This window comes from Pseudophryne corroboree, chromosome 8, assembly GCF_028390025.1.
Source record: "Pseudophryne corroboree isolate aPseCor3 chromosome 8, aPseCor3.hap2, whole genome shotgun sequence".
In the NCBI taxonomy this organism is placed as follows: Eukaryota; Metazoa; Chordata; class Amphibia; order Anura; family Myobatrachidae; genus Pseudophryne; species Pseudophryne corroboree.
In genome coordinates, this window is record NC_086451.1 from 80,336,240 (window position 1) to 80,408,328 (window position 72,089).

The 72,089-nt window shown below is 44.7% G+C and overlaps 1 protein-coding gene across 1 annotated transcript; it reads right to left on the bottom strand.

Annotated features, from left to right (window-relative positions):
• Positions 1-326: 326 nt before the first annotated feature.
• On the bottom strand, positions 327-30,832 carry GTF3C5 (general transcription factor IIIC subunit 5). The gene is made up of 11 exons (XM_063936746.1): positions 30,616-30,832; positions 20,279-20,504; positions 7,433-7,631; positions 5,285-5,480; positions 4,310-4,414; positions 4,026-4,140; positions 3,809-3,889; positions 3,522-3,619; positions 3,289-3,371; positions 1,900-2,042; positions 327-1,604 (listed from the first exon to the last, which is right to left on the bottom strand). The coding sequence occupies exons 1-11, from the start codon at positions 30,742-30,744 to the stop codon at positions 1,450-1,452; spliced, it is 1,530 nt and encodes a 509-aa protein (XP_063792816.1). The 5' UTR covers positions 30,745-30,832; the 3' UTR covers positions 327-1,449.
• Between the last annotated feature and the right edge of the window lie 41,257 nt (positions 30,833-72,089).

Below are 72,089 nucleotides of genomic sequence, written 5' to 3' on the forward strand. Positions count from 1 at the left end.
GGGTGGCGGTCGTGCTGCGGGAGTGATCGGTCGCCTCGTGGGATTGCGATCATCACCCTCAGGAGCTCAGTGTCCTGTCAGCGGAGATAGAGAACCATTAACTTCTAGAGTTGGTTCCTACTCCCCCCTAAGTCCCACGAAGCAGGAAGGCTGTTGCCAGCGGCCTTCCTGTACCTAATGGTCTAATAAAAAAAAAAAAAACTAAGAAAACTCTTTCTAGCTCTCCTAGCTGTGACCAGCTCCCACGGGCACATTTTCTAAACTGAGTCTGGTAGGAGGGGCATAGAGGGAGGAGCCAGCCCACACTATTAATCTCTTAAAGTGCCCATGGCTCCTAGTGGACCCGTCTATACCCATGGTACTAATGTGGACCCCAGCATCCTCTAGGACGTAAGAGAAATATAAACCTAGTCAGCACATATAGGATTTAGATATATTATAAAGGACCAACTGTAACTTTCTCGTTTTCATTAGCGTAACCTGCTCTAGACAGATAAAGGCAAATACGTACCTGACAGTTACAGTTCATTTGGGCTACTATGTAATAGGTTACTATAGACATTAGTCTTGTCCTCTTCAGCTACATGGTTAATTGTCCGTATAACTAGTGTTCCTTCTAGGCTGTTTCAGCAGGGTGCTGCACCCTGCCCATTTTTGAAATGTGAAAAAGCACCCTGCCCTTTTTTAGTGCACCCTGCAGGACCATAACTCGCCCCCTTGTATACAGAATGCAACAGTCAGAGTGCATGTTATAATGTTGTAGTCTACTCCATGCCCACCTCTGAAATTGGAACACAATTTCTATCCTTAGCCAACTGGATGGCAGCGGAGGCACTGTAAATAACACAGCACTCTGATAAAGAGGGAAAGAACAGGGTAAGCAGTGAGCATGTACTACTTACACTATGTCCCTAGTAGAACAGACTTATTTTTTCCCCCTATATATTTCAACCCATTGTTTAACTTTTCTGTTTTATAACACATATGGATTTTAACTACTTCAGCACTGGAACAGACATTTATAATTATCTACTTATGTATATGCTACAGCCGATCTTTCAAGAAGACTGGACATATACAGTATGTTTCTCAGTACAGATGTTAGGTGTCTTATATGTATGCATGGGTATATGATTTACTAAGGGCAAAATGTATGTACAAAAACTATAAACATATGCGCTATGCTTGTGCGCAAAGCGTCACATCAAAAATGTGCCCTTCAAAATAAAAATGTGCCCTCTTCAATGCTCAGCACCCTGCCCTAAAAAAATCCTAGAGTGAACACTAATAACAGTTATCAGCATAGAACGTGACTCTATTGTAAGTATGCCAGTAAAGGTCACTCTCACAGTCTGACACACGTACGGAGGTCAGGGATCCCAGCTGAGTACATGGTGAGAATGCACCCCTAAGAGAGACACCAAGAGGATCAGTGCGCAGCATGTTATCTCAAACATAGTCCAGCAACTCTGTCTCCATCTCATTCTCGCTGCCTTCAGAAGGGTGAAATTCTTCCTCCTCCTCTTCATCTTCCTCCTCATCCCCAGACTCATATGTGAGCTGCTCCTTGCTGTCAGCAGAGGTGGAGGGGCCGGAGAACAGGGCTAAGGCAAGAAGGTATAATGGAAAAACAACCATTAGGACATGCTGCAGAAATATTCTCCCCAGGAAGCACTATGATAACTTTGGCAAGTAATGCTGGTCCAAATCAGAAATGTATATGGCGGAAAGAATAAAAACACTTCCAACATCCCGCCACCCCTGCTGACATCACGCAAACGGAAGAAGCTACTTACCTCTAGTATGTGTGCCCACACATTCCCTTCTCATGAATACAGAAGAAGATGCGTATCATGTGCCTGGCTATTCTAGATGGAGATATACAATGTCCCTTCTTACCTGGCCTCTTGGAACGGATGATCTGCTTGATCATGAGGGACATGGAGTCTCTGAGTTGGTCGCTGGTCTTTGGAAGACACCAGCCATCCCGTTCAGTGCATTCTGTTTCTGCACCATCATTCCGCTTAATGACTTCCTGCAAACTACAGCGGGGTATTCACAACATTTATTAATAACCTGTCTAAAATCTGGCACATATTCAGCATATTTAAAGTGCTAGAGTGTGAATAAGAAGAGATTAATATTTGCATTACACTTTATATAGCAAAAACATGTTGTGCAGTTTAGTACAGAGAATGTTTATGCACTGACGTCCGTCTCTGCTTCCATGTAAACTTACACTTATTTACATGTAACTGGTTAGAAGCAGAATGTGACAGTTTAAAGTCCCCTGGAGGATGAGTAGGACAGTGATCCGTCCGTGATAGGTGAGGTGTAAACAGTTAGGGGGTAAGGAGAAGAGGAGAGAGATGGAAACAAAAAAAGGAAGAGAGGGAAGAGCTTCAGGAAGGCGGGAGATGGAGTAAGCAGAGGGTCCAAATGGCAAAATAAAGTTCTTGTCATGTGTGAGAAACAGGTCAATGAGAGCCAAGCGTGGCAGCAACAGGTCAATGAGCAACAGCTTATTTGCGAGAAACAGGCCAATGAGGCCAAGCATGGCAGCAACCGGTCAATGAGCAACAGGTCATGTGCAACAAACAGGTCAATGAGAGCCAAGTGTGGCAGCAACCGGTCAATAAGCAACAGGTCATGTGTGAGAAACAGGTCAACGGGAGCGAGGCATGGCAGCAGAATTGTAGAGGTACCACGGTTCTCATACGATTTATTTAGGTTGGGGACTAGATATTTATTGGATGTAGTTTTCCAGTGGAAATCAAAGTTAAGCTCGAGACGTTCTGAGAGGTGGCCTCAGATTTACTATGGTTGACTTGATTACTGGAAATCGCCCCAAAATCAGAACGTTCTCAGTAGAATACATGAAGTGTGTTGAGGAGGTCATCAGCAAAGAGGGAGATTTTGTATTGTAATATCTGAAATGTCCGCGTTAAATGGAATGCTGTATGAAGCTGTTTTTTAAAATCCAACTTGTATTTTAGGTTTAACATAAAAAATAAAAAAAGAAGACAACAGCAACAAATGAAGAGATGGATTTGCAAATAAAATAGATATTGATGATCAGAAAGATATAGGAAGAGAGTAATATGGACACAGTATTGTTCATATAAGTACCTATAAGAGGTAACCCTAATTCTAGCATCACTCTGTAACTGGAGCAGGAAATATACAATTAAATGAAAATATAATATTCTAGCTATCTACAGCTAAACGCAGCCAAATTCAGCTGTTTCAGTGAAAAAGAAAATGCACAACTATGACAGTATTCTGTACCTGTCCACATTTAAATCACACAGCTGGTAAAACATCTGACGGTACGGAGGCAAATTCCCTTCACGGAAAATGTAGACTGAATCCTGTGAGGATAGAGGAGAGGAAGACAAATATAAAGAGAGACGGTCTGCAGAAAGTGGTCATGATGTGGCTTTACAAGACAGTTCAGGTACATATTCCTCAGGGGAAGGCTCTCAGAGTGAGTAATGCCACCCACAGGGAACCGCGCTCACCTTCAGTTTGTACTTGTTAGATGGTGGCTTTTTACTCTCTTTGGAGCTTGAAGCTCCCAGTCCATGAGTCAGGTCCTGCATGCTGACTGCCTGGGGGGCTGCAAGACAAATACATGCATTCATTAACGGCACCTCAAAAATGACTAAATGGAGAGGAAGGTGTAATAAGTACTAAAGGTTAATTTCTAAAGACTAAATACCAAAAAAACATCAAACTCACAGCGAAAGTGAGATATTTCTGATGAGCTAACAGCTGATCATGAAAAGCAAGGAATATAGCTACTCACTTGGCTTCTGCAGAGTGATGGGAAGACTGTAGTTGTAGGTGCTGCGCTTGGCTTTAACGGGCATCTCGTTTGGTGTATACCCTATTTAGGAAAGAAACATCTGATCATGTGATCTATATCAATGAAAGTGAGTTTGTGATCGGAGTTGGGGGAAGGGGGGGCAGCTATATCAAGTCAAGCAGATGCCACCTCCCTCAGCTCATCTGTCATTATTTACCATATTTCATCCCACAACGTATCCGGAAATCAAGTAGTTGGTAGATTTTAGCTTCCGGGTTTTTCCTTGGGTCATAGCCAAACCGCACCCATAGGCTCCTCCATGGTCCCGTCAACTAAACAGAGGGCAGACGCAGTAAAAGAACCAGACATACAACAGCAGATGCAGAAACAAATTGCAGCAAGTCTAGGTACTACTTATGAAGAGTTATCATTGTACGTTCAGCGCTGTGCGGGAAAATTATTCTCACATTGAAATAACCCTGATGTGCTACCAATACTCACCATGTAATAAGCTACATAAGGTAACAGCAACTTGAGCTTGTCCGGGTGGAGACTGACATTGGCTTTTATTGCACTTCGGGACCAAATGGGACGGATGTTGAAGAGCTGAAGAAAGAGGCCCAAATAAAAAAATCGAAAATAAGAAAATTTGTACATTCCACTAAAAATCATCGGCCAGGGAAGTAAGGCCAGGGAGGAGTATTGGCCAGGGCAGTGAGCCCAGAGAGGGGAACCGGCCAGGGCGGTGAGCCCAGAGAGGGGAACCGGCCAGGGCAGTGAGCCCAGAGAGGGGAACCGGCCAGGGCAGTGAGACCAGAGAGGGGAACCGGCCAGGGCAGTGAGACCAGAGAGGGGAACCGGCCAGGGCAGTGAGACCAGAGAGGGGAACCGGCCAGGGCAGTGAGACCAGAGAGGGGAACCGGCCAGGGCAGTGAGACCAGAGAGGGGAACCGGCCAGGACAGTGAGCCCAGAGAGGGGAACCGGCCAGGGCAGTGAGCCCAGAGAGGGGAACCGGCCAGGGCAGTGAGCCCAGAGAGGGGAACCGGCCAGGGCAGTGAGCCCAGAGAGGTGAACCGGCCAGGACAGTGAGCCCAGAGAGGGGAACCGGCCAGGACAGTGAGCCCAGAGAGGGGAACCGGCCAGGACAGTGAGCCCAGAGAGGGGAACCGGCCAGGACAGTGAGCCCAGAGAGGGGAACCGGCCAGGGCAGTGAGCCCAGAGAGGGGAACCGGCCAGGGCAGTGAGCCCAGAGGGGGGAACCGACCAGGGTAGTAAGACCACAAAGGTTTTCGGTATGACACCTGACAGACACCAGGTTATATAATCTGTAGAAAACTCTACCATCCAACACTAGAGTTGGCCACTGGCTGTGACAAGCTGCCTGTAACTTCTTACCATGAAATTACATATATCTGTATACTAATTATATTGTTACACTAAATGTAAAAGTGTGAGTGAAGCACTGGTTAACGCACCCGCCTCATTTCCTGCTCTATCTTCTTGTCCAGAGTATTAGTGCAGATTTTCCTCCAGTTCTTGGCAGCGGCTGGGTGCGGCTCAGTGGGCACTACTTCATCTTCAAAGACAACAAAGATTGCGTTGTGAGGCCTGCGCGCCCTGCTCAAGCCAATCAAGTTATCGCTGGACAGATGCGGTGGCTGGTAACCATCCCTGGGAAAACAAAACAGAGACCCTGCATAAATATTATTAACCATGGATAACAGAAGATGCACTGTGGTGCCTTTATTGAGTTGGCTAAATCCTTTTTTTTTTCTTTTTTTTTGTTTAACTGGACAAATGCAGTGAGAGGTTTAAAAGTAAAAGACCATTGTTAGCCAATTGCAGTTACTTTCTCAGTCATTACTTTCTGCTAACAATACTTCGGAAATATACCAATCAATTGGCACCGTGCAGGCAGCCATTTTCTGGGATGTACCAATGGTTATAGGTTGTCAAAACAAATTTATTAAGAACCAGAAGCATCGCAGAGGTTTAAGAATCCAGCTAAGAACCAGTGACATTAAAGAGTGGCACTACTTCCCACTAAAAGGATAGGCAGCCTTCTCATGATTAGTCCAGTCCACAAAATGGAGGGTAAATCATCTCTAGAATATTCCAGGTGAACAACAATGAGACAACATTAGCTGAAGAAGAAGCGGACAAGGCGAAGTGGCACATTACTGCAGATAGGAGACCTGTTCCTAGCTTAGGGCCAGCTAATGGTGAGAAAGTCTCAGCTGCACTTACAGATATGCCTTGTTAATAGCAAAATAAACATGTCCGGCACCAGATACGGTGTAACCTGGCAGATGACGCAGCATGTAATCTCCTTGACAGAATTCATGAGAAACACGAGCCAAGAACTAAGTTTCCACAAACTCATACCAGTATAATACGTTAACATTCTGTAATATAAAGCTTTACTGAGCATGAAACCAAATAAAACTACACATTCTATAGTTACTAGTAAGCTAGCGACATACTGGCACTTGAAGTGCTAGCATGACTTATCCACAGGGATGTGACACTGCACAGATACAAACCATTACACGCGCAATTTAACCGCACTGATAGAAGTGTGAATGCCGGCTTTCTGGTACACTATCGCCAATCTGCTCTAGAAACACTCTCGAGTAAAATGTAATAGCCTGCGAGTGTTTGGCGATTTAGCCTCTAGATTTAAAGCGGGCATTGCTCCTCCTCCTTCTAAGGACAATAAGCTACAACTGGTGACCTAGGGTCATGTCTAGGTAGCGGAGTAGCAGAAGCCTGCAGGATAAGGAGTCACCATGTCCTTACTAAGTGTCCCAGTTCCTGGAGGCACCTGGGCCCAGTCTCTACGCTCTTGTGTTATTGACTTTAGCACATGAGAAGCAGGAACACTTTAAATGGCTCCCATGACTTAAATATGAGCTCATCAATTTCTATAGGCAAATAAATCTTTGTTGAGTGCAAGGCTGGATACACACTTAAACGACTTACCAATTACACTTACCAATCTGCCATTCGATATATAGCGGACCAAACATCACAACTGGGTGGACATTTACATTTGCCTGCCCAGCTGTGATGTCATTGTCGGTGGTTTCTGTGGCTGTCGTACACACAGCCAAAGGTATTGATATATCTGCAAGTATCGACAATGCTGCAGGGCCAATGCCATATGTCTGAACGACGCCATTCAGACAAATAAGCTGTACATACTACCCGGTGTACTCGCAACACATCATTCTTCGATATAACAAAAACGATATATCGCATAGTATGTACCCAGCATAAGTTGGGCTGACAGAGCTTCTATCGTCCAGCCACTGTATTTGCAATGCGATCTGTTATTCCGTGTAAGAAGCATGTTAGCAGTGCAGACATGTCAGAGAACTAGACATGCATCCTGCTGTCTCGCCTAGGGGTCACAAGAATACCCTTGTAAATAATCTATAGCTGTGATGTACATGAGATCTAAGTGACTCATAAATTCCAGATCTCCTCGTGGAAGCTGGAATGGTCAACAGCAGAGGTAATCTGATCAGAGCAAAGTAACAAATCTGTTCATTCAATTCATCTGCAGAAGACGGAAAGGCTGCCTTGCTGGAGAGCTGAATAAAGCAGACCGTGGCACATACCTGTGATTGATGTTGGGGCGGTAATAATAATCCACTTGGGTGTCTAATCGAGAGAAAATAGGTGGCGGAATATGAAGGGTGATGTCCTGGTGGAAAAAGTCTTCTTTCTCTGGCTTTTTCAGTAAAATTTTGTCATACAGGGATGTCCGCGAGCCGTCAGTGCCACAGGTAAAAGCCAAGTACTGGAAATCAGCCATGCCTGGAGACGGAACCAAACGTTAAATGGGTGTGGATTATTAGCTCTACACTAAAAAGGTCTACAGTCAATAGGTCTACCACTAATAGTCGACATGGTCAAAAAGTTGACATAGAATAGGTAGACAGTAGAAAAGGTCAACAGGGAAATGGTTGACACAAAAAGGTAGACATCATTTTTTTTTTTTTTTGGGAGGTGTTTTGTCACTTTTCTGCAACAAACAAGCACCATTAGTGTACTGCTTCGCTCGTCATGCTTCAAGCAAAACATTGCTATTCCCAATCGTAGTCCACGTAGAAAATATGAAAAAGTTGAAAAAAAATATATATATATTTTTTAAATTGTGTCGACCATATGTGTGTCGACCTTTTGATCCTGATGACTATTAGTGGTTGACCTATTAACTGTAGACCTTTTTTAGTGTAGATCTATAGACCGGATACCATGTTAAACTGGGAACACAGATGGCACCGGAAATGTACTCCGGTCCAAAAATTCACTCAGTACTCATGTTTGGTCTCAAACCAGGTAAAAAATAAATAAAAAATAAAAATCCTATTTTGTCTAGGAAATAAACATTGTGAGTTGAAGATTTCACTATAAATTGATTGCTCAGCATCTGTGAAGATAAAATTAGACATCAGCAAAGACACAAAAAATGTTAATAATTGGATAGCTGCCAGTAAAAAGAAAAAAAGGAGCACGAAAATAGGAATTTGATACATACTGGTAATTTCTTTTCTCCTAGTCCGTAGGGGATACTGGGATGGTAAGCGTTACCATGGGGTATAGATAGGGTCCATTGGAGCCATGGCACTTTAAATTCTTCAGTGTGCTAGCTCTTCCCCTCTATGCCCCTCCTGCAAGACTCAGTCTAGGAAAACTGTACCCGAGGAGACAGACATACTTTGAGAGGAGGAAAACACATAAGAAAAAGTAGTGAGATACGAACCAGCACATAACGCAACAAGAGGATAGCAGCGCTAACCACAACTTGAAACTAGGGACAGCAACAGCAGACTTAAACAGTAAACACACAAGAACTCTTGCAGAAAAAGTCGAAGCACAGAGGCGGGTGCCCAGTATCCCCTACAGCAGAGATTTTCAACCTTTTACAACTCGCGGCACACTGAACAACATTTAAATATTGCCAAGGCACACTCACATATAATGGTGATGCATGGTGCAGTTGCGTGTCCTAGGATGTCATGTTGCAGCTTCTCCACAGGTAACGCCTGAGCCAGATCTGAGAAAGTCAGAAGAGCCCAACACTGCCCGGGCCTGAAATTAGAACTGGCTCTGCAACCACTAAACCCACCAGTATTGATCGTTCCAGTAACGGCAAAACACTGACGGGCCTGGCTCTGCTTCTATGGCGGCACACCTGAAGACTGCTCAGGGCACACTAGTGTGCCACGGCACAGTGGTTGAAAAACACTGCCCTACAGACTAGGAGAAAAGGAATTACTGGTAGGTATTAAATTCCTATTTTCTCTCATGTCCTAGGGGATACTAGGGTGTTAAGGGTTACCATGGGGATGTCCCAAAGCTCCCAGAACGGGTGGGAGTGCCGAGACCCCTGCAAAACCGAGTGACCAAACTGAAGGTCCTCAAGTAGCCAAAGTATTGAACTTGTAAAACTTTACGAAAGTGCTCAAACCAGACCAAGTAGCAGCTCGGCATAACTGCAAAGCCGAGACACCACGGGCAGCCGCCCAGGAAGAACCCACTGACTGTGTGGAGTGGTCCTGAACAGAACTCGGCAGCGGCAAGGCTGCTGACTAGTAAGGCTGTTGGATTGTCATCCGGATCCAAGGTCAATTGACTGTTTCGAAGCAGGACAGCCAATCTTCGTAGCGTCACAGAGAACAAAAAGGGAATCAGATTTCTGGTGACGAGCTCTTCTCTTGACATAAATCTTCAAAGCTCGAACAATGTCCAAGGATTTTGGAGAAACTTACGTGTCAGAGAATCTATCGGCTGGTTGATGTGAAATGTTGACACCACCTTAGGCAGAAACTGAGGGCAAGTCCTGAGCTCCGCTCACCAGGTAAGGGCTCTTACAGGATAAGGCCCCCAATTCTGAGACCCGCCATGCTGAGGACAACAAGGCCAATAACATGACAGTCTTTCAAGTCAAAAATTTTAAGTTCACCCGGTGCAAATGTTCAAACCAGTATGATTGGAGAAAAGTGAGAGCCACACTGAGATCCCACGGAGCCGTGGGAGGTAGAAAGGGTGGCTGAATACGAAGGACGCCTTTTAGGACCATCTGAACTTGTAGAACTACAGCCAACTGTCTCTGAAAGAAAATAGACAGGGCAGATATTTGAACCTTAATGGAGTCTAAACGAAGGCTCATATCCTCCCCAGCTTGCAGGAAGAGCAAGAACCTGCCCAGATGAAATTCTACAGTGGAGTACTGATGACCTTCACACTAGGAAACATACCTCTTCTAGATGCGGTGGTAATGAGTAGATGTGACCACCTTTCTAGCCTGGACCATAGTAGAGATAACCTTGGCGGTAAGCCCATTACGGGCTAATATCTCCCTTTCAACCACCATGCCGTCAAACATAGCTGCTGTAAGTCTGGATAGACGAATGGACCTTGCAGAAGAAGATCCCTTTGAAGCGGCAGAGGCTAGGGCTCTTCGAGGGACATGGCCAGGAGGTCCGCATACCTCCTCATATGCCCTCACCTGGAAATGCTAAGTATCAACTGCAACCCCTTCTATTCCCCCCAGGAATTTGCCTCAATTGTCCTTGTGGGAGTGTATATCCCAAGCAGCGCAGCAGAGGTTGTTCTTCCTCAGGCAACTAAGAAAGTTCAACATCCCACAAAAGCTTCTCCTCCTCTTCTACTCCGTGATTGGGTAGTCGGTACTGTGCTCATCGATACTGGTATGGTACGGCTCCGTCAGAGCGAGGGAAAGATGCAGGCTCCAAAAAGGTGGTCAGAACCACAGAGAAGATCATCGGAGCTGAGCTTCCCTCAATCCTCAACTGAAGTTTGGCTATTTTGTTCAAAGGTAAAATTACTCTCTGAAGGCTAGAATCCAATACAGCCCCCCAAGTGAGTCATCCGCTGTGACGGAACCAGAGACGATTTTGCCCAATTTATTAGCCATCCGTGCTTCTGCAGACACTCTATTGTCTGCTGCAGATGACACAGAAGCAATTCCTGTGACTGTGCCAGGATTAAAAGATCGTTGAGGTATGGAAAAATTCTTATCCCCTACTAGCGGAGATAAGTTGCCATTATTACCATAATTTTGGTGAATACTCTGGGAGCTGTGGCCAATCCGAATGGTAGAGCCTGAAACTGAAAATGCTGTTGGAGGATAGCGAACCTGAGATAGCGCTGATCAGAGAGGGCTATAGGAAGATGTAGGTAACCATCCTGGGACACCAAAAAATCCCCTGGCTCCATGGGCAAAATTATGGAACGTAAAGTCTCCATATGAAAAGAGGTACCCAAATGTACTTGTTCAGCATTTTCAGATTGAGTACGGGCCGGAACGACCCATTTGGCTTCTGGACTAGAAGCAGGTTGGAGTAGAAACCCTGTCCTCATTGTGCAGGAGGAACTGGAATGATTACTCCTGACTGAAGCAAATTCTGAACTGCTTCTTGCAAAGCCTTGGCCCTTGTCTCTACCAAAGATGGGCTGTTACAAAAAAAAACCTTTGAGGAGGGTTTTTCCTGAAGCAAACGCATAACCGTGAGATACCGCTTCTTGCACCCAGGCATCCTTGGTAGACTGCTGCCAGATCTGTGCAAAATGAAGACGTCATCCTCCCACCCTGGGGTACCCCAGGTGGAGGTCTGCACCATCAGGCTGATGGCTTATCTACTGTTGTAGAAACCGGTTCTCTGGTAGCCCAATGCCTTTTAGTCTTACCAGACCTGTTGTATTGGGACTGTTTGCCATCACTCTTTCCTTTTGCTTTTCCTTGAGACCGAAAAGCTGGGATTTTAGGCTTAAATTTGCAAGTGTAAGGAAACTTTCTTGGAGCCTGCTTCTGACTCCAAAATACTGGTTAATTCTTTACCAAAGAGAATATCTCCAGTAAAAGGTAAAGACTCCAAAACCTTCTTGGATTCTGAATCAGCTTTCCAAGTGCGTAGCCAAACTGCTTTGCAAGAGGCTAATGCTGAAGCTGATGCTTGAGAGGCTTCTTCCAAGAATATTGCAGCCTGTTTGGTATGAGCAATATGGGATTTCTGCTCTCTAGATGCCATTGAAGTTTCCCCTTCCAATGCATCCGCCCAGGCTGCCACTGCTTTAGCCATCCAGGCTGAAGCCATGTCTGGTCTCATGATAGCCTCAGACAAGGAAAAAATGGTTTTTAACAAACTATCTACTCTCCTATTCGTGACAACATTTAATGATGTTGAAGGCAGAGATAATGTAGATTTTCTCAGTAATCGAATAACATGCATTTCAACTTTAGGGGCTACCTCCCTCTTTAAACAGTCCCCAGCCAGATGAGGATAACTGGAATTCTATTTCCTAGGAATTCTAAATTTCTTACTGGGCGTAGCCCAAGCCTCTTCCATAATTTCCGTCAGCTGTTCGGATCTAGGAAACTCAGTCTGAACTGTTTTGGGACGTTTAAATACAGGTGCCTTGGATTTTAACACAGGCTCTGCTGATTCTTCTAAGGATAGAATGGTTTCATTGCATTAATCAACTCAGATATGTTCACTGAGCTGAGACCTTCCTCCTCATCTTTGTACGCAGAACCAGAGTGTAAGGAGTCTTCCTCCTCTGATGAATCCTCATCTGAAACATGTGTAGACTGTGAAGATGTTGTTCCGTGTCTATGTGATTTACTTACCACTCGCTTTTCAGCCTGCTTCTGTACAGAGGCTACCGTTTTCCCTGCTGGAAATAATAAACCGCAGGTGGAATGCTGCACATAAGGGTTAATAGTGTAACCTATCGCTGGTACAGAAGTTAGAATTATCCGTTCAGCTATACTGGATAATGTCTGTGCAAACACAGCCAATGGGGGATCAACTTGCACCTGCATCTGCCTTGAACTTTTCAAGAGACTTTGGTGAAAGCTAAAACAATTTGCACACAACCCATCCTGATCCAGATCCTGAGAGGTTAATCCAGCTCTGCATGACAAACATGATATGAGTGTTGATGCTGCTGTGAGTATATTTTCCTCACCCTTGCCGCTCTTAGACATGAATTGTCACAATTTGTGACTGTAATCACTTTAAAATGTGTTAAAGTGACATACAATCCGACCCCACCCTGCTTAGCACGAACATTGAGGATCGGAATAGACAGAGAAAACTGACAGAATAATAGCAAAGTCAGCAATCACACTAGCAGTCAGTCACAGGTTATACATTAGTATAATAAGCAATATGAGCACATAATCAAGTACAGATACGTTTCAAGTATGTAGGAGAAACATATTACTGCATTACTTTATAAAAGTTTTAATCATATTCAGACGCATAGCGAAAGAAACCACAGTAATATTATCAGACTCATATGCATTATGCACTTAACCAACTATTCATACTCAAAAGGTAGAGACTTAGTGCTGTATAACCCGTACTCAGTAGAGTGGAATACAGGGAGACTTACCATGCTTCCAGGACAGATCAGTAAGTTTGCGAACGCTGAGTGTATCCAGACGCTATTAGTATACACCGCCGCTCCGTGAACCTATAGTGAACACAGACGCCCAAGTGAACACATACGTACCAGTCACACAGCCGCCTATGCTGAGACTGGGTCCCCTTAGTATACAGTGTCTCGGACAGAAGTGGAAAAACAGTTCATGGCGGGAGACTCGGAGGAAACTGGTCATGAACCGGGGGGATGGGCGACCAAGAGAGCATCTGACTCCCCACTGCTGACATCAACCCTAGGGATTGCAGCCTCATACTACCCCTGGAGCCTATGATCCCTAAGGCTTAGCACTGGTGCACTCTCGGTGGCAGCCGCATCAGCGACTGTTTGGTAGTCTATTCTCAACACAGTGCGGCTGTGTCCGCGTTCCCCCTCTAAGCGGAACCGATGCTTTATATTCTCCCAGTGCTCTGGCCACAGCCTGGTAATGTCTGTTGCACCTGCTAGTTTTATCCGACACAGACGCCCGCCGAAACAGCACTGTACTCATGGGTAAGCGTTGTCGTGACCCGGCGGGGAGTTGTTGGAGCGACTCTTTCTAAGGTACGTATAAGTCGCTGTTTAGAAAGATCACTTAGAAAAAATAGTAAGACTACAAAAAGGAGATTTATGGTAGACTTACCATTGTTAAATCTCTTTCTGCGAGGTACACTGGATTCCACAGGGAATAACATTGGGGTGCAGAGTTGGATCTTGATCCAAGGCACCAACAGGCTAAAGCTTTGACTGTTCCCAGGATGCACTGCACCGCCTCCTCTATAGCCCCGCTTCCAGGCACTGGAGCTCAGTTTTGTTAACCAGTCCAATGCAGTAGCAGGTAAGAAAGACGGCAGATGTTAGTCACATAGAACCACATGCTCACGAGAATGGACTAGCAGCTAATGCCATACAAACCCAAAGAAGCCAAGTGCGTCAGGGTGAGCGCTCTGTGGAATCCAGTGTACCTCGCAGAAAGAGATTTAACAATGGTAAGTCTTACCATAAATCTCCTTTTCTGCAGCGAGATACACTGGTATTCCACAGGGAATAACATCGGGGATGTCCTAAAGCAGTTCCTCATGAGAGGGCACGCACTGTAGCGGGCACAAGAACCCGGCGTCCAAAGGAAGCATCCTGGGAGGCGGAAGTATCAAAGGCATACAACCTGATAAACGTGTTCACTGAGGACCACGTAGCCGCCTTGCACAATTGTTCTGCGGATGCACCACAGTGTGCCGCCCAAGAATGTCCAACGGACCGAGTAGAATGGGTTTTGATAGCAGCAGGAGCTGGGAGCCCAGCCTGCACATTGGCTTGTGCAATCACCATTCCAATCCATCTGGCCAAGGTTTGCTTATTCGCAGGCCAGCCATGTTTGTGAAAACCAAAAAGTACAAAAAGGGAATCTGACCTCTTGATAGAGGCAGTTCTTTCCACATAAATACGGAGAGCCCGTACCACATCCAAAGAATTCTCTTTGGAGGATAGACCAGAAGAGATGAAGGCTGGAACCACAATCTCCTGGTTAAGTGAAAAATCAGAAAGTGTGGGCAACAGGACAAAGCGCTTAAGTCAGACACCCTCCTAGCAGAGGCAACAGCCAACAGAAAAACGACCTTAAGCGTAAGGCATTTAAGGTCCACAGACTCAAGAGGTTCAAATGGTGACTCTTGCAGGGCATTTAAGACGACAGACAGATCCCATGGAGCCACAAGAGGGACACAGGGAGGCTGAATCAGTAGAACACCCTGAGTGAAAATGTGAACGTCGGGAAGTGACGCAATTTTTATCTGAAAGCACACCAAGGCAGAAATATGAACCTTGAGAGAGGCCAGACGAAGGCCCAAGTCTAGGACTTGTTGTAGAAAAGCCAAAAGTCTGGAAGTTTTGAACGTATATGCATCATAATTCTTAGCAACACACCATGTGAAGTAAGAATTCCAGACCCTGTAATAAATCCTAGTCAAAGTTGGTTTACGGGCTTTCAACATAGTTTGAATAACCGCCTGAGAAAATCCTTTTGCTCTCAGGAGTGATGCTTCAAAACCCATGCCGTCAAAGCCAGTCTGGCAAGGTCCGGGTATACACAAGGGCCCTGAACGAGGTGGTCTAGGCGTTGAGGAAGTAGAAGAGGACACTCTATCGATAGACCCTGCAGGTCTGAGAACCAATGCCGTCTGGGCCACGCTGGAGCGACTAGAAGTAGTATTCCTCCTTCTTGTTTGAACTTCCGTATTACCCTGGGCAGGAGTGACACTGGAGGGAACACGTATGCAGGCGAAAGTTCCATGGAATTGCCAGTGCATCCACGAACGCTGCTTGAGGATCCCATGTCCGTGGTCCGAAGACCGGAACCGTGTGATTGTGTAGAGATGCCATCAGGTCTACATCTGGTAGGCCCCACTTGTCCACTAGGAGTTGAAAGACTTCTGGATGAAGACTCCACTCTCCGGCGTGCATGTCTTGACGACTGAGCACATTTGAGGACTCCCGTAATGAACACTGCTGATATGGCTGGCAGATGGCGTCCCGCCTATGGGACAATTTTTGACACTTCCATCATTGCCATGCGGCTTCGAGTGCCGCCTTGATGTTTTGTGTACGCCACCGTGGTGGCGTTGCCTGATTGTACTTGAACAGGCCAGTTCTGTACCAGAGGCAGGGCCAGTGTCAACGCATTGAACACTGCCCGCAACTCCAGAATGTTTATCGGGAGGAGAGATTCCTCCCTGGTCCACCGTTCCTGGAGAGAGTGTTGCTCAAACACCGCGCCCCAACCTCGCAGACTGGCATCTGTTGTCAGGAGGACTTAGTTGGAGATCCAGAAGGAACGGCCCTTGCTCAACTGTTAGTCCTGTAGCCACCAGGTCAGTGACAGACGAACCTCCGGAGTCAAAGAGATCATTTGAGACCTGATCCGATGAGGCAGGCCGTCCCATTTGGAAAGGATTAACCTCTGCAGAGGGCGGGAATGAAATTGAGCGTACTCTACCATGTCGAAAGCAGACACTATGAGGCCTAGTACTTACATCGCCGAGTGTATCGAAACTCTCTAGCAAGAGAAGAAGCATCTGATCTTGTCCTGAAGTTTCCGGACCTTCTCCGGAGACAGAAACAGTCTTTGGCTGTGTGTGTCCAGCAGCGCCCCCAGGTGCACAATGCTCCGAGCAGGGACCAGCAAGGACTTCTTCCAATTGATGAGCCACCCGTGGGGCTTGAAGGAATTTGACCGACATCTCCAGTTGACTGAGGAGGACATCTTGGGAGTTCGCAAGAATCAGCAAGTCATCCAGATATGGCAGGATTCTGATTTCCTGATGGAGAAAAGCCGTAATCACGGCCATTACCTTGGTGAAAATCCGAAGTGCCATGGCCAGTCCAAATGGCAGAGCCTAGAATTGAACATGAAGGTTGCCAATAGAAAACCACAGATATTGCTGATACGAAATGGCAATAGGTATGTGCAGGTAAGCATCCTGTATGTTCAGGGATACCATATAGCCCTCGGGTTCCATGGCCAGCACAATAGAACGCAGAGCTTCCATACGGAATTTGGACACTCTTACAAACTTGTTCAATTATTTGAGGTTGAGGATAGGCCGGAAAGACCCATTTGGTTTCTGAACTAGAAACAGGGTCGAATAGTATCCCCTGCCTCTCTGGGACAGAGGTACCTGCACTACCACTCCTGTCTCCAGGAGTGATTGTACAACCAGGTGTAGAGCTTGCGCTTTCAACGCATCCGAGGGGATAACTCAGGCATGTCCAAACTGCGGCCCTCCAGCTGTTGAGAAACTACACATCCCAGCTTGCCATGACACAGCTTTAGCATTCTCTGACAGCAAAACTGTGTCAGGGCATGCTGGGATATGTAGTTTCACAACAGCTGGAGGGCCGCAGTTTGGACATGCCTGGGATAACTGTTGAACAGAATTGGCGAGGGGGACGTCTCTTGAAAGAGACTGCGTACCCGTGATAGACAACTTCCCGTACCCAGGCGTCTGAAGTTGTCTTTAACCAGGCCTGGGCGAACTGCAGAAGTCGGCCTCCCACCCTAAGGGTCCCCAGGTGGAGGCCTGCCCAATCATGCAGCAGGCTTGTCTTGTTAGGAAGTAGGCTGACAGGCGGCCCAGGATTGTTTAGATTTGGGCTTAGTGGTTTTGGAAGTACGAGCCTGTCTCGGGTACACCTGACCTTTTGCTTTACTTGGAGGTTGAAAGGAACGAAAAGTGTTACTCTTAGACTTCTGAGCAGAAGGATTAGTACTTGGGAGAAACGCAGTCTTGGCCATCGCCAAGTCAGTCACAATCTTATTCAGATCTTCCCCAAACAGGATGTCTCCCTTGAAAGGGAGTACCTCCAAGGTCTTTTTAGAGTCCAGGTCCAGTTTCCAGGACCTCAACCACAGAATCCGGCGAACCAGGATAGACGTAGAAGCCTTGGCCGCCAAGACCCCTGCATCAGAGGCCGCCACCTGAGTGTAGTGAGAGGCTGTGGTAATATATGACAGATATTGTCAGACAGTGTCCGAAAAATCCTGAGGTATCTCCTCCTCAATTGCCTGAACCCATGCTTCAATTCCTTTTGCCGCCCAAGAGGCAGCCATAGTGGGTCTATGTACAGCACCGGTAAGAGTGTAAATAGACTTCAGGCATCCCTCCATACGCTTATCTGTCGGTTCCTTCAGTGAGGTGACAGGAAGAGTAAAGGACACCACAAGACGGCGACATGAGAGTCCACCGGCGGTGGAGTTTCCCACTTGTTGCTCAACTCCACAGGGATAGGATAAAGAGCTAGCATCTTTTTAGACAGGGAAAATTTCTTTCCTGGGGATGACCAGGATTCCCGACGTATGTCAATTAAGAGGTCAGAATGTGGTAAAACTACTTTAGTAACCTTCTGACGTTTAAACTTATCAAGTTTCTTAGATGTAACAGGAGGCTCAATGTCATCATCAATTTGGAGAATCAGCTTGATAGCCCCCACAAGGTCAGGAACATCAACCTGGGAAGCAACTGTATCAGTGTCTGATGGATCAGTATATTGCCCATCTTCATCGGAAGTATTATCTGAAATATTAGTGGATTGTGAGAAAGAAATGGCCCGCTTAGATAGTGATAGCAAACGTGTGATACACAAGAGTGGAATCCACACAGCAGCTATAGGCACACTCAGTCACAGGTACAATGCAGGAATTATCACATATAACAATAAAACTGCACTGGACTAGTAATTACATATAGATATGTATGTATACAGATATAACAATGCACAGTAAACACTAGATCACAGAATACTTGTACTAAATATTCAGATAGCAGTACACTTGTTCTTAACTAACACTGTCTAAAATAACGTAGAATACTTAAGTGTAAATGCACAACGCTGATGATACAGGCGGCTTTACAGAAGAGACAGTGCCCAGCAGTCCCGAAGATCAGCCCAGATATGTAATGGCGCCAAAATCTCTTCAGGGAGTGAGGGAGGGAGAGAGAGAGATGCAGCGCCAGGGCGGGAACACCAGCAGTAGATGGCACCCGGAGCTGGGGAGGGGCTACAGGTCAGCGCCATATCCCCTCTGCTGGACTTCACCACCGTGTTCTGTGGAGCCTTTTGCAAATGGAATTTAATAAATCCGACCTGTGCTCCTTGCCCTGGTAGATATAGTGGGGTCCCTGTGCAACACAGTGTCCACGCCAGCGGCGCGGTCCGTCTCCTGGGACCGCGAGCGGATCGCGATTTACCTTACCTCCGGCCTTTAAGTGCAGCCACGCGTTCCTGGAGAATAACAGCGGTGGTGTGCCTGAAGAAAACCAGTGTGTCTCTGCTGCAAGTACCCAGGAACCATGCCGCGGGAGTATGCAGCGCCGCTGAGGGAGGTGATGGAGCCGCAGCACAGCATGTCATAAAGACATAGAAAGTGCTGCGGCCCTTGAAGTCTTCTAAAAAAGCTCTTTTCAGGGCTGCCTAGCGCAGCCCCACCTGTTAGTGACCTGCACTGCAGGCACCAACTTACAAACTGAGCTCCAGTGCCTTGAGGCGGGTCTATAGAGGAGGCTGTGCAGTGCATCCTGGGAACAGTCAAAGCTTTAGCCTGTTGGTGCCTCGGATCAAGATCCAACTCTACACCCCGATGTTATTCCCTGTGGAATACCAGTGAACCCCACTGCAGAAAATAAAATAACAAAAAGCTTATGGCTGCTAAAAACCAGCAGTCCTTAGACCATGGTCCGGCTCCTGCCGCACCAAACAAAAAACTGATTTGCCTGAGCCAGGAGGCAGGGATATATGGACGGGCCCGCTGCATGCTGGGAGGCCAGAAAGCTTTGACTGTTTGGTGCAGATCCGCTGTTGCTACACCATATCCCAATATATCCTGTGGATACCCTGTGGACCCTGCAGGAGAAAACACATTTTTATCCTGACCCTTTTTAACGGCGTGTTTCAGCCTACAATTGCAATTCCAGCCAGCATCTCCGTTCCCATGGTCATTCTGCGTGAACGCAGAGGAACTCAACTACTGAAGGACCGCCGCTGAGTATTTATACGCAGTTGCTTGAATCTGCGATGCTGCCCATGGGCATCTCAATGCATTTGCAGGCAGCAGCAGCTGCGAATGCATTAGTGTACAACGCTGAATCAGGCCCATTATTCCTTATAATAAGCATCTACTGCAGGCATTCCCAACCACGGTCCTCAAGGAACACCAACAGTGCAGGTTTTAGTGATATCCAGGCTGCAGCACAGATGGTTAAATCAAAATAACTGAGCTATTAATTAAGTGACCTGTGCTGAAGCCTGGATATCACTAAAACCTGCACTGTTAGTGTGCCTTGAGGACCGAGGTTGGGAATGCCTGATCTACTGAATTGTGGACATCAGAATTCACCAATTCTAAGCACTGACATCATAGCACACCATTTATACAGGTATTCTTTACAGGAGCTTATACAGTACATATTAACATCACTTGTATATTATATGGTAATAAACTTATGATTAAATCAGACCTTGGAATTTATACACTGTGCCCACAACTCCAATGATTTCCATGCTGACTGTTCCCTCTGGATCCTGGTTTCCCATTTCTGCTTCAATAGGGCTTTTCTTCCGAGTTTTCTTTTTTACCCGAAGGATCATGGTTGTGGTGGGGAAGCGGTTGGCACAGAGCGGGTGGCAGTAAGGGTCCTTAGGCCTGAAATACAGCTCCAGCCTCTTTGAAGGGTCAGCATACACCTGGCGAAAGGCAATGAACAATAATGAAGGATACGTGTCACATTTAAATGGCTAGACCACATCTAGGACTCACGTGTTTAATCCTAAATTAACCCGAATCACGTGTTTAAACCCGAAATTAGATTTACAATCTGACTTTCATACCCTCCAATCTACTTAAAATGTTCCCAGCAATTTTACCAATGACCTCCTCTCCCTTAAATCCAAGGGTCATTTATCTGTCTTCATTCTTCTTAACCTCTCTGTTGCCTTTCACACCATGGTCCACCCTCCTCCTATCCCCTTCCTACAGGGGTCCCCAAGACTATGTCCCTGGCACCTATAACTCTACATCTCCTCAATGTGTGATCTGATCAAGTCCTTCAGTCTCCATTACAATGTTCATACTAAGGACACCCAACTGTTTCTGACCTCCCTCCCTCCTGTCTATCCGCTTTCTTCTCTTGGAGGCCTCAATGCAATCTCAAACTAAACTCATTTTATTCTACCCTTCTTGATTAATCTACCCTCACAATGCTGACTGCACCACCGCCTCTTCAGTTCCTAGTCTGCTGCCTGGGCATCAGCCTCTAATTCTCTCTCACATTCACTGCTCACAACCATTCACTGTTGTCCGTTTCATCTCCCGAACATTGTTCGGATTAGAATCCTCTCCCACCAAAACACTAGTCCACTCCCTTAACATATCTTGCCTCAGTTATTGCACAGGCAATTGGTGCTATATTTATATATATATATATATATATATATATATATATATAAATAGCGCAGACATCATATATTATTTTTTTAGTAGTATATGGGCGCTGGGGTGTGAGCTGGCATGGAGTATGTGTTCTCTCTACAGGCTTCCCTGTGGGTCTGTCCCCTTTGGCCAGTGTGAGAGTGTGTGTGTCGGTACCGTGTGTCGACATGTCTGAGGCTGAGTGCTCTTCCCCAAAGGAAGTTACTGGAGGTGCAGGGAAGGATTTGGGAGTGGTTCTGTCGGCACAGCCGACTGCTGATTGGGTGAATATGTTGAGTACACTGAATGCAAATGTGGCGTTATTATCTAAGAGGCTGGATAAATCTGATTCTCAGACACAAACGTGGAGAAAATCCATGGAGGACGCCTTGTCTCAGGTACAGGCCCCCTCAGGGTCACAGAAACATTCCTTTTCCCTGATGGCAGATACGGATACCGACACGGACTCTGATTCCAGTGTCGACTTTAGTGAAACCACTTTACATCCAAAATTGGTAAAGAGTATTCAGTACATGATTGTGGCTATTAAAGATGTTTTACATATTTCTGAGGAACCTCCTGTTCCAGATACGAGGGTTTGTTTATTTAAAGGGAAAAAGCCTGAGGTGAAGTTTCCCACCTCTCATGAACTGAACGCTCTTTGTGAAAAGGCTTGGGAGTCGCCTGACAAAAGGTGGCAGATTCCCAAGAGAATTTTTATAGCATATCCTTTCCCCTCTGACGACAGGAAGAAATGGGAGTCGTCTCCCAATGTGGACAAGGTTCTGTCCCGACTGTCCAAAAAGGTGGCGCTTCCGTCTCCTGACACGGCTGCCCTCAAGGATCCTGCGGATCGCAAGCAGGAAACAACATTAAAAGCCATTTATGTCACTACGGGTGCACTCCTCAGGCCTGCCGTGGCGTCGGCGTGGGTGAGTAGTGCTATTGCTAAGTGGGCTGATAATTTAGCATATGACATGGATACCCTTGATAAGGATAACATTCTTTTGACTCTTGGTTATATCAGGGATGCTGCAGCTTACCTAAAGGATGCGGCGAGGGATATTGGCCTCTTGGGATCAAGGGCCAATGCCATGGCGGTCTCGGCCAGGAGGGAGCTGTGGATTCATCAATGGAATGCTGATGCAGACTCCAAGAAAGCTATGGAAGCTCTCCCTTTTAAAGGTAGTGTCTTGTTTGGTGACGGCCTTGCTGACCTGGTGTCTACCGCTACTGCGGGTAAGTCATCTTTTCTTCCTTATGTTCCCGCACAACAGAAAAAAGCGCCCCATTAGATGCAGTCCTTTCGGCCTAATAAATACAAAAAAGGAAGGGGCTCGTCCTTCCTCGCTTCAAAAGGTAGAGGAAGGGGAATAAGGTTGCCTGCTGTGTCTGGCGCCCAGGACCAAAAGTCCTCCCCCGCCTCTGCCAAGTCCACCGCATGACGCTGGGGCTCCCCTACGGGAGTCCGTGCCGGTGGGGGCTGTCTCCGAATCTTCAGTCAGGTCTGGTTTCAATCGGCCCTGGATCCTTGGGTCTTAGACATAGTGTCCCAAGGGTACAAACTGGAGTTTCAGGAGATGCCCCCCCGCCACTTTTTCAAATCGGCCTTGCCAGTTTCTCTTCCAGAAAGAGAAGTAGTAAATGCTGCGATACAAAAGCTGTGTCAACAGAGGGTCATTGTTCCGGTTCCCCCGTCCCAACGGGGGGAGAAGGGTTCTATTCGAGCCTCTTTGTCGTGCCGAAGCCAGACGGCTCGGTCAGACCGATTCTGAACCTAAAATCCCTCAATCCATACTTGAAAACTTTCAAGTTCAAGATGGAATCTCTTCGAGCTGTGATCTCCAGCCTAGAAGGGGGGGATTTTATGGCGTCAGTCGACATAAAGGATGACTACTTACACGTCCCGATATATCCTCCTCATCAGGCCTTCCTAAGATTTGCGGTGCAGGATTGTCATTACCAATTTCAGACTTTGCCGTTTGGGCTTTCCACGGCCCCGAAGGTCTTCACCAAGGTGATGGCGGAAATGATGGCACTCCTACGCAAGCAGGGTGTCACAATTATCCCGTACTTGGACGATCTACTGATAAAGGCAAGTTCAAAAGAGCAGTTGCTAAGAAATGTGGAACTCTCCCTGACGGTTCTGCAACGTCATGGTTGGATTCTAAATTTGCCAAAGTCTCAGTTGATTCCGACAACTCGGCTGCCCTTCTTGGGCATGATCCTAGACACGGAACTACAGAGAGTGTTTCTTCCGGCGGAAAAAGCTCTGGAAATCCAGACCATAGTCAAGGAGATTCTGAAACCGGCAAGAGTGTTGATTCATCATTGCACTCGAGTGCTAGGGAAGATGGTTGCGGCTTACGAAGCCATTCCGTTTGGCAGGTTTCATGCCCGGGTGTTTCAGTGGGATCTGCTGAACAAATGGTCTGGGTCTCACCTGCACATGCACCGGAAAATAAGTCTATCTTCCAGGACCAGAATTTCTCTCCTGTGGTGGCTGCAAAGTTCTCACCTTCTAGAGGGACGCAGATTCGGAATCCAGGATTGGGTCCTGCTGACCACAGATGTAAGTCTCCGAGGCTGGGGTGCAGTAACACAAGGAAGAAGTTTCCAGGGAAAATGGTAAAGCCAGGAATCTTGTCTCCACATAAATGTTCTGGAGTTAAGAGCCATTTACAACGGCCTTCTGCAAGCGAAGAACCTTCTTCAAGGTCTACCTGTCCTGATCCAGTCGGACAACATAACAGCGGTGGTGTACGTAAACCACCAGGGTGGCACAAAGAGCAGGGCGGCGATAGCGGAGGCCACAAGAGTTCTCCGCTGGGCGGAACAGCATGTGAGCGCTCTGTCAGCAGTTTTCCTTCCGGGCGTGGACAACTGGGAAGCAGACTTTCTCAGCAGACACAATCTCCATCCAGGAGAGTGGGCCCTTCATCCAGAGGTATTTGCAGAAGTGACAAGGCGTTGGGGAATTCCTCAAATAGACATGATGGCGTCTCGCCTCAACAAGAAGCTTCCGAGGTATTGTTCCAGGTCAAGGGACCCCCAAGCCAGTGCAGTGGACGCCTTGGTAACTACGTGGGTATTTCAGTCGGTGTATGTGTTCCCCCCGCTTCCTCTCATTCCAAGAGTGCTGAGGATCATAAGACGAACAAGGGTTCAGGCAATACTTGTCGTTCCAGATTGGCCACGGAGGGCCTGGTATCCGGATCTTCAGGAATTGCTCATAGAAGTTTCTTGGCCGCTTCCTCTAAGAGAGGACCTGTTACTGCAGGGGCCATGCGTGTTTCTGGACTTACCGCGGCTGCGTTTGACGGCGTGGAGGTTGAACGCCAAATCCTAGCTCGTAAAGGTATTCCCGGGGAAGTCATCCCCAGTCTCCTTAAGGCTAGAAAGGAGGTCACGGCAATACATTATCACCGTATTTGGAGAAAATGTGTGTCGTGGTGTGAAACCAAAACAGCTCCTGCGGAGGAATTTCACTTGGGTCGTTTCCTCCATTTTTTGCAGGCAGGCGTGGATGCAGGCCTGAAATTGGGTTCCATCAAAGTGCAGATTTCGGCTATATCTATTTTCTTTCAAAAAGAATTGGCCACCCTTCCTGAGGTTCAGACTTTCGTGAAGGGAGTGCTGCATATCCATCCTCCATTTGTGCCACCCGTGGCACCGTGGGATCTTGAAGTGGTGTTACAGTTTCTTATGTCTCACTGGTTTGAACCTTTGCGAAAGGTTGAGTTAAAGTTTCTCACTTGGAAAGTGGTCATGCTTTTGGCCTTGGTGTCTGCCAGACGAGTGTCAGAATTGGCGGCTTTGTCTCACAAGAGCCCATATTTGATTTTTCATGTGGATAGAGCGGAATTGAGTACTCGTCAACAATTTCTGCCGAAGATGGTTCCTTCGTTTCACATAAATCAACCTATTGCGGTACCTGTTGCTACGGATGCTGTGGCAGTCCCAAAATCTCTTGATGTCGTAAGAGCTTTGAAAATTTATGTCGCCAGAACGGCTCTTGTTAGGAAAACGGAAACTCTGTTTGTCCTGTATGCTTCCAACAAGATTGGAAATCCTGCTTCCAAGCAGACTATTGCTCGCTGGATTTGTAATACGATTCAGCACGCTCATTCTTCGGCTGGGTTGCCGTTGCCTAAGTCAGTAAAGGCCCATTCTACCAGGAAGGTGGGCTCATCTTGGGTGGCTGCCCGAGGGGTCTCGGCACTTCAACTTTGCCGAGCAGCTACGTGGTCGGGTTCAAACACTTTTACTAAGTTCTATAAGTTTGATACCCTGGCTGAGGAGGACCTCATGTTTGCTCAATCGGTGCTGCAGAGTCGTCCGCACTCTCCCGCCCGGTCTGGAGCTTTGGTATAGACCCCATGGTCCTTTTGGAGTCCCCAGCATCCTCTAGGACGTAAGAGAAAATAGGATTTGAATACCTACCGGTAAATCCTTTTCTCCTAGTCCGTAGAGGATGCTGGGCGCCCATCCCAGTGCGTGCTGTTACTTGCAGTTGTATTATTGGTTGTTGTTTTCGGTTACATGATGGTTGTGTATCGGTTATGTTCAGCTTGTTGCTGTTTTTTCGTTCATACTGTTATCTGGTATTCCTGCTAATCCAGTTGTACGGTGTGTTTGTGGTGTGAGCTGGTATGTATCTCACTCTTAGTTTAATAAAAATCCTTTTCCTCGAAATGTCCGTCTCCCCTGGGCAGTTCCTATAACTGAGGTCTGGAGGAGGGGCATAGAGGGAGGAGCCAGTTCACACCCAGTCAAAGTCTTTTAGTGTGCCCATGTCTCCTGCGGATCCCGTCTATACCCCATGGTCCTTTTGGAGTCCCCAGCATCCTCTACAGACTAGGAAAAAAGGATTTACAGGCAGGTAATCCTATTTTCTCCCCCCTCCTCTTCAATCTATCCATAGCTCTTAAATTAGCTGTCAGACTTAAATTTCTCTTATGGGCCCTACACATTGGCCGATCTGCCGCCGAGTTCCCCGACGGCGGATACGGCCGACGGGAGACCCGGCGACGGGGAGGGGGGGGGGGGGTTGGGGGGCAGTGAAGTTTCTTCCCTCCCCCCGCCACACGGCACCGTAGCAGTGCAGGCAAATATGGACGAGATCGTCCATATTGGCCTGCATGCACAGCCGACGGGGCACCAGCGATGAACAAGCGCGGAGCCGTGCATCGTTCATCGCTGGTGCCTCCACACTCAAAGATATGAACGGTATCTCGTTCATTAATGAATGGGATCGTTCATATCTTTGAGTGATGTCGGCCAGTGTGTAGGGCCTATTACGTTGCATTGTCTCCTCACTCCGCCAATCCCTACACTGGCTCCCTAGCCACTACAGAATTCAATTTAAACTCATCATCTCCAGCCCTCCCACCCTCTCCAGCCAGCAGGCAACCACTGCCTCTCTGTCTGCTGATAACAACCTCTCACACTCATCTTCAAGACATTACCTACACTGACCCAACCACTGTTGCTTCAAAGAATCCCTCAAAACTTACTTATACCTAGGCTTACGATACTATCCCTTTAAACTGGGGCAGTCATGAATTACACAGGTTCTCTAGTGGCTTAAAACCAGGTGAAATGCAGGCTTGAAGTCAGCCAACCACAGAACCTATGTAATTCATGAGTGTCCCAGTTTAAAGGGATATTATGGGAAAGCCTACTTATACCCCTTTCACACTGAAGCAAAGACTCCGACCCAGGATACTGAAGACGGGTCAGAGCCAGGGCTTTAGATATACCAATCCCTTTCACACCGCCACATGGTTCTGAGTAGTCACTGTTCACACAGGATGCTTGGATATTGTGTCATCTCCAACTGCTCCTGTGCCCACGAAACAGCAGCCTTTTATCATGACCCGGATCATGTGTGACCAGAGTCTGCCTTTCAGTCAGCAGCTGACCTGGGTCAACCCTTTCACACTGAGCCAGGACCCGGGTTACGCCGGTTTGCCCCAGGATCTCAGCTCAGAGGTGTTATTCACTCAAACATTCCAGACCACTGCCTATTGTCGGCTCAGCCCTATTGAATTAGATCCTGTATCCCCCACATGCTATGCCTTGAGAGTACGTTTCCTCACAGCCACTGTAGCTGTGAGAAAAGTCTGTGTTAAAATGCCCCATCTGGCATTAAACACACAGGGAAAAAATCAGAGTTTCCACATTTTACGCAAAAGTTATGGGTTACCGCATGTTGCACGTGTACCGCGCTGGAAAGACAAATAATTGAACAGCTCCAGGCGTGCAACCGAAGCTCAAACCCACGCTAATTGGATATGCCCCTTAGGGGGGTACTCACGGAGCGATCGCTGCTTAAAATCTAAGCAATCTGACTAGATTGCTTAGATTTTAAGCAGTGATCTCTCCGTGTGCACCCCCCACAGCGATAGCGATGCGCGGGCTATCGCTGGTGCTAGATTAGCAGGCTCAATCTAGCAGGTCGCTCATTTCACCCGCTGGGTGAAATGAGCAGCCCCCCCCCCCCCCGTCTCCACCCGCACGCTCAGCACACATCTCTCCCTAAATCGGGCCATGAATACGGCCCTTTAGAATGTAAACTCTCACAAGCAGGGTCCTCTATTATCTTTTCTTCCCTCCCCCCTCTTTTATCTCACGCAGCTAATATGTATACTTGTATATATACCGGTGTGCTGGTTGCCCTGTACTTGTGTAACTACAGTAGATCTACTGTTTGTACTGTTCTATAGGACACTGCACATCTTTGTGGAGCTATCTCCTATATAATAGCCCAGATCTGTGACTTTGTGCCTGTGTCTAACGCTGGACTTGGCTAGGAGCTCTCATTCGGTTAGCAGCAGGTCTATCACACCCAGTCCATAGCTGATTGGGCGTGAAACGCCCTCCCACACAGGTTACATCCAATGGGAGGCTCTGCCTTTTGGCTGCTGTGTGTTCACAGAGCAGGATTAACAATGGGGCTGATGGAGCTGCAGTTCCAGGCCCACTGCATCTGCAGCAACTTACACATAAAAATTGGTACAAATTCGGAAAGGGGGCGTGGCCACGGGTAAAGTGACGTGGCCAAGCCCCTTTTCCTATACTTTCAATGGGAGTTTGGAGAGCCAAAAATCGGTACAGACCATAAAAAAAGGGACTGTACATGCCAAAAAGGTACAGCTGGAGAGTATGTCACTGCATCTGCAGCAAGTACCTGTGCTGTAGATAGGGGGGAAAAAAATCCTTTTACTGCAGCATCCTATGGGGGTCAATCCGACCCATTCGCACGCTGCCCTTTTTCACAGCCGTGCAAATGGGACAGAACTGCGCTTGCGCCAACGCATCACAACGAGAATAATGAAGAAAGCGTTCGCAGCGGCAAACGCAAGAAGATCGTCAGGAAGAGGCCGTCCGGAAGCGTCAACTGACCGTTTTCAGGGAGTGTCCGAACGCAGGCATGCCCTGCCGTTTCCAGGGAAGGATCCTGACGTCACCTCCGTCCTGGATGATCGCAGCGGGTGAGTAAGTCCTGAGCTGTGTAGAGACTGCAAAAACTTTTGTTTGTGCAGCTCTCTGCACAAGCGTTTGCAGCCCTGCACAGCGACTCCCCCCTCCCCTGTAGGCGGCGACTACCTGATCGCAGCAGTGCTAAAAGTAGCCTGCTAGCTATCAGGTCGGAATGACCCCCTATGTTCCGCTGCCAGACCACCTGCCTCCTCCGGCATCAACAATCTCCACTCCCTAGCCGCAGCGCAGGTGTAACAAAAGCTGCTGCGGCCACGGCATAGATGTGTATGACAGCGGCGCAGCGGAAGGCTTTCATAGCCCTCCCTGCGCCGCATACTCGCTGAGCCCCGGAGCCTCCTCTGCTCGTGATGTCACAGAAGTGCCTCCCCACCACAGCCGCGTCCAGATCCCCAGAGGCCCTGACTCCGCAACACAGCACCTGGGCTGCCGGCCTGGAAGCCCCAAGATGGCTAATGTAACGGACAGAGTGGGTGATATCGCGGAGGGTAATGTCTGGACGCTGAATCAATGTAAAAGGTGACCGTGCTGTGCAGTGCAGTGGGTGTGCAGTGTCACTGACACTGCACAGCACTCTCACCTTTTACATTGATTCAGCGAGTCAGTCAGTTCTGCCAGCCAGTCACTATTGTTAGCGCCGGTGTCCCAACGCGCCGCATTACAGGGAAGTAGAAGCACTAAAACTACAGCTCCCAGCAGCCCTTAGCGCCGAAGCATTTTGGCGCTAAGGGCTGCTGGGAGGTGTAGTTTGAGTGCATCTTCTTCCCTGTAATGCGGCGCGTTGGGACACCGGCGCTAACAATAGTGACTGGCTGCTTGGCTGCTGTGCGAGTCTCCAGGAGAGCCACTGCAAAAGGGAGGACAGCAGCTTAGCTGCTTCCAGGAGGAGAAGCATTACCCGCCCCTCCTCCACTCGCAGTACCTCCGGGCCCCATCTGCGGCGCCCCCACACACTCCTCCACCACCCGCGGTGGCTCTGGAACCCCTCCCCCACCCGCAACACACCCGTCCCTTCCCCACCCACGGCACCACCGCACCCGCCCCTCCCCCACCCGCAACACCTCCTCCCCCACTCACGGTGGCTCCAGACCCCCTCCCCCACCACCCGCCTCTCCTCCACTCGCGCCTCCACCGCCCCTTCCCCATCCGCGGCACCCCCTCCCCCATCTGCACCTCCCCCGCACCCGCCACTCCCCCAACCACAGCATCTACTAAGTGATTCATCAGGCCCTGCATGCGCTGTTCACGCCATTGCAAGGGGCTACGACCCTTTAACCATCACACGCCCTTTGTCCGTGCATTTAACCACTCACACAATTATGATTGGAGGTAATACTCCATATAATACAAATATTGCATGCCACAAGGGCGTGCAAGGGTTAAGGGGGCTTAGCCCCATACGACGGTGTGAAGAGCGCCCGTAGGGCGCGATGAATCACCTAGTTATTATAACCCCAACCAAATCAAAAGCTTGTGATCCTAGCGTGCAGGAAGTAGATTTATTTAATGCAGGAGGTGAAATAACAGGTAATAGTCTATGGCAAAATACTTTCCTGCTTAAATTGTGATAATGAATTTAAGGATTGGATTATTATTTTATTTCAATTAATCCAAAATCCTAATTTTTTTTAAAAAAAACTTGGATCCTAAAATCGGAGTTTGGTGCATCCCTTTCACCCTTATGGTGACTTATATGATGAAGCACATAACAGAGTGGGAGCTCTCCTGCAAAGAGCAAGGCTGCCCCTACCCCATCGCTCACCCTGATCTAAAAAAGCTCTACAAATGCACTACAATTAGATTTAAGCAGCCAAAGTGTATGCAGAGAGACAACCTATGCAGAGACTGCTACTGGTGCACAGGTGTAACGTAGGTGTCTCTCACCCGGGACACCGCTTCCTCTCCGCCAAGAGTCAGCAGCATCTTGTCCACATTCTGCACCAGCCCCGGGTACTCCACGCACACCATCAGCTTCTGGCTGCGGGGCAGGGTGACGGTACCAGAGCCCTCCATGGCCTCCCCAGCCTCACACACCGGATCCGTCAGCAATTCACAGCCGGGTATCCCCACGCCTAAGGTTCCGGAGCAGAAACGTTCCTACACGGCGCATCAAGCATATTATCCCCCAACGCCCCAGACAAAAAGATTCAGCTAAAGTAAATAAACAAGCATACGTCCAACATGAGATACAGTACATTACTGTGGGTTCACACGTCTAAACTACTGTAGCTGGTTGCATTGTATTATGAAGATAAGCTTATATTATTATAAGCTAAATTATTTATTATATTATGTAGAAGTGCATACTTTGCTTTTGTGAGTTCTGAGGTATAGTATTATATATACAGTTACACATATATATATTATATATTCTGCAGCGGGGTACACTGGTATTCCACAGGGAATAACATCAGGGTGTAGAGTTGGATCTTGATCCGATGCACCAGCAGGCTAAAGCTTTGACTGTTCCCAGGATGCACTGCACCGCCTCCTCTATAGCCCCGCCTCCAGGCACTGGAGCTCAGTTTGTAAGTTGGTGCCTGCAGAGCAGGCAGCTAACAGGTGGGGCTGCAGTAGGCAGCCCTAATAAGAGCTTTTAAAGAAGAAAAGAAGACTTCAAGGGCCGCAGAAGACTTCAAGGAAGCGCACCCCAGCATTCACAGCGGCGGAGGACAGCCTATGGTGAAGGAGAGGGACAGCTGCAGCAGCGCCTCCACCAAGTACACTGCGTTGCTGCAGCTCCTTCCTCCCCCTACCTTGCTCCCTCCTTCTCCCCTGCTTGGAATCTGCAGAAACTGCTGCACTGGGGAGCCTGACTGCCAGCGGAGACAGTAAGTATAATCTATTCATTCATTCTTTCTTTCTTTCTTTCTTTCTTTCTTTCTTTCTTTCTTTCTTTCTTTCTTTCTTTCTATCTATCTATCTATCTATCTATCTATATATTCTGTCTGTCTGCCTTAATGTGTAAAAAGGGGGATGCTGTCTGCCGTTATGTGTAAAAAGGGGACGCTGTCTGCCGTTATGTGTAAAAAGGGGACGCTGTCTGCCGTAATGTGTAAAAAAGGGGACACTGTCTGTCGTAATGTGTGAAAAAGGGGACGCTGTCTGCCGTAATGTGTAAAAAAGGGGACGCTGTCTGCCGTAAAGAGTAAAAAGGGGAATCTGTCTGCCGTAATGTGTAAAAAGGGGGACGCCGTTAGGTGTAAAAGGGGCTCTACCTGGTGTAGGGTTGCTACTGTGCGGCGTAATTTGAATAAAGGAGACTACCGTGCACCGTTATATGAATTGGTATTATTTTGTGGCCACACCCCTTCCCCACAAAGCCACGCCCCTATATTTTTTGTGCGCGCCTACGGCGTGCACTGCCCCTGTTTTACATGCAGGGGGTAGCCAAAGTCGAAAATATTATAGGCACACTCATCACGTACAAATACCACCCAGATGGCCTCCGTGCGGGTGCTTGTTCTGCCGTGCGTACACATACTCGCAAGTGTCGAAGTCAAAAATATTACATAAAGAGAACATACAAACTACACACATATAAGTCGCTATACTTGCAAATACGCGCAGCGAGCACAGCAATATATGGTAACACACGCATTTACATGGACATGCCACAGAGATGGATTTGACACTTATTTCATGCAGTACATAATTGTGGTGGTATCAAGCGCCAGACATCATGATGATTTAGAATTGTATATGATGGAGTGGTGTCATGTATGTGTATTATTTGAACGAAACAAGATAGACCGGTCATGTTTACTATTGAAGCAACCAGATTGATGTGTAGATTCATTTGATGCTTGTTGTAAAGTTGTGGGACATTGCAGCAGATAATTATGATTAAATGTATAAAAGCTAAAATCACTCTTATTAGGACAGTGGACAGGAAACTCAGGCCAGCCCTTTGGATGTCTTCAAGGCTGAACCTGATTACCATATACAAAGGGACTGGTGACTCATCGTTAACCCCTCCCCCAGAAACTAGATAACACATTGATCACACAGGAGCTTAGTGGCTTTTTGGTCTCAGAGGATGATGGACTTGCTGCCAGTTCAGTTCCTGTATTTATTTACAGAGAGAGAGAGACATAAGATGCATTGGAGGGAATGGTAATTGTATCGCTGGCCTGTAACTGAAACTGTATGTAACTGTATGTATTAACTGCTTACTGTGTGAGTGTAACCATGTAACTTTAGGTATACTGTACTTTGTAAAATATATTGAATCCATATCCTTTTAATAACAAATATATACATCAATGCTTTTGGAACTCAGATAATGTGTGGGTGTATTGTTTTCTCTTATGGGATGCAGTGTTTTGCGATGTATAGCGCACATTCATGGGATATGGTAATAAGAGGTGCAGGCGTTTACAATATATATTAGAGCGGGCATTTTAAATATTTGTGAGAAAGCAATTTGGCATTCTTAGATGGGGGCTCTTACGGGATATCACATTCTTAATGATGCACTGTACATTATAAACGCGGCTGTAATTGACCAGCTCCGATGGACGCATTGCGTAGCTGATGAAAATAACATCCACGTTAATGTATTGTTGTGTTATCAGTAAGCCGCTGATATGAAATTCAAGGGACAATGCGTTTCTCATAATATTTAAGATGCTAAAATGTATTTTTATTGTTGCAAAACAAAGTTCAAATAAGTCTTATTGTGTTTGATTCAGATTGGATTGTTTATCTGTTTGAGTAGGTTTAAAAGTACATTTAAAAGTTGCTGCATAGCCTTGATATAGTTTTTTTTTTTTAAACTCAGGCCTAAAATAACTTCTGGTGCTTGTATGATGTGTGATTTCTTTGTGACAAAGGAAGCCGCATGGTCTGTACTCCACTTTGGACTAACCACATGGCCTGTCCACCATTTTGTGTAATCCTTATGGATGTGGAAGGGGGAGGAGCAGCGGCCATTTTGGGAAGGTCATTTTCTAAATGGCTGATTTTCACTGCTCAGAATAATCAGCTTTCCTTGGTCACATCAAACACCATTTATGAGTTACCAATGCATTTATTTAACCCATGCCATAGTCAATTACAAATAGTTTCAGCTGGGCCTAGTGAGAGTTAATAGATGAATACTTGATGTAAGAATTACACACAGATATAAACAAAGTTTTTTCTTTTACCTCTAGGATTTAGTTAACTCTGCTTGCTAGTTTAGGATAGCCATTGAAATGTTAATTAACCTGTCCCACTACCCTCTTGAACAGGCATATGAACCTCTGTTGATATGCAAATTAGAGACTTTGAAGGAAATGCATTCATTCAGTAGGTGTGTACTGTGTGGGGGTTCTATGAGAGTCAAGTGGTGTGTATATATATATATATATATATATATATATATATATGTATATATATATATAAATATATATTATATATAATATTATTATAATTATGTGTATATTTATATAGGTGTATGTTCTGCAAGATAGCTATCCAATCTGAATCATATCATTTAAATTATTGATTATTGCTAGAGTCATTATAGATCTGTGTGAAACCGGATACATTTGTTGCTATATAGTTAAAACTAAAATAAATGTTTAAGGAAGTAAGTGTAAAGCACAAACGCAGTCTGGCCTTGTTGTAAAGGTGTATACAGAAAGAAACTGTGTGTTGTGTTAAGTGAGCTATTATAGTTAATATTGCTCACATTTATAGAAGTTGTGGGATTTGTTTAATTGTGGACGTACGGTTTTGTACACGTGTCTCGGACAAAGTACAGGACTGCGCACGCAGCGTAAAAGACACGCACGGTCGCGTGTTTACGCAAAGTGCGTAAGAGTACGGGCGCTAAGTACAAATTACACAATAGTATCGTTTAGTTAAAAGGTGGGACAGTAGCCACGCTACAATAGCACAAAACTGCCCGGTTTCTAAAGCAGATTAGTATAAAACTTTTCGTTTAAACTGTATTGCCTCTGGGGGTAAAGCTGCTAATCTGAATGAATCAAAATTTTCTGTACAGAAAAGACAAAGTGTACTTGAGAGAGCGAACGTAGGAGTGAGTGGAACTGAACCCCGGAAGTCGGGTCCCGTGGTACATCAAGTAAGAGGAGGCTTGGTGGCGTGAAGTGGCTGACTCACGTTAATATAGATTGAAATACGCAAATCGTGAGGTGATTTGCAGAGGAGTGTGATAGTGCATAGTATTGCGATTAAAGTTAAAAGATTTTGTATTACGCTCCGAACTGAGGGTCGCAGTTTGTACATCGACCCGTGGTTGTACGGCAGATAGGTAACAAGTACCTATACGCTGTGCGATTGGACCGCGCATTTGTGGGTGCGATATATATAGCGCAACTGGATACCCCTTTACGAGCTTTTGCGTAAAATCACGGTATCATTAGCGCTGTATAGAGCATAAGCAAGTGTGATTTGTGTATAGGTGTATAGGGAGTTTTCACTGGTCTCTCTCAGGAAATTCTCCAGCGGCAGATATTCACTTGAATAGGTAAGTCACTCCTAAACACTTCCTGTGAATAGAAACCAGTTAGGGCCTCGCTGGGTACACGGTGGTCACTATTGGAGTGAGTCGTGGTACTCAGTGGAGAAGGAGCGAGTGAAAGCGTTAGGTGTCTTTCACCGTCTATCTGCGGTGTGCATTGGGGATTGCGTTTATTGGCAAAAAGTCAGCGATAGGATCCAATTGCACAAGCAGTGGGCGTTTGGTAACTAGGGTTCAGGTTGAGGTGCCGCGGTCCAGGGGGTCAGCGAGGTTTATTATGTGTGAAAAATATGGGTCACACACGGAGGCTTTTTGCAATGAATGGGTATGTATGACTGACAAAGATAGGGTACCATTCCCTAAAGTGGGCAGCTTTGAACCAGAGGTATTGCAGAACTTAAGGATAAGAATATGTCTGATAAAATCCCGAAAACAAAGGGTAGGACATACAAATTGTTTAAACCTGTGACAGCAAGAGGGGTTGGTGAGTTTGATCCTAAGGTATTGCAGGTGGTATGTCTAACCAAAGTCATATAAGACAAGAATGGAAATATAAGAACTGTTTGAACTTGTAGCAACAATAAACAAGTAGGAAGAAAAAAAAAGAGAATGCAAGTACACCGCCTTATGTAGATGTGGAAGCAGTTACGGCCAGCATACAAACTATAGAAAATAATAAAAATATGAAAAATATGACTGTAACCTATATATGTACTAATGAATGTTGAAGTTTTATTTAGGAGGAGAAGGTGACCTGATTGTTTTCAGCCATTTCTCATGTACCCAGAGGAGTATCCAACCAGTAAAAGAAGAGCAGTAGCCTGTGGGGGAAGTGTCTGAGACCCGTGGAACAGGTAAGTATGGTATCATTTGTGTACATATATAGTAAAACCCAAAAATAAAACAAAAAAAAAATCAAGAAAGTAACGTCAGAAATGGAGAAAAAAACCTGTCCGTACATTAGTATTTGCCAGTCGGAAAGCGGACAGAGACAAGGTAACCCCAGGGTATTTCTTTCAGTTACCATATAAGAAGTATTCGTTCCTAGTAATGCCCCTAGTAAAGATGAGCTCGGAAATGTTTGTTGGACCATGTACAGACCCTTAATACGGGATTAGAAGGATTGAATGAAATACTTCGCATGACCTAGAAGCTTGTTAAACTTTTTTTGTTTTTGTCTCTTGCAGTAATAGAAAACTCTCCATCTGGATAAGATCACTGGTAAACACTAATTCGGAAAATGGGAGGTGGCTGTCTTTGTGCAAATGGACGGGCTCAATAAGGCATTGAGTGTCAGGGTGCAGACTTCTTTGCAAAATTGGAAAGGGGTCACAGTAGCTAATCTTAGATAGTGTGCTATTGAACATCACAAGAAGAGTGCTAGGCGCAGAGGACAACAGGTGGAGAGGTTGAGGACGGTAAGTATACTGGCACATACAGGAAAGACCCATCAGTCCAAACCCCAGATCCCAAATGGTCAATAATATGTTACACTTGTAGGAAGGAAGAGCATTTTGCCTGAGATTGTAGGAGTAGTAGGACACATAGTCAATATAGATCCCCTAGACAGAAAACACTAGCCACATTATTAAACACATAGACGGGACCAAGGGACATATAGTAAGGAATCATAAGCCATATAGAAAACACAGATTCGGCTAATGGGAAGAACAAAATAAATGCAACATTACCCTTGGACAAAACTAGACACCCACGAAGACTAATGTTACATTTCATGGTTCTAGATCCATGTCCATCACAGGTAGAGGAAATTATCTCACAGATACCGGGTTCCCTATGAACTTAGGATGGACAGGACACTGGATTGATGCCTGGGATAGTCCCAATAGCGATACGATAAACACAGATTTTTTTTAAGGGGAGTAGACCAAGTAGAGAATCACTTCCCCGTAGTGCCCAATCCAGTTGTCAAATTTTTATAAAATCTTCTCCACCTCTACAAACTCATCTGTCACCAACCTCTATTCTGTTTCTCTACAGTTTTCCTCTTCATCTTTTGCATTCACACAGGGTGGTACAATACATGGACCCTAGTACAGTTCAAACTCCACATGCCTAGGTCCTTCAGAGTTCTGCCCAAACCCAGTATATCTCAACAGCACGATAACACCAGTATTACTGCAGTGTGCCTTGTCATGCACAAAGGGTGGAGAATGGGAATACTGGTGAAGGGAAATTTTGTATAGACACTGATATGCCTGTTGGTGAATGGCAAACCTGACATTTTCTTTTTAATTTTCTTCTTCTTTCTCTCCTCTAGAGATGTTTCTTTTTTCTTTTTTTTTCTTTTTTTGAGTTATGCTCATGATACTCTACATTGCAAACACACAATGACTTCGTACAGTTAACACCCTTTAGGAATTATTGTTATGTATTGGTGTGCACTGATGTTTTCTCAAACTGGGTAGAGGCATTTCCTGCCGCCACGGATGCTGCTGTGTTTACCGCAAAAAGAAAAATTGAGCAGAAATTTGTGTGTAGATAATGGTACCCCTAGAAGTAGGAGCAAAGCTTGAAATTGTACTATTGTGATCATAGATACTGCCACTAGTATTATGTAGCTTCGGAACCACTCCCAGATCTTCACTCAATGAATCACGCTCTTCGAAATTTGTTTTTGTTTTGGTATTTGTGTTTTTTTTTGGGTTGTTTTTGTAAGACAACCTCATGTCATGATTGATCTGCACAATGATCAGAAATACACCAATGAGGTGACAGTACAGTACCTTGTTGAGATGAGCCAGCATTTGAGAACTTGACAAAAGAACTTGAAACTGTTGATTGCTGGTATGCCAAATACTAACTGTCTTGAGTGTGATCCAAGAGACTGTGTGATTGTTCTTACGCTCAGGTTGCCTAATAGACAGGTGGGAAGGACCATACCAAGTTTTGTTGACAGCACTAAAGGTCGCCGAAAGAGAGATTTGGGTCCACTCATCCCACTGCAAGAAGGTCGCTGACCCGGAGAGAACTCGTGACAAAGTAGTTTATTGCTCACATTCATCGAGTTTGTGTAGTTTCGTAACTGTGTGTTCCAAGTGAACTGTGTGTTCAAAGAGCAAGGTGAAGAGCAAAGTGAACTGTGTGTTCCAAGTGAACTGTGTGTTCAGAGAGCAAGGCAAAGAGAACCTCGTATCACCAGAGACTCTGTTCCGTGAAGAACTGAGAGGCGGCACTGTTGAACACTACCTGAGCGTACTAAAGGATTGCAGAAAGACCAGTCATTGTAATTGATTTGTTATGTACAAAGAGCTGTTTTGTTCTATTTCTCTTTTCTCTCTTTCCCGCTGACAAACATTTTCTTTCAGGATATTCTATTTTTGCGAGGTTTTTTTATGAGGAGTCGAGTGTGGGACTGGAACTGGTTCTGGAGGAAGGAGTGATTTCCTTATAGGATCCCAGGATTAGCCGATCAGTTTGTTAAAATCAGAGAAAAATCAAAGGTCTAGTAGTTATGGAGTTCAGAGGTAATCAGGAACAATCAGACAATGGCTATTCACACATTGCAGATAAAGAGCTCATTAATATATGTGGAAGAAAGGTTTATGAGTGGCTTTCCACGAACGCCGAAGGTTTATGTTATTTAGGAACAGTGGTGCAAGTGGGCGGGTACGGGTGGGTACGGCGTACCCGTAAGAATTTAGCCGTGGGTACGCCGTACCCACACCGACGGGCCGCCGCTCCTCGCACCGCCGCTGATGTGAGGGAAGGAGAGCGCAGCCTGTGCCTCTCCTTCCCCTCAGTCTCCAGCGGGTGTCATAGTTTAGTTCAGCGCCGATCCGTGAGCCAATCAGAGCTCGCCGTGCGAGCTCTGATTGGCTCACGGATCGGCGCTGAATTAAACTGTGAGACACCCGCCGGAGACTGAGGGGAAGGAGAGGCACAGGCTGCGCTCTCCTTCCCTCACACAGGACGGCAGTGGCCAGCGGCAGCGGTGAGCAGGGAAGGGGGGGGGGAGGGGGGGCATGTTATACCTGGCACTGGGGGATATCTGGCACAGGGGGGCATGTATACCTGGCACTGGGGGATATCTGGCACAGGGGGGCATGTATACCTGGCACTGGGGGATATCTGTCACTGGGGGGGCATGTATACCTGGTACTGGGGGATATCTGGCACTGGGGGCATATCTGGCACTGTAGGGGCATTTCTGTATCTGGCACGGGGGGCAATGTATATCTGACACAGTGGGAGCATTTGTGTATCTGGCACTGTGGGGCAATGTGTATCTGGCACTGTGGGGCAATGTATATCTGGCACTGTGGGGCAACGTGTATCTGACACTGCGAGGCAATGTATATCTGGCACTCTGGGGGCATTTCTGTATCTGGCACTGTGGGGCAATGTGTATCTGGCACTGTTAGTCAATGTGTATCTGGCACTGTGGGGCAATGTATATCTGGCACTGTGGGGCAACGTGTATCTGGCACTATTGGGGTCATACGTGTATCTGCCCCTCCCCCATATGTGTATCACGCCCCCATTTTAATTGGCCACGCCCCATGTGGCATTTGGCCACACCCATTTTTTGCACGCGCGCCTTCGGCGCGCGCACACAGTACCCGTAAGACATTTTTTCTACTTGCACCACTGTTTAGGAAGGACACTACTTATAACCCTTGTTCAATGATTAAACAGAACTAGCATACGTTCCAGAAATGGAAACAATGTTCAGAAAATGATAGGAATATATAGATCATGAAAATTTTATATGTCACTGTCACGATTTGTTTGTGTCTTCTTCATCTACCCAGCAGAACCTCAATTGAATCCAAAAATCAGTGTACAAAGACGTAGGTACATGTATGTGTGAAATGTTCATCGCAAATCAGACATTATAGGCCAAAGCACTGTCCCAGCATACTCTATAGGTTGAATGTTGTCCCACACCCAACCAGTGGTCCCGTGACCGCCGAGTGCATATAGAGGATGTCTCGTCCTCCTCCCTGTCTTCCCCAAATATAGTCAAGTGTCTGATTTGCAAAATGAATACATACTTGTGTCTAGGTCACCGATTATTGTATGAAATATTTTTTCTTATGTTAATAATTGATGGCAGTTATTGTTTGCTGCCAAAGGGTGGACTGTCGAAGTCAAAAATATTACATAAAGAGAACATACAAACTACACACATATAAGTCGCTATACTTGCAAATACGCGCAGCGAGCACAGCAATATATGGTAACACATGCATTTACACGGACATGCCACATAGATGGATTCGACACTTATTTCATGCAGTACATAATTGTGGTGGTATCAAGCGCCAGACATCATGATGATTTAGAATTGTATATGATGGAGTGGTGTCATGTATGTGTATTATTTGAACGAAACAAAATAGACCGGTCATGTTTACTATTGAAGCAACCAGATTGATGTGTAGATTAATTTGATGCTTGTTGATGTTCCTGACCAAGTGGAAGCTAATAAGCTGATTCTTCAGATTGATGATGAGATTGACCCTCCTGATACGTCTAAGAAACCTGATAAGTTCAAACGTCAGAAAGTTACTAAATTAGTCTTACCACATTCTGAGGTTCATTCCAACCCGATCGCTCACTGCAGTTTATCGCAGCGCAGTGATCGAGTTGGAACTGCACATGCGCCGGCACTGCAGTGCACCGGCGCATGCCAGCCGTCATTGCCTTGCGATCGCCTCTGAGGCGGTTGCTGTGCAGCAGGGGGCTGGACAGCGGCGTTAAGCCGCCGTTTAGGGGGCGCAATCCGGCCAACGCAGGCACCGCTGTGCGATGCTTTTGCATTTCTGCGGGTAGGGGGGGGGCGGCACTGACATGCGGGGCGGACTGGCCCTGTGCTGGGCGTCCCCCCACATGTCTGAGTGCCTGATCGTAGCTGTGCTAAATTTACGATCAACTCGGAATGACCCCCTGTGACCATTTAATTGACATACGTCAGGAACCCTGGTCTTCTCCAGGAAATAAATTTTTCCTGTCTAAAAAGATGCTAGCTCGTTATCCTATCTCTGCGGAGTTGAGTAACAAGTGGGAAACCCCGCCACCAGTGGACTCACATGTAGCCCATCTTGTGGTGTCATCTACTCTGCCTGTCACCACCGTCACCTCTTTGAAGGAACCGACGGATAAGCGTGTGGAGGGTTGCTTGAAATCTATTTACACTCTTACAGGTGCTGTACATAGACCCGCTATGGCAGCCTCTTGGCCTGCAAAAGGCATTGAAGCATGGGTTCAAACAATTGAGGAAGAGCTACCTCTGAATTTTTCTGACACTGACAGACAATATCTGTCCTATATTACCACAGCCTCCTACTATATTCCGGAGGCGGCCTCTGATGCAGGGGTTATGGCGGCCAAGGCATCTACTACGTCTATCCTGGCTCGCCGGATTCTGTGGTTACGGTCCTGGTCGGTGGACCTGGACTCTCTAAGAAGACCTTAGGGGTTCACCCTTTTAAGGGAGATATACTATTTGGAGATGATCTGAACACAATTGTGACCGACCTGGTGTCGGCCAAGACAGCATTTCTCCCAAGTACTTCATGGTGTCGGCTCCCGACCTATATCCAAGTACCAATCCTTCAGTTCTGAAGGTTAAGAGTACTACTTTTCGTTCCTTTCGACCTCCAGGTAAACACACTCAATATTATCAACCTCTCTGAACGGATCCTTACAGAAGATCACATCAATATATTTAGGAAGGGCCTATCCTTTTCACCCTCTAAGCCTTTTAATAGGTTTTTGTGGGAGAAAAACCTACGCCTTTTTGGAAGAAAACTTCTTTTAAAGAAGTTCTTCTCGATGAAATCAGATGATAATCTTTCTCTTCCACACTCCTCAGGTCGGGGAATAAGCCCAGAAGAAGGGGACAATATTCCATCATGGTCCTCTCAAGAAGAGGAAGCTCTGGAGTCCCTTGAGGAACTATCCAGGAATGAATCACAATCCCTGGATAACTCTATCACTACCAGAAAAATTTGCAAAAAAAGATCAACATTTATTCCTCAGGAATCTATTAGTCCAGAAGCCACGGTTTTCCTTAATTTGGTGTCCAGAGAATTTGACAATATTTACAAGAAATCTGGACATAACAGACGGACAGGTAACCTGAACCAGAAGGAAAGATCGGCCGTAGCAGAGATAAAGGAATGGGATGATGTCATAATCAAACCCTCGGATAAAGGGGGCAACACCGTTTTGTGGCCCAAAGTTATGTACATGAGGGAAGCTTCAAGACAGCTAAATGATACAACATGCTATCAAAAACTTATACTCAACCCTACCCAAAACTATATGGAGTTGTATAACAACATGATAAACCGGGCTTTCACGAATGGTACGATCCTTAAGGAAGAACGTGATTTTCTATATATGACCAATCCAAAAATCCCAACATTTTATCTACTCCCAAAAGTTCATAAGGATCTACAGGAACCGCCAGGACGCCCTATAGTGTCCGGAATAGGTGGACTCTCGGAAAAGGCCAGTATTTTTCTGGACACCCATCTCAGAACACATGTAACACAGCTAGCCTCGTATGTTAAAGACACACCAGATGTCCTGAGAAGACTAAATGATGTCCACCTAGAGTCCAGACACATTCTAGTCAGTATGGACGTCGAGTCTCTTTATACGTGCATATCCCATGATCTTGGGTTAAAAGCAGTTGAATATTTCCTACGCATGGAAGGAATGGGTGATTTTCAACTCTTTTTGCTGAAATTCTTAAAATTTGTACTGCACAGAAATTATTTTGTTTTCAATGACCGCTACTACCTTCAGGTTAGAGGGACGGCTATGGGGGCGGCATGTGCGCCCACATATGCCAACCTCTTCCTGGGGTGGTGGGAAAGAGAACATGTTTTTTCTGACATCAATGATCAACATACACAGCATATTATCACCTGGCTGCGTTATATAGATGACGTTCTCGTCATCTGGGATGGTTCTGAAAGTGAACTGTTTGATTTCCTAACAGATCTTAATAAGAACAACCTCAATTTGAGACTAACGATGAATCATAGCAGTCAGGAAATCTCCTTTCTTGATCTAAAAATCTATAGAGATGGAGGAAACATGTTAGCTACAGAGCTACATCGTAAGGAGACAGCTACAAATAGCATTCTCCATAATTCCAGCTCACATTTCCCTCCCACTATAGCGAACATCCCCAAAGGGGAGTTCCTAAGATTAAAGAGGAACTGTTCGGATGAGGCAACCTACCGACACAAAAGTGAGGAGGTAGCGGCCCGTCTCAAGGAACGGGGCTACAGCAATAGATCCATTAAAAAGGCACGGAACTCCCTTTTGAAAACAACTAGGAATTCCCTCATCTTCCAAGAAAAGAAAGTGAAGGATCAAGATGACCTGAGATTTGTGGGAGATTTCTGTCAGGAGTGGAGACAACTTAAAGAAGGTATACAAAAACACTGGCATGTTCTGTTGTCTGACTCAGACCTAGCAACTAGCCTGGGAGACAAGGTCTCGATGAGCTGGAGAAGGTCACCCAACCTAAAGGACTATTGGGTACAAAGTCATTACCAACGACTCCCTTCCGTCTCTCCTTCAGTAAGAGGCACATACCCTTGTGGGACCTGCAGGGCCTGTGACTATATGAAGCCAACACAAGAAATCACAGACAAATTTGGTAACCAACACAGGATCTCCGATTACTTCAACTGCAAAACAACCAATGTGGTGTATTGCCTACAGTGCCTGTGTGGCAAAAGATATGTGGGAATAACCACACGGATGTTTAAACAACGGATTTTGGAACATGCAGGAACAATCCGAAATGTGGATAGGGATATGCAGAACTTCCGACAAATAACCACGGTGGCCAGACATTTTCATCTCCACTATAATGACAACACCCATCGAATGCAAGCGTTTGGCCTGGAAAAGGTCAAACTTGGAATCAGAGGGGGCGATGTAATGCAGGAACTACTCAAAAAGGAGAGCCAGTGGACCTACCTATTGGGAAGTTTAGCTCCATCAGGTCTCAACGAACACATAAACTATACGGTGTTCCTATGATGATCATTTACATGTGATATTGAGACACGCCATTTAGATCTCGATGGCGCCAATGTATGCGCTCTCTCTCTCTCTCTTTCTCTCTTTCCCCTCTCTTAACTTAACCTTTCCTTAGGCTCCAACAAATTCGTGCTACCCCGGCCTGCAAGACCTATTTTCATTACATGCTGTGTATCAGGCTACTTTTCACTAGATGTATCAACATAATAACTGCAATAGCAAATTAAATCACCAGTATATCTTAACAATATACAACTATTACCCCAATTTTTAACCTACTCCCCTTTTGGTGTCCTCCCTGACTCACCGTCCTTTCCCTTTCCTCCCCACTTTTCACCAGTTCTATTATTATCATTATTTTTATTTCTATAATTCTTACACATTCTGTACTCACTAGTATTCTTATTATTTGAATATATACACTTTATAGACAGTTTTGAACAACAACTAGGTACACTTTTTGACATTACCTATCAAGGTAACATCTTTATCACCCACAAACATTTGTTTTGTGTTTTCTCACATGTGCACTTTTAATTTTGTGTCTAATGTCACTTTTTTTTAATTTTGTCACTTTTATTCACATATTTTTGATATCTGATACCACAACCATCAGGTCATAATTACATCTGCTCGATGAATTTTCGAGCAGACCTACACATAGAACCCAAATCGATCACCTGCAGTCAATTTTTACACAATCAGGTTTCATAACATTCACAATACAGAGCACTAACACCAATGATACACAACAATCAAACAAGCCTCCCCTGCACTGTAGTCACCCATTTCCCATTATTTAACCTTTTTTTCCCCACTCTGTCATCCCTTCCCCCTCCCCTTCCAATTTTCCCTTCCCCCAATCATAACCCCCCTTTTTTTCCTCCCCCTTTTTGTTTTCACTTCCCTCCCCCTTTCCCTTCCCCCCCCCCCCCCCCCGTTTTTTTTCCCCTGGTCCCTCTATACCCATTCCCCCCCCCCCCCCCCCCCCAAACCCCCCCCTACCCCCACCCCCCCTTTTTATATTCACATTCATTTATACTTATCTCTATAATCTCTAATCCTTAACTTTCATGTTTCATTTTTAATTTCTAATTTTATATTTATATTTATTCTTATTTTTATTTTTATTCTTTATATTTATTTTTATTTTACAGTCATACTTATTGTCATATCCATACCTATCTTATACCCATTTACATTTATCATTATTATTACTATTATTTTCATATTTATATTTATTATTATTTTTATTCTTATTTATTATTTTATTATTATGTTTATTTATTTTGCAATTTTTTCCCCTCTTCATTTCCCCAAATTTCAATTTCGTATTCATCAGTGCATAATTTTACTTTATACGGACTTTGACGGGAAAGCCTAAACTTTAAGGTTATATTATCAAAGATGAATATTCGACGAGGACAATGTACAATATTTCCATCTCCAGAACAAGATTTGTTCCTCTAAATAGATTTTTATTTATTTATTATTTATCATAACCGTCTATTAATTAGTAAATTACAGTCACCTTTATTTTACTTATGATGATTGGGTCACCAACCTCTGTCACTGGCATATTTTGATTAATAGGTCGGTCATGTTTATATTTATTTTTATTATTATTATTTCCTATTATCTTTATTATGATTATTACTATTATTTTGATATCACCATTATTATTAGTATTATCACAGGAGATATTTCCTCTTACTAATCAATTAATTTCTGCATTAAGAATGTCATAGCTTAAATTTCCTGAAACATATTGTCGATTCTAACTATGTTAAATGTATGTTTAGAAAACGCACATTGTCTTTAATCTTACTCTTCTGTTGGATTTTCAGCTTATATAACTGTGATTTGATTAACCATTATCCTCCTTAAAAAAATTCTGTTTATTAATTAAACCGTTATTCGATATTTTTGATTTAACATACCATACGCTTTGAACATTACTTTAATTGATTCCATTGTGATCCACATATATTAATTTTTATTTACGGAGGTTTAATAGAATAAGCACTGCCTGGTGGATAGAATTGTTTAACAAAAATTATGCCATAATTAGTGGTCTACGTAGATGAACTATTACTTATGGAGCTTCAATAGAATAAGCACAGCCAGGTGGATGGAAGTGCTGAACAAACTTATGCCATAATTAGGCAATTAAGAACTCAGGAAAGGGATTGGTTGATGATCCCCTTTTTAAATGCACCATCTGAACACCACCATAGGCTGCCAGGTGAGCAAGCCCAGGTGGTGAAACGTACGTCCAACTAACGGCCTCACGCACGGACTCCTCACTGCAGGAGGAGCCGTGACCAACAGCAGTCATTCAGAACGGTTGAGCGGCAATGATCCATCGAGTTCGGGGAGATCGCGAGTGGTAATGTACAATAACCTACGGGTCAGACTCACTCACCCGACACTCCCCACACACTCTCTCTCTTCCTATCAACTCTCACTTTCACGGACAGACACCCGGTCTCCGGTGGCGCATCCGGACCCTGCAAGGCAAGTGGCAACAGGGTCCGCCTAACACCACATACGGCTTCTCAGGCTGCCGTCCGCTGTCTTTCCTTCCACGGCACAACCCACGATCCCACTCTCATCTGTCCTCCGCTCCAATGATGAGGTCAGACAGCAGATGGGATCAGTGAACTGGAGTGCCGACTATCCTTCGCCCTCAGAGTTACAGTCTCACACTTGACCAGCTACCTGCAGGCAATTTTGACAAACAAGGCGCAATTATTGGGGATATAAACACCTGTGATTATGTTCTAACTTGTGCCTATTAAGATAATAATTGTTTTCTAGCAACAGCAATGTTTTTTATTAGGAGCAGGTCTGTTTTGTGCAATCTCATTGCACAATAAAGGTTGTTAAATGATGTAGTGTTATTAACACAATTGTGATTCAGTCTATTACTGTGGGCCTTTTCATTTCATCTTCGGACTCTGGCTCAGACCCAAGTGGCGCATTTAGGACCCTGCAAGGCTCATAAGCATCAGGGCCCATCTAACACCACGTTGGGGTCTCTAGCCAGTGTGCCAGTTCTATCTTTTTTCCGTGACGCAGTCGACGGTCCTACTCTCATCTTTCCTCCGCTCATGGATGAGGTTAGACAGCAGATGGGACTAGCAGACTAGAGTGTCACTATTTAATTTTCTACTATCCATGCCAGCATAATCTTGTTTTTTCTTTACTTGCATTTGTTACATACCTGACAAACAACATTAATGTGTCAGTTTTTCATTCAAGATACAAATGAATCATTTTGGAGACAGAATGTTGCAGTAAAACTTAATTGTAACTATGTATTCTCTAACAGGCATGGATATTACTTTCTCTTTAACATGGAAGAGATGTTAAAACACAGATTTACTCTGTGAAATATGGGGAGAAGCTGATCTCACATGCACAGCAGTATTTTTCTGCAAGGTGTAATTTAATTATATCACCAATATCATCTCTGCTGCTCACAGGATATTTTTGATAGATTACTATCATTTTTTGTCATCAATTTCTGTGATTACTGCTGTTCATTGGATAAGTTTGATAGATTACTATCATTTCTCTTATCATCCATTGTTGAGCAAAATATACAAATAATTTTAAGATGATGATATTTGCTCTTTTTTGAATTATTCATATTTTTACCACTGTTTAAATGGGGAATAAGTAATTGATACATCTAATATACCCCTGTTATTTTATTTTAGTTGAGTATTGGATAAATAAAAGCTAAGTTTTAATTATAGACAGTTTTCATCTTTTTCACATATTTAATCATCAAAAGAGTGCTCCAAATATAGGAATTTCTTTTATTTGGTAAGATGTGGGCTCTTCCACACCCACCAAATCATTTTGTATCTGGTACACTATTCCTGGGAGCACCTCCAACGTCAGAATAGCTGCCCACTTGGGCTTGATATATTTTTTCTGTTTAGTTGGTTGTTTGAGATTTAGTCATTTAATTATAACCAGTCTGGTGCAGGGTAAACCAAGTTTTGCCACATACTGTTTTCTGAGTTCTTTACTCAGCTCTCCACCCTAGCACAGACATAACAATTCTTCTTAGATCGGACAGACCATTCTATGAAAAACGCTCCTTAGCTGTCTGTTTCTCTAATCTTGACCATTTCACCAGATAGATATGTCTCAGTTCAAACTTCTCTCGGAACTAACATCGAAACGTAAAACAGATGATTTGGACAGTATTTTTTCCAGCTCTGTCAGTATATCTGAACCAGAACCAAACTGGGAAGGGGACTTTCAAAAACTAAAAAGATTGTTACAGAAACAAATCCGAACCAACTGGGACCTAACGAGTTTGGAGAATTATATCAAACACAAAATCGTCCCAAGGGGTCTACGCCCAAAAACCTTCCCGGCTTTTGAGTTAGCAACGGAGAACTTAAAACAGGAGTGGGAAAAAGCTCTCCTGAAATGTTCATCAGAACTGATCGGGATCCTCATTAAGCACGACCATTTGGCCCTTGAAGAATGCCAAAAAGAGATTAACATCCTGGGCAAGAAATTAGAAACCTGGGAACAAAACAAGAATTTTCAAAAGTGCTTTGAGGACCAGAAAAAGGAACTGGAACAATACGAAGATACCATCATAGAGAGAAAGAGAACAAAGTTTGCACGAGACACAAGAGATTTTGTCAACAACAAAGTGTTCAGATGGCATAAGATATCAGATCAACAACCTAGAAGGCATAGAGAGGACTCCTATATATCATCTGAAATTGACTCCTCAGGCAGTGAGGATACAGGTGATCACACATCTTCGAGCACTTCTAGCCACAAAGGAGATTTGGATCAAAGACTCTCTTTTTTAGAGGACGGCAGGACACGTCGGGGACAAGCCACAAGAGGAAGACGAGACGTGGCCGCAAGAAAAACCAAAAACAGACAGAGATGGGAATCACCCCCACCGGGGAGATATCCAATTCGAACGTACAAGAAAAAATGAGCGATAGTGACACACTCAATATTATCAACCTCTCTGAACGGATCCTTACAGAAGATCACATCAATATATTTAGGAAGGGCCTATCCTTTTCACCCTCTAAGCCTTTTAATAGGTTTTTGTGGGAGAAAAACCTACGCCTTTTTGGAAGAAAACTTCTTTTAAAGAAGTTCTTCTCGATGAAATCAGATGATAATCTTTCTCTTCCACACTCCTCAGGTCGGGGAATAAGCCCAGAAGAAGGGGACAATATTCCATCATGGTCCTCTCAAGAAGAGGAAGCTCTGGAGTCCCTTGAGGAACTATCCAGGAATGAATCACAATCCCTGGATAACTCTATCACTACCAGAAAAATTTGCAAAAAAAGATCAACATTTATTCCTCAGGAATCTATTAGTCCAGAAACCACGGTTTTCCTTAATTTGGTGTCCAGAGAATTTGACAATATTTACAAGAAATCTGGACATAACAGACGGACAGGTAACCTGAACCAGAAGGAAAGATCGGCCGTAGCAGAGATAAAGGAATGGGATGATGTCATAATCAAACCCTCGGATAAAGGGGGCAACACCGTTTTGTGGCCCAAAGTTATGTACATGAGGGAAGCTTCAAGACAGCTAAATGATACAACATGCTATCAAAAACTTATACTCAACCCTACCCAAAACTATATGGAGTTGTATAACAACATGATAAACCGGGCTTTCACGAATGGTACGATCCTTAAGGAAGAACGTGATTTTCTATATATGACCAATCCAAAAATCCCAACATTTTATCTACTCCCAAAAGTTCATAAGGATCTACAGGAACCGCCAGGACGCCCTATAGTGTCCGGAATAGGTGGACTCTCGGAAAAGGCCAGTATTTTTCTGGACACCCATCTCAGAACACATGTAACACAGCTAGCCTCGTATGTTAAAGACACACCAGATGTCCTGAGAAGACTAAATGATGTCCACCTAGAGTCCAGACACATTCTAGTCAGTATGGACGTCGAGTCTCTTTATACGTGCATATCCCATGATCTTGGGTTAAAAGCAGTTGAATATTTCCTACGCATGGAAGGAATGGGTGATTTTCAACTCTTTTTGCTGAAATTCTTAAAATTTGTACTGCACAGAAATTATTTTGTTTTCAATGACCACTACTACCTTCAGGTTAGAGGGACGGCTATGGGGGCGGCATGTGCGCCCACATATGCCAACCTCTTCCTGGGGTGGTGGGAAAGAGAACATGTTTTTTCTGACATCAATGATCAACATACACAGCATATTATCACCTGGCTGCGTTATATAGATGACGTTCTCGTCATCTGGGATGGTTCTGAAAGTGAACTGTTTGATTTCCTAACAGATCTTAATAAGAACAACCTCAATTTGAGACTAACGATGAATCATAGCAGTCAGGAAATCTCCTTTCTTGATCTAAAAATCTATAGAGATGGAGGAAACATGTTAGCTACAGAGCTACATCGTAAGGAGACAGCTACAAATAGCATTCTCCATAATTCCAGCTCACATTTCCCTCCCACTATAGCGAACATCCCCAAAGGGGAGTTCCTAAGATTAAAGAGGAACTGTTCGGATGAGGCAACCTACCGACACAAAAGTGAGGAGGTAGCGGCCCGTCTCAAGGAACGGGGCTACAGCAATAGATCCATTAAAAAGGCACGGAACTCCCTTTTGAAAACAACTAGGAATTCCCTCATCTTCCAAGAAAAGAAAGTGAAGGATCAAGATGACCTGAGATTTGTGGGAGATTTCTGTCAGGAGTGGAGACAACTTAAAGAAGGTATACAAAAACACTGGCATGTTCTGTTGTCTGACTCAGACCTAGCAACTAGCCTGGGAGACAAGGTCTCGATGAGCTGGAGAAGGTCACCCAACCTAAAGGACTATTGGGTACAAAGTCATTACCAACGACTCCCTTCCGTCTCTCCTTCAGTAAGAGGCACATACCCTTGTGGGACCTGCAGGGCCTGTGACTATATGAAGCCAACACAAGAAATCACAGACAAATTTGGTAACCAACACAGGATCTCCGATTACTTCAACTGCAAAACAACCAATGTGGTGTATTGCCTACAGTGCCTGTGTGGCAAAAGATATGTGGGAATAACCACACGGATGTTTAAACAACGGATTTTGGAACATGCAGGAACAATCCGAAATGTGGATAGGGATATGCAGAACTTCCGACAAATAACCACGGTGGCCAGACATTTTCATCTCCACTATAATGACAACACCCATCGAATGCAAGCGTTTGGCCTGGAAAAGGTCAAACTTGGAATCAGAGGGGGCGATGTAATGCAGGAACTACTCAAAAAGGAGAGCCAGTGGACCTACCTATTGGGAAGTTTAGCTCCATCAGGTCTCAACGAACACATAAACTATACGGTGTTCCTATGATGATCATTTACATGTGATATTGAGACACGCCATTTAGATCTCGATGGCGCCAATGTATGCGCTCTCTCTCTCTCTCTTTCTCTCTTTCCCCTCTCTTAACTTAACCTTTCCTTAGGCTCCAACAAATTCGTGCTACCCCGGCCTGCAAGACCTATTTTCATTACATGCTGTGTATCAGGCTACTTTTCACTAGATGTATCAACATAATAACTGCAATAGCAAATTAAATCACCAGTATATCTTAACAATATACAACTATTACCCCAATTTTTAACCTACTCCCCTTTTGGTGTCCTCCCTGACTCACCGTCCTTTCCCTTTCCTTCCTACTTTTCACCAGTTCTATTATTATCATTATTTTTATTTCTATAATTCTTACACATTCTGTACTCACTAGTATTCTTATTATTTGAATATATACACTTTATAGACAGTTTTGAACAACAACTAGGTACACTTTTTGACATTACCTATCAAGGTAACATCTTTATCACCCACAAACATTTGTTTTGTGTTTTCTCACATGTGCACTTTTAATTTTGTGTCTAATGTCACTTTTTTTAATTTTGTCACTTTTATTCACATATTTTTGATATCTGATACCACAACCATCAGGTCATAATTACATCTGCTCGATGAATTTTCGAGCAGACCTACACATAGAACCCAAATCGATCACCTGCAGTCAATTTTTACACAATCAGGTTTCATAACATTCACAATACAGAGCACTAACACCAATGATACACAACAATCAAACAAGCCTCCCCTGCACTGTAGTCACCCATTTCCCATTATTTAACCTTTTTTTCCCCACTCTGTCATCCCTTCCCCCTCCCCTTCCAATTTTCCCTTCCCCCAATCATAACCCCCCTTTTTTTCCTCCCCCTTTTTGTTTTCACTTCCCTCCCCCTTTCCCTTTCCCCCCCCCGTTTTTTTCCCCCTGGTCCCTCTATACCCATTCCCCCCCCCCCCAAACCCCCCCCTACCCCCACCCCCCCTTTTTATATTCACATTCATTTATACTTATCTCTATAATCTCTAATCCTTAACTTTCATGTTTCATTTTTAATTTCTAATTTTATATTTATTCTTATTTTTATTTTTATTCTTTATATTTATTTTTATTTTACAGTCATACTTATTGTCATATCCATACCTATCTTATACCCATTTACATTTATCATTATTATTACTATTATTTTCATATTTATATTTATTATTATTTTTATTCTTATTTATTATTTTATTATTATGTTTATTTATTTTGCAATTTTTTCCCCTCTTCATTTCCCCAAATTTCAATTTCGTATTCATCAGTGCATAATTTTACTTTATACGGACTTTGACGGGAAAGCCTAAACTTTAAGGTTATATTATCAAAGATGAATATTCGACGAGGACAATGTACAATATTTCCATCTCCAGAACAAGATTTGTTCCTCTAAATAGATTTTTATTTATTTATTATTTATCATAACCGTCTATTAATTAGTAAATTACAGTCACCTTTATTTTACTTATGATGATTGGGTCACCAACCTCTGTCACTGGCATATTTTGATTAATAGGTCGGTCATGTTTATATTTATTTTTATTATTATTATTTCCTATTATCTTTATTATGATTATTACTATTATTTTGATATCACCATTATTATTAGTATTATCACAGGAGATATTTCCTCTTACTAATCAATTAATTTCTGCATTAAGAATGTCATAGCTTAAATTTCCTGAAACATATTGTCGATTCTAACTATGTTAAATGTATGTTTAGAAAACGCACATTGTCTTTAATCTTACTCTTCTGTTGGATTTTCAGCTTATATAACTGTGATTTGATTAACCATTATCCTCCTTAAAAAAATTCTGTTTATTAATTAAACCGTTATTCGATATTTTTGATTTAACATACCATACGCTTTGAACATTACTTTAATTGATTCCATTGTGATCCACATATATTAATTTTTATTTACGGAGGTTTAATAGAATAAGCACTGCCTGGTGGATAGAATTGTTTAACAAAAATTATGCCATAATTAGTGGTCTACGTAGATGAACTATTACTTATGGAGCTTCAATAGAATAAGCACAGCCAGGTGGATGGAAGTGCTGAACAAACTTATGCCATAATTAGGCAATTAAGAACTCAGGAAAGGGATTGGTTGATGATCCCCTTTTTAAATGCACCATCTGAACACCACCATAGGCTGCCAGGTGAGCAAGCCCAGGTGGTGAAACGTACATCCAACTAACGGCCTCACGCACGGACTCCTCACTGCAGGAGGAGCCGTGACCAACAGCAGTCATTCAGAACGGTTGAGCGGCAATGATCCATCGAGTTCGGGGAGATCGCGAGTGGTAATGTACAATAACCTACGGGTCAGACTCACTCACCCGACACTCCCCACACACTCTCTCTCTTCCTATCAACTCTCACTTTCACGGACAGACACCCGGTCTCCGGTGGCGCATCCGGACCCTGCAAGGCAAGTGGCAACAGGGTCCGCCTAACACCACATACGGCTTCTCAGGCTGCCGTCCGCTGTCTTTCCTTCCACGGCACAACCCACGATCCCACTCTCATCTGTCCTCCGCTCCAATGATGAGGTCAGACAGCAGATGGGATCAGTGAACTGGAGTGCCGACTATCCTTCGCCCTCAGAGTTACAGTCTCACACTTGACCAGCTACCTGCAGGCAATTTTGACAAACAAGGCGCAATTATTGGGGATATAAACACCTGTGATTATGTTCTAACTTGTGCCTATTAAGATAATAATTGTTTTCTAGCAACAGCAATGTTTTTATTAGGAGCAGGTCTGTTTTGTGCAATCTCATTGCACAATAAAGGTTGTTAAATGATGTAGTGTTATTAACACAATTGTGATTCAGTCTATTACTGTGGGCCTTTTCATTTCATCTTCGGACTCTGGCTCAGACCCAAGTGGCGCATTTAGGACCCTGCAAGGCTCATAAGCATCAGGGCCCATCTAACACCACGTTGGGGTCTCTAGCCAGTGTGCCAGTTCTATCTTTTTTCCGTGACGCAGTCGACGGTCCTACTCTCATCTTTCCTCCGCTCATGGATGAGGTTAGACAGCAGATGGGACTAGCAGACTAGAGTGTCACTATTTAATTTTCTACTATCCATGCCAGCATAATCTTGTTTTTTCTTTACTTGCATTTGTTACATACCTGACAAACAACATTAATGTGTCAGTTTTTCATTCAAGATACAAATGAATCATTTTGGAGACAGAATGTTGCAGTAAAACTTAATTGTAACTATGTATTCTCTAACAGGCATGGATATTACTTTCTCTTTAACATGGAAGAGATGTTAAAACACAGATTTACTCTGTGAAATATGGGGAGAAGCTGATCTCACATGCACAGCAGTATTTTTCTGCAAGGTGTAATTTAATTATATCACCAATATCATCTCTGCTGCTCACAGGATATTTTTGATAGATTACTATCATTTTTTGTCATCAATTTCTGTGATTACTGCTGTTCATTGGATAAGTTTGATAGATTACTATCATTTCTCTTATCATCCATTGTTGAGCAAAATATACAAATAATTTTAAGATGATGATATTTGCTCTTTTTTGAATTATTCATATTTTTACCACTGTTTAAATGGGGAATAAGTAATTGATACATCTAATATACCCCTGTTATTTTATTTTAGTTGAGTATTGGATAAATAAAAGCTAAGTTTTAATTATAGACAGTTTTCATCTTTTTCACATATTTAATCATCAAAAGAGTGCTCCAAATATAGGAATTTCTTTTATTTGGTAAGATGTGGGCTCTTCCACACCCACCAAATCATTTTGTATCTGGTACACTATTCCTGGGAGCACCTCCAACGTCAGAATAGCTGCCCACTTGGGCTTGATATATTTTTTCTGTTTAGTTGGTTGTTTGAGATTTAGTCATTTAATTATAACCAGTCTGGTGCAGGGTAAACCAAGTTTTGCCACATACTGTTTTCTGAGTTCTTTACTCAGCTCTCCACCCTAGCACAGACATAACAATTCTTCTTAGATCGGACAGACCATTCTATGAAAAACGCTCCTTAGCTGTCTGTTTCTCTAATCTTGACCATTTCACCAGATAGATATGTCTCAGTTCAAACTTCTCTCGGAACTAACATCGAAACGTAAAACAGATGATTTGGACAGTATTTTTTCCAGCTCTGTCAGTATATCTGAACCAGAACCAAACTGGGAAGGGGACTTTCAAAAACTAAAAAGATTGTTACAGAAACAAATCCGAACCAACTGGGACCTAACGAGTTTGGAGAATTATATCAAACACAAAATCGTCCCAAGGGGTCTACGCCCAAAAACCTTCCCGGCTTTTGAGTTAGCAACGGAGAACTTAAAACAGGAGTGGGAAAAAGCTCTCCTGAAATGTTCATCAGAACTGATCGGGATCCTCATTAAGCACGACCATTTGGCCCTTGAAGAATGCAAAAAGGAGATTAACATCCTGGGCAAGAAATTAGAAACCTGGGAACAAAACAAGAATTTTCAAAAGTGCTTTGAGGACCAGAAAAAGGAACTGGAACAATACGAAGATACCATCATAGAGAGAAAGAGAACAAAGTTTGCACGAGACACAAGAGATTTTGTCAACAACAAAGTGTTCAGATGGCATAAGATATCAGATCAACAACCTAGAAGGCATAGAGAGGACTCCTATATATCATCTGAAATTGACTCCTCAGGCAGTGAGGATACAGGTGATCACACATCTTCGAGCACTTCTAGCCACAAAGGAGATTTGGATCAAAGACTCTCTTTTTTAGAGGACGGCAGGACACGTCGGGGACAAGCCACAAGAGGAAGACGAGACGTGGCCGCAAGAAAAACCAAAAACAGACAGAGATGGGAATCACCCCCACCGGGGAGATATCCAATTCGAACGTACAAGAAAAAATGAGCGATAGTGACACACTCAATATTATCAACCTCTCTGAACGGATCCTTACAGAAGATCACATCAATATATTTAGGAAGGGCCTATCCTTTTCACCCTCTAAGCCTTTTAATAGGTTTTTGTGGGAGAAAAACCTACGCCTTTTTGGAAGAAAACTTCTTTTAAAGAAGTTCTTCTCGATGAAATCAGATGATAATCTTTCTCTTCCACACTCCTCAGGTCGGGGAATAAGCCCAGAAGAAGGGGACAATATTCCATCATGGTCCTCTCAAGAAGAGGAAGCTCTGGAGTCCCTTGAGGAACTATCCAGGAATGAATCACAATCCCTGGATAACTCTATCACTACCAGAAAAATTTGCAAAAAAAGATCAACATTTATTCCTCAGGAATCTATTAGTCCAGAAACCACGGTTTTCCTTAATTTGGTGTCCAGAGAATTTGACAATATTTACAAGAAATCTGGACATAACAGACGGACAGGTAACCTGAACCAGAAGGAAAGATCGGCCGTAGCAGAGATAAAGGAATGGGATGATGTCATAATCAAACCCTCGGATAAAGGGGGCAACACCGTTTTGTGGCCCAAAGTTATGTACATGAGGGAAGCTTCAAGACAGCTAAATGATACAACATGCTATCAAAAACTTATACTCAACCCTACCCAAAACTATATGGAGTTGTATAACAACATGATAAACCGGGCTTTCACGAATGGTACGATCCTTAAGGAAGAACGTGATTTTCTATATATGACCAATCCAAAAATCCCAACATTTTATCTACTCCCAAAAGTTCATAAGGATCTACAGGAACCGCCAGGACGCCCTATAGTGTCCGGAATAGGTGGACTCTCGGAAAAGGCCAGTATTTTTCTGGACACCCATCTCAGAACACATGTAACACAGCTAGCCTCGTATGTTAAAGACACACCAGATGTCCTGAGAAGACTAAATGATGTCCACCTAGAGTCCAGACACATTCTAGTCAGTATGGACGTCGAGTCTCTTTATACGTGCATATCCCATGATCTTGGGTTAAAAGCAGTTGAATATTTCCTACGCATGGAAGGAATGGGTGATTTTCAACTCTTTTTGCTGAAATTCTTAAAATTTGTACTGCACAGAAATTATTTTGTTTTCAATGACCACTACTACCTTCAGGTTAGAGGGACGGCTATGGGGGCGGCATGTGCGCCCACATATGCCAACCTCTTCCTGGGGTGGTGGGAAAGAGAACATGTTTTTTCTGACATCAATGATCAACATACACAGCATATTATCACCTGGCTGCGTTATATAGATGACGTTCTCGTCATCTGGGATGGTTCTGAAAGTGAACTGTTTGATTTCCTAACAGATCTTAATAAGAACAACCTCAATTTGAGACTAACGATGAATCATAGCAGTCAGGAAATCTCCTTTCTTGATCTAAAAATCTATAGAGATGGAGGAAACATGTTAGCTACAGAGCTACATCGTAAGGAGACAGCTACAAATAGCATTCTCCATAATTCCAGCTCACATTTCCCTCCCACTATAGCGAACATCCCCAAAGGGGAGTTCCTAAGATTAAAGAGGAACTGTTCGGATGAGGCAACCTACCGACACAAAAGTGAGGAGGTAGCGGCCCGTCTCAAGGAACGGGGCTACAGCAATAGATCCATTAAAAAGGCACGGAACTCCCTTTTGAAAACAACTAGGAATTCCCTCATCTTCCAAGAAAAGAAAGTGAAGGATCAAGATGACCTGAGATTTGTGGGAGATTTCTGTCAGGAGTGGAGACAACTTAAAGAAGGTATACAAAAACACTGGCATGTTCTGTTGTCTGACTCAGACCTAGCAACTAGCCTGGGAGACAAGGTCTCGATGAGCTGGAGAAGGTCACCCAACCTAAAGGACTATTGGGTACAAAGTCATTACCAACGACTCCCTTCCGTCTCTCCTTCAGTAAGAGGCACATACCCTTGTGGGACCTGCAGGGCCTGTGACTATATGAAGCCAACACAAGAAATCACAGACAAATTTGGTAACCAACACAGGATCTCCGATTACTTCAACTGCAAAACAACCAATGTGGTGTATTGCCTACAGTGCCTGTGTGGCAAAAGATATGTGGGAATAACCACACGGATGTTTAAACAACGGATTTTGGAACATGCAGGAACAATCCGAAATGTGGATAGGGATATGCAGAACTTCCGACAAATAACCACGGTGGCCAGACATTTTCATCTCCACTATAATGACAACACCCATCGAATGCAAGCGTTTGGCCTGGAAAAGGTCAAACTTGGAATCAGAGGGGGCGATGTAATGCAGGAACTACTCAAAAAGGAGAGCCAGTGGACCTACCTATTGGGAAGTTTAGCTCCATCAGGTCTCAACGAACACATAAACTATACGGTGTTCCTATGATGATCATTTACATGTGATATTGAGACACGCCATTTAGATCTCGATGGCGCCAATGTATGCGCTCTCTCTCTCTCTCTTTCTCTCTTTCCCCTCTCTTAACTTAACCTTTCCTTAGGCTCCAACAAATTCGTGCTACCCCGGCCTGCAAGACCTATTTTCATTACATGCTGTGTATCAGGCTACTTTTCACTAGATGTATCAACATAATAACTGCAATAGCAAATTAAATCACCAGTATATCTTAACAATATACAACTATTACCCCAATTTTTAACCTACTCCCCTTTTGGTGTCCTCCCTGACTCACCGTCCTTTCCCTTTCCTCCCCACTTTTCACCAGTTCTATTATTATCATTATTTTTATTTCTATAATTCTTACACATTCTGTACTCACTAGTATTCTTATTATTTGAATATATACACTTTATAGACAGTTTTGAACAACAACTAGGTACACTTTTTGACATTACCTATCAAGGTAACATCTTTATCACCCACAAACATTTGTTTTGTGTTTTCTCACATGTGCACTTTTAATTTTGTGTCTAATGTCACTTTTTTTAATTTTGTCACTTTTATTCACATATTTTTGATATCTGATACCACAACCATCAGGTCATAATTACATCTGCTCGATGAATTTTCGAGCAGACCTACACATAGAACCCAAATCGATCACCTGCAGTCAATTTTTACACAATCAGGTTTCATAACATTCACAATACAGAGCACTAACACCAATGATACACAACAATCAAACAAGCCTCCCCTGCACTGTAGTCACCCATTTCCCATTATTTAACCTTTTTTTCCCCACTCTGTCATCCCTTCCCCCTCCCCTTCCAATTTTCCCTTCCCCCAATCATAACCCCCCTTTTTTTCCTCCCCCTTTTTGTTTTCACTTCCCTCCCCCTTTCCCTTTCCCCCCCCCCCCCCCGTTTTTTTCCCCCTGGTCCCTCTATACCCATTTCCCCCCCCCCCAAATCCCCCCTCCCCCCACCCCCCCTTTTTATATTCACATTCATTTATACTTATCTCTATAATCTCTAATCCTTAACTTTCATGTTTCATTTTTAATTTCTAATTTTATATTTATATTTATTCTTATTTTTATTTTTATTCTTTATATTTATTTTTATTTTACAGTCATACTTATTGTCATATCCATACCTATCTTATACCCATTTACATTTATCATTATTATTACTATTATTTTCATATTTATATTTATTATTATTTTTATTCTTATTTATTATTTTATTATTATGTTTATTTATTTTGCAATTTTTTCCCCTCTTCATTTCCCCAAATTTCAATTTCGTATTCATCAGTGCATAATTTTACTTTATACGGACTTTGACGGGAAAGCCTAAACTTTAAGGTTATATTATCAAAGATGAATATTCGACGAGGACAATGTACAATATTTCCATCTCCAGAACAAGATTTGTTCCTCTAAATAGATTTTTATTTATTTATTATTTATCATAACCGTCTATTAATTAGTAAATTACAGTCACCTTTATTTTACTTATGATGATTGGGTCACCAACCTCTGTCACTGGCATATTTTGATTAATAGGTCGGTCATGTTTATATTTATTTTTATTATTATTATTTCCTATTATCTTTATTATGATTATTACTATTATTTTGATATCACCATTATTATTAGTATTATCACAGGAGATATTTCCTCTTACTAATCAATTAATTTCTGCATTAAGAATGTCATAGCTTAAATTTCCTGAAACATATTGTCGATTCTAACTATGTTAAATGTATGTTTAGAAAACGCACATTGTCTTTAATCTTACTCTTCTGTTGGATTTTCAGCTTATATAACTGTGATTTGATTAACCATTATCCTCCTTAAAAAAATTCTGTTTATTAATTAAACCGTTATTCGATATTTTTGATTTAACATACCATACGCTTTGAACATTACTTTAATTGATTCCATTGTGATCCACATATATTAATTTTTATTTACGGAGGTTTAATAGAATAAGCACTGCCTGGTGGATAGAATTGTTTAACAAAAATTATGCCATAATTAGTGGTCTACGTAGATGAACTATTACTTATGGAGCTTCAATAGAATAAGCACAGCCAGGTGGATGGAAGTGCTGAACAAACTTATGCCATAATTAGGCAATTAAGAACTCAGGAAAGGGATTGGTTGATGATCCCCTTTTTAAATGCACCATCTGAACACCACCATAGGCTGCCAGGTGAGCAAGCCCAGGTGGTGAAACGTACGTCCAACTAACGGCCTCACGCACGGACTCCTCACTGCAGGAGGAGCCGTGACCAACAGCAGTCATTCAGAACGGTTGAGCGGCAATGATCCATCGAGTTCGGGGAGATCGCGAGTGGTAATGTACAATAACCTACGGGTCAGACTCACTCACCCGACACTCCCCACACACTCTCTCTCTTCCTATCAACTCTCACTTTCACGGACAGACACCCGGTCTCCGGTGGCGCATCCGGACCCTGCAAGGCAAGTGGCAACAGGGTCCGCCTAACACCACATACGGCTTCTCAGGCTGCCGTCCGCTGTCTTTCCTTCCACGGCACAACCCACGATCCCACTCTCATCTGTCCTCCGCTCCAATGATGAGGTCAGACAGCAGATGGGATCAGTGAACTGGAGTGCCGACTATCCTTCGCCCTCAGAGTTACAGTCTCACACTTGACCAGCTACCTGCAGGCAATTTTGACAAACAAGGTGCAATTATTGGGGATATAAACACCTGTGATTATGTTCTAACTTGTGCCTATTAAGATAATAATTGTTTTCTAGCAACAGCAATGTTTTTTATTAGGAGCAGGTCTGTTTTGTGCAATCTCATTGCACAATAAAGGTTGTTAAATGATGTAGTGTTATTAACACAATTGTGATTCAGTCTATTACTGTGGGCCTTTTCATTTCATCTTCGGACTCTGGCTCAGACCCAAGTGGCGCATTTAGGACCCTGCAAGGCTCATAAGCATCAGGGCCCATCTAACACCACGTTGGGGTCTCTAGCCAGTGTGCCAGTTCTATCTTTTTTCCGTGACGCAGTCGACGGTCCTACTCTCATCTTTCCTCCGCTCATGGATGAGGTTAGACAGCAGATGGGACTAGCAGACTAGAGTGTCACTATTTAATTTTCTACTATCCATGCCAGCATAATCTTGTTTTTTCTTTACTTGCATTTGTTACATACCTGACAAACAACATTAATGTGTCAGTTTTTCATTCAAGATACAAATGAATCATTTTGGAGACAGAATGTTGCAGTAAAACTTAATTGTAACTATGTATTCTCTAACAGGCATGGATATTACTTTCTCTTTAACATGGAAGAGATGTTAAAACACAGATTTACTCTGTGAAATATGGGGAGAAGCTGATCTCACATGCACAGCAGTATTTTTCTGCAAGGTGTAATTTAATTATATCACCAATATCATCTCTGCTGCTCACAGGATATTTTTGATAGATTACTATCATTTTTTGTCATCAATTTCTGTGATTACTGCTGTTCATTGGATAAGTTTGATAGATTACTATCATTTCTCTTATCATCCATTGTTGAGCAAAATATACAAATAATTTTAAGATGATGATATTTGCTCTTTTTTGAATTATTCATATTTTTACCACTGTTTAAATGGGGAATAAGTAATTGATACATCTAATATACCCCTGTTATTTTATTTTAGTTGAGTATTGGATAAATAAAAGCTAAGTTTTAATTATAGACAGTTTTCATCTTTTTCACATATTTAATCATCAAAAGAGTGCTCCAAATATAGGAATTTCTTTTATTTGGTAAGATGTGGGCTCTTCCACACCCACCAAATCATTTTGTATCTGGTACACTATTCCTGGGAGCACCTCCAACGTCAGAATAGCTGCCCACTTGGGCTTGATATATTTTTTCTGTTTAGTTGGTTGTTTGAGATTTAGTCATTTAATTATAACCAGTCTGGTGCAGGGTAAACCAAGTTTTGCCATGACCTCCAGGTAAAGCAAAGGGTCATGTGTACCTGAGACAGGCTCGCACTTCATAGTCCTCTAAGCCCAAACCTAAACATTACTGGGCCGCCCATCAGCCTGCTTCCAAACCGAACAAGCCTGATGCATGACGGGGCGGGCCTCCCCCTGGGGGACCCCAGGGTGGGAGGCGACTTCGCAAGTTCGCCCAGGTATGGTTAAAAAGCACTTCAGACACCTGGGTGCAGTAAGTGGTCTCTCACGGGTACGCAGGGCCGGATTAACAATGGGGCGGATGGAGCTGCAGCTCCAGGCCTCCCCATTAAAAAAGGCCCACAGGATCCCCTGCTGCTGTAGACAGGAAAACGTCTCTCCCATAGAGAGGAGCCGGCGCCCGGAGACAGCAGCGGCAGCAGCGGACCGGAAGCTGGAGCGAGGTTGGTAAGTATTTTTTTTTTTTTTAGGGTGTCTAAGCGGCACTACTACTGGGAGCAGATCTACAAGGGGCACAGCTACAAGGGGCACTGCTACAGGGGGAGCAGCTACTGGGGGCAAATCAACTGGGGGCACAGCTACAAGGGGCACAGCTACTGGGGGCAGATCTACAAGGGGCACAGCTACAGGGGGCACTGCTACAGGGGGAACAGCTACTGGGGGCAAATCAACTGGGGGCACAGCAACAAGGGGCACAACTACAGGGAGCACAGCTACAGGGGGCACATCTACAGGGGGCACTGCTGCAGGGGGAACAGCTACTGGGGGCAAATCAACTGAGGGCACAGCAACAAGGGGCGCAGCTACTGGGGGCACTGCTACAGGGAGCACAGCTACAGGGGCCACATCTACAGGGGGCACTGCTACAGGGGGAACAGCTACTGGGGGCACAGCTACAAGGGGCACTGCTGCAGGGGGAACAGCTACTGGGGGCACAACTACAGGGGGCACTCCTGCAGGGGGAACAGCTACTGGTTGCAAATTAACTGGGGGCACAGCTACTGGGGACAAATCTACAGGGGGGCACAAGTACAGGGGGCACAACTACAGGGGGCACAACTACTGGGGGCACAGCTACAGGGGGCAAATCTACTGGGGGCAAATCAACTGGGAGGCACAACTACTTGGGCAAAGCTTGGGTAATAACTGGCCACGGCCCTCCCCTAAGAGGCCACGCCCCTATTTTTTGCGAACTGTTTTGCCGCGTGGGGGGGGGGGGGGTGCCAGTGGAAACTTTCGCACTGGGCGCCACAAGGTGTAGAACCGGCCCTTGCTGCGGAGGAAGTGTGTGTGTGTGTGTGTGTGTGTGTGTGTGTGTATATCCTTGTACCCAAGGGTGCCGGAACTTGCTATTCCTTATGTATGTATATAGGACCAAGCTCCACTCAAACATAGGTACAAAATAGGACCTAAACGTCAGACTAGGCTATACACAGGGGCGGATTGGGAACAAAAAGCGGCCCTGGAAAAATTTGTACTAGTGGCCCCACATGGGCAGCACCAGAGGTGTAAGGTCTAGCCATGGGCCATGGCAGCAGCACCCTCCCCCCAAGACTTTCCAGATAGTGGGCATGTCCAGCATCAAGGGGGAAGTTAAAAAGAAATAAAATTAAATATTTTGAGCACATTATATGATGCACCTTCAGAATTTAGGAAACTGTATAATTTTTTAGAAAGATATATTTTCTTGCTTATTACACCAACCGTATCCCAATCACTATTCACTCAATCTTATATGTCAGCCAAGCAGGCAGACAGAGCATACACTAGATCATCTGCAATCACAGGCTTAGTGGCAAAGTCATTTTCATATATGCAAATTATTTAGCATCTTATTCATTATGTCTATAAAAAGGACCACATGTCCTCAAACAAAACAGGCCCCACAGGTGCGTCGGCCCACCGGGAATCTTTCCTGTAGACCCTATGGCCAATCCGCCTCTGGCTATACACTTCAAGTTTTTTGTTGAAGTCCATGTGAGTTCACTCTGTTGCTATACGCCATCCTTCCGGCGTCAGATTCTCATGGGAGTTGGATTCTATATAAGGCGCCGCAGCCGTGGCTGTGCTCGTTAAAGTGACTGTGTATAGGGCGCATGCTGCAAGCTACTATATGCTGCGCTGTACTCTTGTGTAAATTGTACTGTTTGGTTTGCTTTACAGTAGGTCCTGGAGGAGGAGGGGGGGGGGGCATGGTGACACACACACATACAGTGAGTCTCCATCAGCACTCACAGCTCCACAACAAGTACATACACTGACTGATCACCACTAAGGTATCAGTGCAGCACTTTGGGTGATAAGCTGCATTTTTCTCCTGCCCCGCAGCCATACAGCCGGCGTTATAGTTTTATTAAATTAGATTTAGTACATTTTACCTTGTTGTGAGAGGCGGGCTCCCTGATGATAACTGTACTTCCTGGCCACTGCTGATAGCCCCCGCAGCCCCCCGCAGTCCCCCACAGTGGATTGAGATGCGTTGGGGGCTGCGGAATCGCTTCCGCACATAGGTGGACATTCCGAGTTGATCGCACGTAGCAACTTTTTGCTTCTTGTGCGATCAACTTGATGCCGCCTATGGGGGAGTGTATTTTAGCATAGCAGGGCTGCGATCTCATGTGCAGCACTGCTATGCTAAAAAGTTTCCTGCAAAACAAGACCAGGGTCAGACTTACTTACACTGTGCGACGGATCCAGTGACTAAGGTCCCGGGATTGACGTCAGACATCCGCCCTCCAAACGTCTGGACACGCCTGCGCTCGGATCTCCACACCCGGAAAACGGTGAGTAGACTCCCCGGAACGCCTCCTCCCTGTCAGTCTTCTTGAGATCGCGCTAGCGATCACTTTCGTCTTTCTTCTAGCCGCTGCCCGGCAACAGCCGTCACCGGGCAATGATGCGAATGCGCATTGCACCCGCCGTGCATGCGCAGTTCTGACCCGTTCGCACCGCAGCAAAGAACCACTGCGTGCGAACGGGTCGGAATGACCCCCATAGCTGTGTAAAAAAATACCTTAAAATGCCCGCCACATTTGACCTCTAGCGTCCGTCTCCTCCTATGCGGCGCCCATTTTTTGTTGGGTTTATTACACTGCACTGTATGGAAACGCTTCCACAGCCCCCAGAACGTCTCACTGCAGGGGCTGCGGCAGCTAGCGGCTGGTTCCGTGGGTGCTCCGTCCTAAGTGTCCGTGGGCGCTCGGGCCCGGGAGCACCCAAGGAATCGGCGCCTATGATAGTTTGTACTGTTTGATTGTTCATCCTAGTGTGCTTTGTTCACTTTGTTCAAGGACAAATCCATCTTGCACCACTTTTCATTTCTGCCACTGCTGTGTGGCAATGGGGGTAATTCCAAGTTGATCGCAGCAGGAAATTTTTTAGCAGTTGGGCAAAACCATGTGCACTGCAGGGGGGGCAGATATAACATTTGCAGAGAGAGTTAGATTTCAGTGGGTTATTTTGTTTCTGTGCAGGGTAAATACTGGCTGCTTTATTTTTACACTGCATTTTAGATTGCAGATTGAACTCCCCACACCCAAATCTAACTCTCTCTGCACATGTTATATCTGCCTCCCCTGCAGTGCACATGGTTTTGCCCAACTGCTAAAAAATTTCCTGCTGCGATCAACTTGGAATTACCCCCAATGTTTTTTTATATTTGCTATAAACTGCCTTGTGTTTGTGCCACTGCTCTGTCGCTTAGTAACCAGCCAGCTCGCTGCAGTCTTTAACCAATATTGGTAAAAACAATGGCCCTCATTCCGAGTTGTTCGCTCGTTGCCGAGTTTCGCTATATTGCGATTAGTCGCTTACTGCGCATGCGCAAGCTTCGCAGAGCGCATGCGGGTAGTTATTTTACTCAAAAGTTAGGTATTTTGCTCACGGCATAACGAGGATTTTTCTTCGTTCTGGTGATCGGAGTGTGATTGACAGGAAGTGGGTGTTTCTGGGCGGAAACTGGCCGTTTTATGGGTGTGTGCGGAAAAACGCTGCCGTTTCTGGGAAAAACGCGGGAGTGGCTGGAGAAACGGGGGAGTGTCTGGGCGAACGCTGGGTGTGTTTGTGACGTTAAACCAGGAACGAAACTGACTGAACTGATCGCAGTGGCTGAGTAAGTCCCGAGCTACTCAGAAACTGCTAAGAAATTTCTATTCGCAATTATGCGAATCTTTCGTTCGCAATTCTGCTATGCTAAAATACACTTCCAGAGGGCGGCGGCTTAGCGTGTGCAATGCTGCTAAAAGCAGCTAGCGAGCGAACAACTCGGAATGAGGGCCAATATTATGAGCTGTGAGGTTGTCAAAATTGAGTGGAAATGACTGGAAATTAATGGTATTGAGGTTAATAATACTCTAGGAACAAAAAATATATATATTTTAACTTCTTTTGTCAATTTTTGAAAATCCAAAACCCGTCACAAAGGTTTGGCAAATCCAAAGCCAGGCCACGAATCAGAGACCAATCCAAATCCAGCAAAAATGGTCCTGTGCACATCTCTAGTACAATAATTTTATTCTTATATTACAGTACATTGAGTTTGCTAGCATTGCATGCCTAGGTATGTGCTGATATGAGACATACCCTTTAACTCCTGTTAAGGGTATTCAGAATTTAATGAATTATTCCTGTAGTTTTAGCTGGTCATTCAAAACTTTGGATCAGTGCTACCATATGGTCCCTACTAGTCTGCACATGTGCACTGATGTTGCTTGCTGACTGGTAGCTGAATTAAAAGTTGTTGCGTTCCACAGGAGGAGCTAGCTGTCGATATCTGGTATTGTATTCCAGCATTAGACGCACAGTTTAGTCGCACCAGTGCCACGTTGTTCACGTGGTACCCTCAGGTTACCGGCAGAGCGTTACATCTCTGCCTGATAAATTACATGACTTAACTGTTGAACAGTGTAATGGTTTGTTTTTTTGTTGTGCTTGGACCTGTGGGACCTTGTATTAATATTGTTGCTACAAGAAGTGATACCACTACCGGGCAGGCCATGTGGTCCAAATTAGACCATATATAGTTTGACGTCTGTTTGCACATGGTACTGTTGGTATAAAGAGAAGGCCTGTGAGACAATGCTGTAATCTCTGCCTGATCTGCTGCACTTGTTCTGTGTTGTTGCCCTATTTACAAATGTTCTGAGGAATCAAAATGTTGACTGTGATGGCTTGATATGAATTTTGGTCAATAGACACTTGATAAAGTTCGGTGAGTGCCCTCTTTCCCATCTAATGGAATAAGATGGAAATCACTAAAAACTGCTTTGGCGTATTTGTTATACTGTGTATGCACAAAAACGCTGCTGTGGTTGAGATACATGGAATCAGAGATGTCTTGGAAAAGTGAGAGTGTTCCTGGATAGTGATTGGGAGGTAGCTATGAATGCGCACAGAGATAGTCTGTCTCATCAACGTGTTATGGGAGTGTTGCAGGTGTGTCGCTAAAGTGATTGCATACACAGACACTTCATCATTCACATAGATTTTGATCCTGGACTACTGAGGATGACGGCCACCCTTTCTTAAGACAGGAATGTGTTCACATTTGTTATATCAGATTTTCACACCTACTGTACACACACATATAAATATATATACAGCAATGGTTATACCCCCATATCAGTAGCCACAAACTCATAGTGTTGGTCACACCCCATGCGGCGGCATGCAATAGGCCCTTCAGAAATTTCAGCTCCAAGCCCATGAGGACTTTAATCTGGCACTGCGGGTACGCAGTCTCTTTTAAGAGACGTCTCCCTCGCCAGTTTTGCACAACGGTTATCCCTTCAGATCCGTTAAAAGCACAAACTCTACATTTGGTTGTCCAGTCCCTCCTGGATACAGAAGTGATAGTGTCGGTGCCTCTGTCTCAGAGAGGCAGGGGATACTATTCTATGCTGTTTCTACTTCCGAAGCCGAATGGATCCTCCCGACCTATCTTTGAACAAATTTGTGAGGGTATCCAAATTCCGTATGGAAACTGCGCTCTATTGTACTAGCTATGGAACCCAAGGACCATATTGTATCCCTGGATATACAGGATGCTTACCTACACATACCCTATTGCCATGTCGCATCAGCAATATCGTCCTCTTGTACTTCCTCAACGCCCAGACCGCCTCGTTCAGGGCCCTTGTGTTTACCAGGACCTGACAAGACTGGCTTTGACGGCGTGGCTCTTGAAGCTTCACTCCTGTGGGCCAAAGGATTTTCTGAGGCAGTTATTCAAACTATGTTGAAGGACCGCAAATCGGCTTCTGCACTGATTTATTATAGGGTCTGGAATGCTTACTTCACCTGGTGTGCTGCTAAGAATTATTACAAGTTTAGTACTTCCAGACATCTGGCTTTTTTGCAACAGGGCCTAGATTTAGGACTTCGTCTGGCCTCCCTCAAGGTTCACATTTCTGCCTTGTCGGTGTGGTTTCAGCGATAAAAAATTCTATTCCTGACGTTCATACATTCACTCAGGGCATACTACGGATTCAGCCTTCCTATGTCCCTCTTGTGGCTCCATGGGATCTGTCTGTCTTTTTCTGTTGGCTATTGCTATTGCCTCTGCTAGGAGGGTGTCAGACATAGGCGCTTTGTCCTGTCGTCCACCCTTTCTAGTTTTTCACCATGACCAGGCAGTTCTTAGAACACGTTCATAAGGTTCTATGCCTTTGATACCTCCGCCTTGAAGGATGCTTCCTTTGGACGCCGGGTTCTTGTGCCCGCTACAGTGCGTCCCTTCCCATGATGAACTGCTTTAGGACATCCCCGATGTTATTCCCTGTGGAATACCAGTGTACCCCGCTGCAGAAAAGGAGATTTATGGTAACATTTACCATTGTTAAATCTCTTTCTGCGAGGTACACTGGTTTCCACAGGGTGCCCACCCTGATGCACTTAGCTTCTTTGGGTTTGTATGGCATTAGCCGCTAGTCACTTCTACTGTCGTGAGAATGTGGTTCTCAGTGCTGTTTCTTGCGACGGGCGAGCCGTGCAACCGCATGGGGCGCCCGCCGCGGCACTTTTTGAGGACTTTGAAACCCTCCTCCCCTCTCCTCCCAAGTGCCCAGCTCGGGAGGCGAGGTCTCTCGGAATGACGCGTTTGCGTCGTGACGTCACAACGCAATCGCATCATTCCGCTAAACCTAGCCCCCCGAGCTGGGCACTCGGGAAGAGGGAGAAGGGGGAGCCAAGTCGGCCGGCGGCGGCGGCGCGCAGACGAGGGAGAGGCGGCTGAAGAGCATGAAGAACCGCTTGAAATGTAAGTCAGCCCCTCTCCCTCTCCCTCTCCCTCTCTCTCTCTCCCTCCCTCCCCCCCCCACCACCTGCCATACTGTGTAAAATGAGGACACCTGTATGCCGTAATGTGTAAAATGGGAACGCAGTCTGCTGGAATGTGTTAAATGGGGACGCAGTCTGTCGGAATGTGTTAAATGGGGACTCTGCCTTCCTTAATGTGTAAAATAGGGACACCTGTCTGCCGGAATGTGTTAAATGGGGACACAGTCTGCCGGAATGTGTTAAATGGGGAAGCAGTCTGCCGGAATGTGTTAAATGGGGACTCTTGCCTGCCTTAATGTGTAAAATAGGGACACCTGTCTGCCGGAATGTGTAAAATGGGGACACTTGCCTGCCGGAATGTGTAAAATGGGGACACTTGCCTGCCGGAATGTGTAAAATGGGGACGCAGTCTGCCGTAATGTGTAATATGGGGGCACATGCCTGCCGCAATGTGTAAAGTGGGGACACTTTCCTGCCGCAATGTGTAAAATGGGGGCACGTGCCTGCCGCAATGTGTAAAATGGGGACACTTTCCTGCCGCAGTGTGTAAAATGGGGGCACGTGCCTGCCGCAATGTGTAAAATGGGGGCACATGCCTGCCACAATGTGTAAAATGGGGACACTTGCCTGTTGTACTGTGTAAAATGGGGGCACGTGCCTGCCGCAATGTGTAAAATGGGGACACTTTCCTGCCGCAATGTGTAAAATGGGGGCACGTGCCTGCCGCAATGTGTAAAATGGGGACACTTTCCTGCCGCAGTGTGTAAAATGGGGGCACGTGCCTGCCGCAATGTGTAAAATGGGGGCACATGCCTGCCACAATGTGTAAAATGGGGACACTTGCCTGTTGTACTGTGTAAAATGGGGGCACGTGCCTGCCGCAATGTGTAAAATGGGGACACTTTCCTGCCGCAATGTGTAAAATGGGGGCACGTGCCTGCCGCAATGTGTAAAATGGGGACACTTTCCTGCCACAATGTGTAAAATGGGGGCACGTGCCTGCCACAATGTGTAAAATGGGGACACTTGCCTGCCGTGCTGTGTAAAATGGGGTTGCGTGCCTGCTGTAATGTGTAAAATGAGGACTTTTTTTTTTTTTTATCCTTTGGTGGCCGTGATGATGAGATCAGATGAGGTCACGCCCATCTTAACAAAGCCACGCCCATTTTAGCGAGGCCACGCCCCCTTGCCGGGAGCGCGTGCGCCTTCGGCGCGCCCATGCTTTCGCTCTTTATACACTAGGGGCAGGGTAGGCTGCGGGAAGAGAGGGTTAGATACTAGGGGCAGGGTAGGCTGCGGGACGAGAGGGTTAGACACTAGGGGCAGGGTAGGCTGCGGGACGAGAGGGTTAGACACTAGGGGCAGGGTAGGCTGCGGGACGAGAGGGTTAGACACTAGGGGCAGGGTAGGCTGCGGGACGAGAGGGTTAGGGTTATTCACTAGGGGGAAGTCAGCACTTTGAGACAGGTGGTCCGCAGAACACCAGACTAAGCAAAATAATAACACAGAGCGGTCAAGTGGTGCTTAGTGCAGGGTGCTGCTGACTAATACTGGAAATCTCTATATAAAACGTATGCTCTGTATCCTAAAAATAAAATACCAACTTTTACACAAAAACTACACAGTTATAAAGAGATCAAAGAAGGAGAACAGGGGTGTATCTAGGTGTCCGAGCGCCCCTGGCAAAGTAAAGCACTGTCGCCCCCCATTTTTGAAATAGGGAAGGTGCGTGTACAAAAAAGGGACATGATCTTGTGGGAAAGGGGCATGACCATACAATAGTTCCCCAATTCAAATTACTCTACACAGTAGTAACCCTTATATAC

Bases quoted from the DNA above. Each gene is read 5' to 3' on its own strand.
- GTF3C5 (XM_063936746.1), bottom strand. From the start codon at position 30,744: ATGGAGGGCTCTGGTACCGTCACCCTGCCCCGCAGCCAGAAGCTGATG. The intron at 4,415-5,284 runs GTGCGTTAACCA...CTCTTTCTTCAG, and splicing joins TAGAGCAGGAAATGAGGCGG to CTCTTCAACATCCGTCCCAT. The intron at 3,620-3,808 runs GTGAGTAGCTAT...TTTGTCTTGCAG, and splicing joins CATCACTCTGCAGAAGCCAA to CCCCCCAGGCAGTCAGCATG.